Raw genomic sequence first — 68,078 nt, forward strand, 5'->3', positions numbered from 1 at the left:
TCTCACTAAGTTGCTGAGAGCCTTACTATGTAGCTGAAGCTGGCTTCGAACCTGTGCGATCCTCCTGTCTCAGCCTCCCAAGAGCTGGGACTACAAGCATGAGCCATCATGCCCGGCTTGATTATTATTTTTTGGTGGTACTGGGGGTGGAACCCAGAGGCTTTCTACCTCCGGGCTATACTCCCAGACCTTTATTTTATTTTATTTTATTTGGAAACAGGGCCTCACTAAGTTGCTGAGAGCCTCACTCAGTAGCTTAGGCTGGCTTCGAACCTATGCGATCCTCCTGTCTCAGCTTCCCAAGCGCGGGGATTACAAGCGTGCGCCACCATGCCCGGCAACAAAGTGTGCTCCCACACTTCCTTTCATAGGTAGAGCATGTGAGTGCATGGGGGCAGAGGAAGAAGGCTGGGGTGGGCAGTGGATTTTGTGAGGATTGTTGCTTTTACACTAGTCGTGGCCTGGAGCATTGTTTCTCCCTTTGCAGCCTTAATAAGAGCAGCTGGGGTTAAAGGTGCTTTGTTTTACACTCAGCAAAAAAAAAAAAAAAAAAAAAAAAAAATGGTCATTAGCACCTCAGTTGTCTTTTCAGCAAGCCAGTGGAAAGGCCCCTGCTGCTGTTGGTAATCGTGGCAGCCCCAGGGTGTGTGGGGGGGTAATTCACCAGAAAATAGCTTTCACTGTTCCTCTCCATTCACGTGCTTCATTGAGAGCCGACCAGTACAAAATAAATGAAACTACAATTCTTCGCTGGAACTATCTGGGAACAGCAGTTTTGCAGGGAGGAAGGGGATGCTCCAGAAGAGCTCTGCTGGCCGGGCGTGGCGGCACACGCTTGGGAGGCAGAGACAGGAGGACCGCGCAGGTTCGAAGCCAGCCGCGCGCGCTGGCTTAGGAGACCCTGTTTCCAAATAAAAATGTAAAAATAGGTCTGGGAGTGTAGCCCGGAGGTAGAAGGGCTTCCAGGAACCCCAGGACCACAAAAAATAAATAAATAAATAAATAAAAAATAAAAAAATAAAGAAGAGCTCTACTTGTCTCCCCGTGACACTTCTATTGTAGAGCTAGGGTTTGTGTCATATCAGATTCTTGGAGTACAGAAAACTTGAGCATGAGAGACTTGTTGAAATGACGATACAAGAGCAGGTGTGGTGGAGTTTCATTTTCATTTTACCAAGGAGAAATCAAAGCGAGGAGCTGTAAGTAGGACAGCAGTTTGGGGTCTGACTCGGATCCCAGCAGGTAACCCCAGCAAAAATAGAGGTGGCTGGCTCCGCCTTAGGCATTACATCATCTTTAACATCATTCAAAAGCGTTTTTAAGCTGGGCGTGGCGACGCACACTTGTAATCCCAGTACTCGGGAGGCTGAGACAGGAGGATGGCAGGTTCGCAGCCAGCTGCAGCAACTTGCGAGGCCCTCTGCAACTGAGTGAGACCCTGTTTCAAATAGGGACTGGAGGTGTAGCTCAAAGGTAGAACGCCCCGGTGACAAGCTGGTGGACTGACTGGGAGTCATTTCCATTTGTCCAGTCCCTGAGGGCAGAGAAAATGGAATTGTTTTCTTTTTTTCTTTTTTTGCAGTACTGGGAATGGAATTCTGGGGTTTTCTTTTCTTCTTTTCTTTTTTTTGGTTCTGGGGATGAAATTCAGGGGCATTTGACCTCTGGATTTTTTTATTCTTTATTTTGAAACCGGGTCTCACTAAGTTGCAGAGGGCCTGAGTAGCTGAGGCTGTCCACGAACCATGATCATCTGCTCTCAGTCTTCCAAATGCTGGGATTCAAGCATGCGCCACCATACCCAGCTTGGAATTGCTTGTATAGTTCAATTAGACAAATTTGGATGAAGGGCACTGAACTTAGCTCATAAAGGATGCCAAAACCTACACTGCTCTCTATTTATTTATTTATATATTTTTTGTGGTACTGAGGGTGGAACCCAGAGGCTTTCTACCTCCTAACTATACTCCCAGACCTATTTTATATTTTATTTGGAAACAGGGTCTCACTAAGTTGCTGAGAGCTACATTGCTCTTTAAAAAAATGCATGTTAAGTTAGAGCCAGAAGGCAGGGCCCGATTTCCCCCAGGAGGCTCATCACCTCTCTCCCCCACAGAGCAGCCAGCTCACTCTTGTTGAATAGGTAAGGTGGTGGAGGGAAACACTGCTGGGCTCTGCCATTCCCATCATTCTTTTGTTTAATCCATAAATTTAAAAACAAGCCGGGCATTACACATGCTTGTAATCCCAGTATTTGGGAGGCTGAGACAGGAGGATCTCAGGTTTGCAGCTAGCCTTAGCAACTTAATGAGATTCTGTTTCAAAATAAGTAAAAGCAGCATTTGGGAGGCTGAGACTGGAGGATTGTGGTTTGCGGACAGTCTCAGCTACTTAGCGACACCCTCCACAACTTGGTGAGATCCTGTTTCAAAATAAAGAATAAAGCTGGGTGTGGTGGCGCACGCTTGTAATCCCCGCGCTTGGGAGGCAGAGACAGAAGGATCGTGCAGGTTCGAAGCCAGCTGCACGCGCTGGCTTAGGAGACCCTGTTTCCAAATAAAAATGTAAAAATAGGTCTGGGAGTGTAGCCCGGATGTAGAAGGGCTTCCAGGAACCCCAGTACCACCAAAAAAAAAAAAAAAAAAAAAAAGAAAAAAAAAAGAAAATAGGGAAAGGGGTGTAGCTCAGAGGTCAAATGCCCCCGGTTCCACCTCCAGACCTCCCTCCAAAAGAAGTAAAATAGGGCTGGGGTGTAGCTTGGAGGTAGAATGCCTCCAGGTTCAACCCCCAGTGCATGTGTGCACACATACACACACACACAAACACACACACAAAATGAAAAATAAAAGGACATAAACTGAAGGTCTATTTTAAATTACCTCAGTCTCTGAAAGAAGAGTAATTTATTTTTTAGTATTAAAGAGATTAACAATAGTTTTCATTATTCTGATATCAAACTCAACTGTTCAAAGTTGCAAACATATAGTTCCTAGCAACTCCTGACTAATCATAAGAACAGACAGCTGGACATAGTGGCCCACACCTGTAATCCCAGTACTTGGGAGGCAGAGACAAGGGGAGCACAGGTTTGAGGACAGCCTCAGCAAGTAGTGAGACTCTCATCAAACCTTGTGAGACCATTTCCAAAGAAGAAATAGAATCGAGCTGGGGGTATAGCCTGGAGGTAGAAGACCCTGGTTCCACTCCCAGTACCAAACACACACACAAAAAAAAAAAGAAAAAAGAAAAAAAAGAAAGAAAAAAGAAAAGACAATAAACAAGGCAGGGAGGCACATGCCTATGATTCCCACTGTTTGGGAAACCTCCCAACTAGCTGGTTCCCAAGTTCAGGATTCCCAATTTCAAGACCAACCTGGGCAAATCAAAGAGACTTTGTCTCAAAATAAAAAATGAAAAAGGCTGGAGATTGAGCTGGGCGTGGTGGCGCACGCTTGTCATCCCAGCATCCAGGGGGCTGAGACCGGAGGATCGCGGTTCGCGGACAGCCTCAGCTACTCAGTGAGGCCCTCCGTAACTTAGTGAGACCCTGTTTCAAAATAAATAATAAAAAACAGGGGGTTAGGGGGTGTAGCTCGGAGGTTGAATGCCTGGGTTTCATTCCCAGACCCGCAAAAAAAAAAAAAAAAAGGACATCTGAATTCTTGTGCCATTTTGGGCTTGTTTAATACAATCAGTTAGAGAAAGAGGCCTGAAGAGAGGGAAGAAAGCTTTGCTCAAACTCCACCCTTAGGGCTAGAACTAAGGACAGAGTACCAACATATTCAAGGGCTGGCCTTGATTGGCAAAGGTACAACTTGGAAGATAACCACTTAGTATAGCTCAGATCTCTAGACAATAACCAGGTCAGTTCCTTTCCAGGGCCCTTGTACTCGGGTCTCCGGGAAGAATGGGCACTGTAGGTGAGAGGCTGATACAGCTAGAATTATGTGACTTAGGTAGTCACCACAAGGATGGAAGCAGAAGCTCCGAGCACTGTCCTATAGGGAGTGGACATGACCACCTTATGGGCAGCAGACCTAAGTAAGGCCCTAAAGATTTCAGGTTAGGCAGGATTTTGACTCACATATAGTAGAAGCTCTATGTTCTACTCGATAAAATCTATGCACAGTGTAGACCCAACGGGCTGGGGCACTTATAAAGAGTGGCAGAACACGTGGTCTTCAAAGATCTGCTTCTCTGACGCTAGGAAGGCCTTTTGGCAAATCGGACAATTCAAAAGCAGGGTCTGCATTTGCTGCTCCAAGGTGTGGTCGCAGATTCCATCAGCAAAGCCAGATTTGCAGGCGAAGTGTTTCTTGATGAAGAAGGGAGGAAGAACAAACAGGTCAGTGCAAATATGAGTTCTGTGTGGCAGAGAGACAAAGCTATCTTGTTTTAAATGGATCCTCAATGCCTAGTTATGATGGGAACAAACACGATAGGCGCTCAAGAAATAAAGCATGAATAACCCAGCGTGGGGGCGCACGCTTGCGATCCTAGTACCTGGGAGGCTGAGACGGAGGATCGAGGTTCGCAGACAGCCTCAGCTACATACATAGTGAGGCCCTTTGCGACTCAGTGAGACCCTACTTCAAAATAAAGAATAAAAGCCGGGCGTGGTGGCGCACGCTTGTAATCCCCGCGCTTGGGTGGCTGAGACGGGAGGATCGCACAGGTTCAAAGCCAGCCTCAGCTGCTTAGTGAGGCTCTCGGCAACTTAGTGAGACCCTGTTTTCAAATAAAATATAAAATAGGTCTGGGAGTATAGCCCGGAGGTAGAAAGCCTCTGGGTTCCACCTCCAGTACCACCAAAAAATGAATAAATAAATAAAATCTCATATTATTATTATTTCTTTTCTGCGGGTCTGGGGATGGAATCTCATTAATCAAATACTTACCATGCTGGAGGCAGAACTTTCTTGAATGCCTGTGGGCAAGAAAAAGACTTCAATGAATGAAACACTATCACCCTTGATTTTCAGCTGGGTTCTAAAAGATATTTTCTATAGGCTTCTTTATTCCCTCTCCGCCTGCCTCTGTCTCCCTTATATGCACCATTTACTTCTGTCAGAGAAAAGCTAGGGGGAGAAAAAAAAAATCAGGCAGTGGCATTTTCTTTTTTTTCTTTTGGTGGTACTGGTGGTGGAACCTAGAGGCCTTCTACCTCTGGGCTGTGCTCCCAGAGCTATTTTATATTTTATTTGGAAACAGGGTCTCACTTAGTTGCTGAGAGCCTCACTAAGTAGCTGAGGCTGGCTTCGAACCTGTGTGAGCCTCCTGTCTCAGCCTCCCAAGCGTGGGGATTACAAGCGTGCGCCACCATACCCAGCCAGTGGCATTTTCTTTTTTTGTCTTTTTTTGGCAGGGCTGGGATGGAACCCAGGGGCATTCGACCTCCGAACTACACCCCTGCCCTATTTTTTATTCTTTATTTTTGAAAGAGGGTCTCACTAAGTTGCAAAGGGCCTCACTAAGTAGTACCTGAGGCTGTCTGCGAACCACGATCCTCCTGTCTCAGCCTCCCGAATGCTGGGATTACAAGCATGCGCCACCATGCCCGGTATAAGAAGTGGCATTTTCAATAACTATATATATATAATGTTATATAATGTTATGTTAAATGCTTGTATATAAAAATATATGAAATATATGTTTTTAGGTTTCATAGATGTTATATTTTGCCTTTTTTCAGTTAATTGAAAAGTAGTTGCCCGGACAGGTGTGGTGGCGCTCGCTTGTAACCCCAGAATTCAGGAGGCTGAGATGGAGGATCATGGTTCACTGATAGCTTCAGCTACTTAGTGAGGCCCTTTGCAACTTAGTGAGACCTTGTTTCAAAATAAAGAATAAAAGCAGGGCGTGGTGACGCACGCTTGTAATCCCTGCGCTTGGGAGGCTGAGACAGGAGGATCACACAGGTTCAAAGCCAGCCTCAGCTGCTTAGTGAGGCTCTCAGCAACTTAGTGAGACTCTGTTTCCAAATAAAATATAAAATAGGTCTGGGAGTATAGCCCGGAGGTAGAAAGCCCCTGGGTTCCACTCCCAGTACCACCAAAAAAGAAAAGAATAAAAAATAGAGCAGGGGCCGGGGGTGGCGCACGCCTGTAATCCCAGCATTCGGGAGGCTGAGACCAGAGGATCACGGTTCGCAGTCTCAGCTACTTAGTGAGGCCCTCCGCAACTTAGTGAGACCCTGTTTCAAAATAAAGAAAAATAGGGCAGGGGTATAGCTCAGATGTCAAATGCCTCTGGGTTCCATCTCCAGACCCGCAAAAAAAAAAAAAAAAAAAAAAAAAAGAGCAGGGATTGTAGCTCTGAGGTCAAACGCCCCTGGGTTCCATCCCTAGACCCACACACAAAAAAAGTAGTTGCTGGGCATGGTGGCGCATGCTTGTAATCCCAGAAGTAGGGAGGCTGAGACTGAAGGACTGCAGGTTTATGGCCAGCCTCAGCTACTTAGTGAGGCCCTTTGCAACTCAATGAGACCCTGTTTCAAAAAAAAGAATAAAAATAGGGCTGGGGCTATAGGCTAGGAGGTAGAATATCCCTGGTTCCTTCCCCAGTTCCGGGGTGGGGAGGAGTATGTACAGATGTGACAGGATTCCTCTAGCCTCTCCACATCTGTAATTGTGAGGATGGTTATGTTACCAAGTACATCTTGTATTTTCACAGCTTATGCATCAGTAAACACTCTGTAGTAATGTTTTCAAATTTTTATACAAAGCTGTGTGTGGTGGTGCATACTTGCAATCCCAGCCCTTGGGAGGCTGAGACAGGAGGATGATGCAGGTTCAAAGCCAGCCTCAGCTACTTAGTGAGGCTCTCAGCAACCTCTGTTTCTAAATAAAATATAAAATAGAGCCGGGCGTGGTGGTGCATGCTTGTAATTCCAGCATTTGGGAGACTGAGACAGGAGGATCACGGTTCGTGGACAGCCTCAGCTACTTAGTGAGGCTCTTTGCAACTCAGTGAGACTGTTTCAAAAAAATAAAGAATAAAAAATAGGCCTGGGGGTATAGCTGGGCATGGTGGCTCCTGTTTGTAACTCCAGCATTTGGGAGGATGACACAGGAAGATCACAGTTCACAGACAGCCTCAGCTACTTAGTGAGCCCTCTGCAAATTAGTGAGATACGGTTTCAAAATAAAGAATAAAAAATAGGGCTGGGAGTGTAGCTCGGAGATAGAATGGCTCTTGGAGCCATCCCCAGTACCACCAAAAAAAAAAAAAAAAAGTAATTTACTTTGTTTTTGGTGATGGTGCTGGAGATAGTGCCTAGGACTACACAAATATTCTACCACTGAGCTACATTCCCAACAATTTGGTTTCTTTCTTTTTTTTTTTTTTTTTGCGGTACTAGGGATGGAACCCAGGGACATTCTACCTCTGAGCTACATTCCCAGCCCTAATTTTTCTTTTTCTTTTTTTTTTTTTGGTACTGGAGGTGGAAGCCAGGGGCTTTTCTACCTCTGGACTATATTTCCAGACCTCCCCCCCCCCCATATATATAGGTAGATAGATAGATAAAATTTTTTTTTTGCGGGTCTGGGGATGGAACCCAGAGGCATTTGACCTTCAAGCTACACCCCTTGCCCTATCTTTTAATTCTTTATTTTGAAACAGGGTCTCACTCAGTTGCAGAGGACCTCACTAAGTAGCTAAGGCTGGCTGCGAACCAGGATCCTCTAGTCTCAGCCTCCCAAATGCTGGGATTACAGCATGTGCCACCACGCCCGGCTCTGCCTTACCATTTTAGAGCTGCAGTGGAGCACACTCCTGCACCCTGGTAGGGCTGTGGGGTGTTGGGGAAGGCGCTGCCGTAACTGCCAGTTTCTGGGCAGCTTAACCTGCCTTTCCTGCTTCCATTTCCAAACCTAATTAGCTTCCATCGCTTTGCATGTGTATATCTTTTACACAAAGACATTTCTCTGATTTATACATTTGGAATATAGCCGTGGGACTCAATTTGTGTCTGCTGCCTCTAGGCGAATGATCTGATTTGCGTCTTCTAGATTCAGATTTATTTCTCAATTAACACTTCTCGCCTGGCAATCTTTCAATTGGGTCCTCAGTTTCTGCCCAGCAAGTCTTAACAATGAGATTGGTCTTAATTAGCATTTCATACAAGAAAAAAATTTAGTGGGGGAAAGGGATGCAGGCAAGGACCTTCCAGTTAGAATGGCAAAGCTGTCTTACCAGAATATGGGTTTCCGTAGACAAGACCTGGATTTGGTCTGGCACCTTCTTGATCGGAAGTAGGCCCTTGATATGGCAAAGAGTCAAAATCCAGACCCATGTAATTCAGCAATCTGCTGTTCTCCCTCTTTATGAGCTAAGGATAGAGGAGAATTTAGAAACACATTAAAAGACAACAACAAAGGCCCATCAGGAGCTGGTTAGATGTCTACTACAGCAGTTCTCAATGAACAATGAATCCTGAAGCCCAGTAAATGGTAAGCCACAATTCTTCAAAAGGGGAAGCAGCAGCCTCAGTAGTCCAAAGATGTGAACTTTTTATATCTGAATTTAAATATATTTTGTTTAGGCCGGGCGTGGTGGCGCACACTTGTAATCCCCACGCTTGGGAGGCAGAGACAGGAGGATCGCGCAGGCTCAAAGCCAGCCACACGCGCTGGATTAGGAAACCCTTTTTCCAAATAAAAATGTAAAAATAGGTCTGGGAGTGTAGCCCGGAGGTAGAAGGGCTTCCAGGAACCCCAGTACCACCAATAAATAAATAAATAAAATTAAAAAAAATATATATTTGTATGTATATTGTTTATATATTTGCAGTACTGGGAATTGAACTCAGGGGCATTCTACCTCTGAGCTATACCCCTAGCCCTATGTTTTATTATTTATTTATTTATTTATTTATTTATTTATTTATTTATTTATTTTTGCAGTACTGGGGGTGGAACCCAGGCACTTTCTACCTCTGAGCTATACCCCCAACCCTATTTTTATTCTTTATCTTAAAACAGGGTCTCACTAAGTTGCAGAGGGACTCACTAAGTTGCTGGAGCTGTCTGTGAACATGTCCATCCTCCTGTCTCAGCCTCATAAATATTAGAATTACAAGCATGTACCACCATGCCCAGCTCAAATCCTATTTTATTTTTATTTTGAAACAGGGTCTTACTAGGTTGATGATAGTTTCACTATTTGCTGAGGCTATCCTTGAACCTGTGATCCTCCTGTCTCAGCCTCCCAAGTACTGCGATTACAAGTGATACTACACCCGGCTTAAATTTCTTTTTTCATGTTGCAATTTGTATGTTACCTGCCCCTTGACCTTCAGACTAACCAGGAAAATTGGATTTCAAACTTAATATGTAATCATCTAAGTTAACAGAATGAGAATAAGACTAGAAATAGGCCTTCTGCAATCACAAAACACATTGGCACAAATAACATAATCAAGAGTAGCTAATGTAGTGGCCCATATTTATAATCCCAGTACTTCAGAGGCTCAGACTCAAGGACTGAAGGTTCAAGATCAATCTTGGCAACTTAGCAAGACTCTGTTTCAACATAAAAAATAAAATTGGGTTGGGGGTGTAGATCAGAGTCCCCAGTACCACAAAAACAAAACAAAATATACAAACAAACACAAGGAGTAGTAGTTATCAAAGGAGAGTTGGTTTTTAGTGAGTGTTGCGATTCAGTGTTGCAAGATGAAAAAAAAAATTTTTTTTTTTTTGGTGGTACTGGGGGTGGAACCCAGAGGCTTTCTACCTCCAGGCTATACTCCCAGACCTTTTTTAATATTTTATTTGGAAACAGGGTCTCACTAAGTTGCTGAGAGCCTCACTAAGTAGCTGAGGCTGGCTTCGAACCCGTGCGATCCTCCTGTCTCAGCCTCCCAAGCGCAGGGATTACAAGCGTGTGCCACCACGCCCGGCAAAAAATTCTTTTTTTTGGTGGTACTAGGGATTAAACCCAGAGGCATTCTACCTCTGAGCTATAACCCCAGCCCTATTTTTTATTCTTTATTTTGAAACAGGGTTTCTCTAAGTTGCAGAGGGCCTCACTAAGTAGCTGAGGCTGGCCGTCAACCCGGATCCTCCTGTCAGCCTCCCAAAGAGGATTACAAGCATGCACCACTGCGCACGGCTTGCAAAATGAAAAATTTTGGAGATTTGTTGTCCAACAATGTGAATTTATTTAATACTACTGGACTATATACTTAAAATTATTAAAATAGTACATTTAATGTTATACGGGGTTTGTTAACCACAATTAATTTTATTTTTGCAGTATTGGGGGGATTGAACACAGGAACATTCTACCTTTGAACTACAATCCAGACCAGTTTTTATTTCTTATTTGGAGACAGGGTCTCACTAGGTTGATGGGTGTGTCATTACTTCCTGACGCTATCTTTGAACCTATGATCTTCCTGTCTCAGTTTCCCAAGTACTAGGATTACAAGTGTATGCTACCACACCCAGCTCTGCCCTTTTTATCCTTTACTTTGAAACAAGGTCTCAGTAAATTGCAGAGGCCTCATTAAGTAGCTGAGGCTGACCACAAGCCTGCAATCCTCCTGTTTCAGCCTCTCAAGTACTAAAATTACAAGAGTATACCATCATACCCAGCTTTGTTAACCACAACTTAAAAAAGAAAAAGAAAAAAAAAAAAGACCCAGCAACAACAGTAGAAGTGGTTACTTGGAGGCATAGCCCAGAAAGGTACAGCAAGGGTAGAGATTCAAAACTGCTGGAGGTGGAGCCAGGCATGGTGGCGCACACTTGTAATCTCAGCACTTGGGAGGCTGAGAGAGGAGGATCGCATAGGTTCAAAGCCATCTACTGAGCGAGACTCTCAAAAACTTAGTGAGACCCTGTTTCCAAATAAGGTATAAAATAGGTCTGGGAGTATAGCCCAGAGGTAGAAAAGCCCCTGGGTTCCACCCCAGTAACACACACACACAAATTGCTGGAGGTGTAGATCTAACTGTAACAGGGAGAATGCATAGACACCTAGTTCTTTAATGCTGGGCATGAGAGTGACTTCAAGTGCAATCACTTTATCTGCTATCATCATCTTCGATCAGTCAATCAAAGCAATCAGAAATAACTTAAGCCTGACATGGTGGTGCATGCTTGTAATATCAGTACTTTGGAGGCTGAGATAGGAGGATCATAAGTTTGAGGACAGCCTCAGTGACTTAGTGAGGTCCTCTGGAACTTAGTAAGATCCTATTTCCAAATAAATAAAATCAGAGCTGGGTGTGGTGGCTCATGATTATAATCCCAGTACTTGGGAGCCCGAGACATGAGGATCGCAGGTTCATAGCCAGCCTCAGCAATTTAGTGAGACTCTGTTTCAAAATAAAGGATAAAAAAAGGTTGGGAGTGTAGATCAGAGGCAGAACACTCCTAGGTTCCATTCCCAGAACCACAAAAACAAACACACACACACACAAACAAATAAAATCAGGCTGGCTTGGGATATAGCTCAGAGGTAGAATGCCTCTAGGTTCAATTGCCAGTTGCTATACACATACAAAACAAACCCAGCAAATTAGTGTTTAATATGCAGCAGATAATAATGAGTTGGATAAGTGTGCGAACTGACGAAGAGCGTGAGCACAGCATTAGGAAGGCCCACCATGGGTCCAGCACTGGCGCAGACCACTACTTCTGCTCTTAGCTTGGTAGTGGAGAAAAAGGAAAAACATGTGTTGAAGGAAAGGGGTCTCTAGCTAGCATATAATCGATGTAGGAGGTCACACCACCCTCCCAAAAAGACAATACAATAGCTGTGATGTTAAAAGCAAATAAGCTAGGTCTTTAACAAGGCTGCTTTTTTTAAGACCACTACTTCCGCTGGGTGTGGGCAATCCCAGTACTTGGGAGGCTGAGACAGGGATTGCAGGTTTTTGGACAGCCTCAACTACTTAGTGAGGCCCTTCACTACTCTGTGAGACCCTGTTTCCAAATAAAGAATAAAAAAACAGGGCGGGGGGTGTAGCTTGTAGGTAGAATGCCCTGAATTCAATCCCCAGTTCCACAAAAAATAAAAAAAATAAAAGGATAAAAGACTACTGCTATGCCAAACAAGTTCCAATTTAGAACAAAGAAAGGTTTTATGGTAGATTAGTAAACTAGATTAAATTTATTCTTCGTTTTGGAGCAGCAGTTTCACCCACTGTCCCAGAAAGGGCCAATTTATTCAACTTTCCATGTTGTTGCCATATCTCAGGGCCATCCAGGTCCTTCCTCTCAAAGCCTTGGGCTTTCTATTCTTTCATAGACTTACATCATTTTCTTTTTCCAGTCTCTCTTTCTCTCTCTGCAGAACGTCACATATAATCTTATTCTCACTCACTTTTCTTGACAGGTCCATGTTTTCATCCTGTCAGTAACAACAAAATCAGAATTAGGATCACATACTGCAATCTGGGCCCGAGGCAGAAGACTGGAGAGGATCTGACCTTTGAAAGGGACAGGCCTGAGGTGTGGGCCAAGGGCAGAGCAGAGGCCAGAGCTGGCATGGGCATGCTGGGGAAAGGCGGAGGCTGGAGGTAGGAGCTGATTTAGCTGGGAGTGACCAAAGAGAGAAAAAGGCAGCTTGGGGAAACCCTCAAGACCGACATATCAAAATCAGGGCTAACTGGAACCTTGCCTAATCCCACCCAACCACAAAACAACCCTGTTTGTTCTGAATAAACACCTCACTCCATGGAGCCTGCAGTGTGTAGGCCTAGGTTGGTGTGACTGCCTCCCCGTGTGAGGACTGGTGTCCGAGGCTCAAGTTCCATGGAGGAAGGAAGAGGCTGGAAGAGGCTCCTTGTCCCAGGCCACAAGGAGCCCAGACGGAGGTCTTGAGCTTCCCAGAATGGAGGGCTGACCTAGGTAGGTTCGTGCTTCAGCACTGCCCATCTCCAACCTGCATTCGTACACATGCGCGTGTCTCACAGAGACACTTAAGCTAAACCTACTAGTTGTGGGTTTTGTTCCAAGCTTTTTTATTTGAATGTTGGTGCCCCAACTGCTGCGCACTTCTAGCTGAGCCTGCGGTAGTAACTGGAGGGGCTACCCGATGACGGCGCTGGCTGCAGGCTCCTTGGTCCCCATCCCCACTGGCTCCTGCTGGCTCTTCTGTTCCTGCTTCACTTCCTCAAAAGGCAGAAAGAAGAGAGGACTATCTGAGTCTGCACAAAACCTGCTCAGTGTTACAAAGCCTTCCCGAGACGCAGGCCCGGGCTGGGGCCTAGACTTCCAGGGACCCCTCTTTCCCTCTGGCCTCACACGCCACCCCGCCCTTTTTAGCAGGAAATCTCTCTCCTTAACAAGAGTGGACGTTTTCTGGGCCTGGTCTAAGGACCACAAGCTTTCGCGCCCCTGGCTTTCCTGGGCCCTCATCTCTGTCACCTACCAGCGCAGCAGCCCTGAGCTGCCTGATCTGTTTGTGGAGTCGTTGGCACTCTTTGTACTTCTCTAAGAAACAGGCTTTCCCGGCCTCTACCTTTGCCTTTAGGCGTTCCACCTCTTGTACTAACTGCTCCTCCACTCTTGTTTTCTTGTTCTTAGGCTCCTAAAGCATAAGACACACAGTCCATATAGTTAGAGGCCTTTTGGATGTCTGAAGAATTTTTAAAAAACTGCTATGACAGGTGGATAGCCCTTGAATCTATAAAAATATTCCATGAAAACCAAGGAAACCCAGACCTGTCACAGGAAGTTCAAACCTTAAATAAGTAGAAACTAAAACTTATTTCTCGAGGGATTAGCTGGGACTAGGTGGGAGATGGGGAGAGTAAACAGGGTAAGAAACAGTAGAAGGGAGGGTGGGCATGATCAAAGTATGATATACGTATGTACAGAAATGTCATAGTGAGATCTATTAATTTGTACAATTAATACATTAATAAAAAATCTAAATTCTTTGCTCTCTCAGAAATCATAAATTCACATGTGCTTAAAATTAAGTACTGACTGAATTGAAGGAATTGACTGCAACAAAACAGTGAAGACTGGGCTGAGGTATGGCTCAAGGGTAGAACACATGCTTAGTCTATGCAAAACTCAGGGTTTATTTATTTATTTATTTATTTATTTATTTATTTATTGTGGTGCTGGGGATGGAACTCACAGGCTTTCTACCTTTGGGCTACACTCCCAGACCTATATTATATTTTATTTGGAAACAAGGTCTCACTAAATTGCTGAGAGCCTCACTAAGTAGCTGAGGCTGGCTTCAAACTTGTGCAATCCTCCTGTCTCAGCCTCCCAAGTACTGGGATTACAAGCGTGTGCCACCACGCCCGGCTTATTTATTTTTTGAAACAGGGTCTTGTTAGGTTGATGAGTCTTATTATGTATTGAGGCTGTCCTCAAATTTTTCATCCTATCTCAGCCTCCCAAGTACTAGAATTACAGGACTGTGCCACCATGCCCAGCAAAACCTTGGGTTTAATTTCTAGCATCAAACAAACAAAAACTCAAAGAAGCTGGCACACACCTGTAATTCCAGCTTCTTGGGAGGCAAGTTTAGGCCATCCTGGGCAATTTAGCAAACGCCTTCTCAAAATAAAATAATAGTGCTCAGTGGCAAAGCACTTGCCTAGGGTGTGTGAGGCTCTGGGTTCAATCTCTAGTACCTTAACAAAGAAATAAAAATAGTGAAGCTGGGTGTGGTAGTACAGGCCTGCAATCCTAGTATTTGGAAGGCTCAGACAGGAGGATCACAAGTTTGAGGCGATAGCCTCAGCAATTTAGCCAGACTCTCAGCAACTTAGTGAGATCCATTTCAAAATTAAAAATATAAAATGTACCAAAATAAATAAAAGGGCTGGAAGTAAGCTGGGCGTGGTGGCGCATGCTTGTAATCCCAGCATTCGGGCGGCTGAGACCAGAGGATCGCGGTTCTTGGACAGCCTCAGCTACTTAGTGAGGCCCTTTGCAACTTAATGAGACCCTGTTTCAAACAAGACAGACAACACACAACCTATCTCAAGTGCACAGTAACCAAGTGTGGTGGAACGCAACTCCCAATTATAATTTCTCCACTTGGGACTGAGGGATTGAGGCCAGTGCATAGTAACTGAGTGAGACCCTCTTTCAAAACAAAAAATTAAATGGGCCTGGAGTATGGCTCAGAGGTAGAATGCTCCCTTGCATTCAATCTTCAGTACCACACACACAAAAATTAAATAAATAAATGAAGTGCACAGTAGCTACTCAGGCCCAGATATTGCTGCTATGTAGAAATATGGGTTTGATGCTGCCAGATTCTCTGGCAAATTTTTCAAAAATAGCTAGAAATATAAGTTTTTATGAGAAATATTCTCATTTTCAAATGTTGATAATTCAATTTGTAAAAAGCACCATGCAAGTGCTTTGAAAACTTTGTTCTACTCTTTATTTTCCTTAAATTTTTTTTTTTTTTTTTTTGTGGGTCTGGAACCCAGGGGCATTTGACCTCTGAGGTACACCCCCTGCCCTATTTTATTTTATTTTTTTGTGGGTCTGGAGTTTGAATCCAGGGGTATTCGACCTCCGAGCTACATTCCTGCCCTTTTTTTTTTTTTTTTTTGCGGGTCTGGGGATGGAACCCAGGGGCATTTGATCTCCGAGCTGCAGCCCCTGCCCTATTTTTTATTCTTTATTTTGAAACAGGGTCTCACTAAGTTGCAGAGGGCCTCACTAAGTAGGCTGAGGCTGGCCGCGATCTGTGATCCTCCTGTCTCCGCCTCCCGAATGCTGGGATTACAAGTGTACGACACCACGCCCGGTTCCTATTTTTGATTTTTTTAATTTATTTATTTATTTATTTATTTATTTATTTATTTATTTATTTATTTATTTATTTATTTTGTGGTACTGGGGTTCCTGGAAGCCCTTCTACCTCCGGGCTACACTCCCAGACCTATTTTATATTTTTATTTGGAAACAGGGTCTCCTAAGCCGGCGCGTGTGGCTGGCTTCGAACCGGTGCAATCTTCCTGTCTCTGCCTCCCAAGCGCGGGGATTACAAGCGTGCGCCACCACGCCCGGCTGATTCTTTATTTTGAAACAGGGTCTTACTAAGTTATGGAGGGCCTTACTAAGTAGCTGAGGCTGGCCGCAACAGTAATTGACTGAAGATGATTGAATAAATAAATGATGCACCCCTAGTATGAGCTACATTCCAATAGTTGGATAACCCCAAACATTAGGATTTCTCATGACCTTACATCAATTCAGAAAATAGTTTCCAGCACCTGTCAGCATCAGGAGGCTTCTTTTCCAACAATATATTATAAGAAACTATCAATTAGGCTTTCATTAATGTAACTGGTTTATGATAACTGCTCACATATTATAACAATTTGCTAGGAGTTTTATGATTGCCTCTTGTAGACTCTTTATAACCATTCATTTGTGTCCCTCAATAATTACAGGAGAGACTAGAAATTATTCTGTATGATTTCTAGCCCAAGGATATATGTGCTATAACTTGTTGATGTTTTCTTGTCTTTTTTTGGTACTGGGGATTGAACCCAGGGGCTTTCTACCTCCAAGCTATACCCCCATCTCTATTCCTTATCTATTTTATTTATTTTGGTGCTGGAGAGTAAACCCAGGGTCTACCTCTGAGCTACACCCCCAGCTCTAAAAAACTTTTTTTTTTTTAAATTTTGAAACAGGGTCTCAAAAAATGAAGAGGGCCTCACGAAAAATTGTGGAGGCTCACTTCAAACCTGATTCTCCTGTTTTAGCCAAGGACTAGGGTTATAGGTGCATGCCAATATGACTGTCATGACGTTTTAACTTTTTTTTTTGGTGGTACTGGGGATGCAACCCAGGGGCCTTTTACCTCCAGACTATACTCCCAGACCTATTTTATATTTTATTTGGAAACAGGGTCTCTTAAGCCAGCTGAAGCTGGCTCCAAACCTGCGTGATCCTCCTGTCTCAGCCTCCCAAGTGTGGGTATTACAAGCGTGCGCCACCACGCCTGGCATAACAGTTTAACTTTCAATACTCCTGCATCACTCATCACACATTAGACATGCCCATTTCCCCAAACACTTTGTAAATTCTCTGATCTTTTGGATAGAAAGTAAAATATCTAGAAGTATTCTAATCAGCCTTATTTATCTTCTTTGTCACCTGAAAACAGACCCTCCCCCCTTCCTTTCTTCAGGCCCTCTCCCACATAGCCATGCAAAGACAGACATGCCATTAACTCCTGTTGTTTCTTCGCTGCAGTAGTTTCTTTCTTTTTCATATCCTCCACTGTCTGCTCAAGCTTCTTCTGGTGCTCCCTCTGTAGAAAAACAAACTTCAGTATCAATGATGGGAAACCCCCACACACATACCACCCAGGGAAGGGCCTGCTGAACTCCTGAGCAAGTAGGAAGCAGAGGGAGAGGTACGTCTCTCGGTTGCCCAGTAAGATCATGAGATAACCTCACAAGACTGCTTCCTCTGAGACTCAGGTACATGATAAAGAAAGAACAATGTATATTCTCGTGGAAATACCAGAAAATTATATAACCTTCCATGGCTCTACCTGTTGAGTTAAACTGAGAAGGAGTTGACCATTTTCCTTTTTCAGAGTCTCCAACTCTTCTGTCTTAGCTTGATCTCCTTGAACAAGTTTCTCCATTTCTTTCTCTTGAGTTGATAGCTGAGCCTAAAGCAAAAGTAGTGAATACCACAAAGGTATAAAAGCAGGAGATGGACATGGCGCCACAAACGTATAATTCCAGTATTTGGGAGGCTAAGACGGGAGGATCACAGGTTCGTGACCAGTCTCAGCTCAGGGAGGCCCTCTACAACTTACTGAAATCCTGTTTCAAATGAGGAATAAAAATAGAGCTTGGAGCCGGGTGTGGTGGCACATGCTGGTAATCCCTGCGCTTGGGAGGCTGAGACAGGAGGATCGCACAGGTTTGAAGCCAGCCTCAGCTACTTAGTGAGACCATGTTTCCAAATAAAGTATAAAATAGGTCTAGAAGTATAGCCTGGAGGTAGAAAACCCCCTGGGTTCCACCCCCAGTACCACCAAACAAACAAACAAACAACATAAAGCTGAGTCTGGTATGGTAACACATACTTGTAATCCCAATACTCGGGAGGCTTGAGACAGGAGGATCACAGGTTTGCTGCCAGCCTAGGCTACTTAGTGAAGCCCTCCCCAATTTAGTTGAGACTCTGTTTCAAAATAAAGAATAAAGCTGGGTGTGGTGGTACATGTTTGTAATCCCAACACTTGGGAGGCTGAGACAGGAGGATTCTGTAGGTTTGAAGCCAACCTCAGCTACTTAGTGAGACTGTCAGCAACTTAGTGAAACCCTGTTTCCAAACGAAATATAAAATAGGTCTGGGAGTGTAGCCTGGGGGTAAAAAGCCCTGGGTTCCATTCCAAGTACCAAAAAAGAAAAGAAAAAAAAAAAAGAATATAAAGGCCGGGCATGGTGGCGCACTCTTGTTGTAATCCCCGCACTTGGGAGGCGGAGACAGGAGGCTTGCACAGGTTCGAAGCCAGCCGTGTGCGCTGTCTTAAGAGACCCTGTTTCCAAATATAAAAAGTATAAAAATAGGTCTGGGAGTGTAGCCCGGAGATAGAAGGGATTCCAGGAACCCCAGTACCACCAAAAAAAAAAAAAAAAAAAAAAAAAAAAAAAAAAAAAAAAAAAGAATATAAAATATAGGGCTGAAGGTGTAGCTAGGAGATAGAACACACATGGTTTCAATCCCCAGTACTGGGAAAAAAAAAAAAAAAAAAAAAAAAGAGCTGTGTTTCCCTAGCAACTCCCAATGGCCAAAAATCCCTTAGAATATTTTTTTTTTTTTTTTTTTTTTGGTGGTACTGGGGTTCCTGGAAACCTTTCTACCTCCAGGCTACACTCCCAGACCTGTTTTATACTTTTTATTTGGAAACAGGGTCTCTTAAGCCAGCGAGGCTGGCTCCGAACCTGCACGATCCTCCTGTCTCCGCCTCCCAAGCCAGGGGATTTACAAGCGTGCGCCCCCACGCCCGGCTCCTTAGAACATCTTAAAAAATATTTTTTGATGATACTGGGGATTTACACCTTCAGCCCTATTTTGCTTTTTATTTTATTTTTTCGTGGTACTGGAGATTGAATCCAGGGGCATTCCCCTTCTAAGCTACACTCCCAGCCCTATTTTATTCTTTATTTCGAAACGGTCTAAGTTTCAGTGGGCCTTACAGAGTAGCTGAGGTTGGCTGCGAACCTGTGATCCTCTTATTTCAGCCTCCCATGTAATGAGATTAAAAGTGTGTACCACCACCATACCTGGCTCTATTTTATTATAATTAAATTAATTAATTAATTAATTTTTTTGTTGGTACTGGAGGTGGATGGAACCCAGAGGCTTTCTACCTCCAGGCTATACTACCAGACCCATTTTATATTTTATTTGGAAACAGGGTCTCACTAAGTTGCTGAGAGCCTCACTAAGTAGCTGAGGCTGTCTTCGAACCTGCGTGATCCTCCTGTCTCAGCCTCCCAAGTGCGGGGACTACAAGCATGCGCCACCCCGCCCGGCTATTTTTATTTTATTTATTTTTTTGGTACTGGAGATGTAGCCCAGGGGGCATTCTACCTCCGAACTACACTGCCCAGCCCAATTTTTATTCTTTATTTTGAAACAGGGTCTGAGTTGGAAAGGGCTTCACTAAGTAGCTGAGGCTGTCCGCGAACCGCGATCCTCTGGTCTCAGCCTCCCAAATGCTGGGATTACAAGCATACGTCACCACACCCTGCTATTTTTTATTCTTTTGCAGTAGTGGGGATGGAACCCAGAAGCATTCTACCTCTGAGTGACACCTCAGCCCTATTTTTTTTTCTTTATTTTTTTGAAACAGGTCTCACTGAGTTGCAAAGGACCTCATTAAGTAGCTGAGGCTGTCTGTGAACCGCGATCCTCCTGTCTCAGCCTCCCAAATGCTGAGATTTCAAGCATACGCCACCACTCCTGGCTTATTTTATTTTGAAATAGGATTTCACTAAATTCTGGAGAGTCTCACTAAATTGCTGAGGCTGGCCTTGAGCCTGTGATTGTCCTTGTCTCAGACTCCTAAGTATTGAGATTACATCTAGCTTATTTTTCTTTTCGTACTGGGTATGGAACCTAGGGGCATTGCCTCCAAGTTACACCCCCAGCCAGAATTTTTTATTCTTTATTTTGAAACTGGGTCTCACTGATTTGTAAAGAACCTCACTAAGTAGCTGAGGCTGTCTGTGAACCGCGATCCTCCAGTCTCAGCCTCCCAAATGCTGGGATTACAAGCGTGCGCCACCACACCCGGCTTGAGACCCTGTTTCCAAATAAAGAATAAAAAAACAGGGCAGGGGGTGTAGTTTGGAGTTCAAATGCCCCTGGGTTCCATCCCCAGACCCACAAAAAAAAAAAAAAAAAAAAAAAAAAAGAATAAAAAGCCAGGCATGGTGGCACACGCTTATAATCCCAGCATTCAGGAGGCTGAGACAGGAGGATGCAGGTTCAAAGCCAGCCTCAGATACTTAGTGAGGCCCTTTACAACTCAGTGAGACACTGCTTCAAAATAAAGAATTAAAAAAAAAAATAGGGCTGAGGGTGTCGCTGGGAAGTAGAATGCCCTCGGGTTCCATCCCCAGTACCAAAAAAATAAATTAAAATAATTTAAGGAATAAAAAAATTGGTCTGGGGGTATAGCTCAGAGTTAGGTTCGATCCCTAGTACTCTCCCCCAACTATTATTAATTTAATGTTTTTGGCACTGGGGGTGGAACCCAGGGGCTTTTCTACCTCCAGGCTATACTCCCAGACCTATTTTATACTTTATTTGGAAACAGGGTCTCACTAAATGGCTGAGAGCCTCACTAAGTACCTGAGGCTGGCTTCGAACCTGTGTGATCCTCCTTTCTCAGCCTCCTAAGCACGGGGATTACAAATGTGCACCGTCACGCCCGGCTCTGGCTTTTTTATTTGAAACAGGGTCTAAGTTGCTGAGGCTGACCTCAAACCTGTAATCCTCCTGTCTCAACCTCCGAAGCATGGGAATACTGGAACTACAGGTATGTGCCACTGTGCCCAGCACTTTTTTTTTGGTGGTGCTGGGAATTTAACCCAGGGGACATTCTTCCTTCTAGCTACACCCCTAGCATGATTTTTTTGTTCCTTATTTTGAAACAGAGTCTCACTAAGTTGCAAAGAGCCTCACTAAATTGAGGCTGACCATAAACTTGCGATTCTCCTGTTTCAGTCTTCCAGGAACTGGGATTACAAACTTGCGCCACCACCCCCAGCTGTGCCCAACTTTGGGTAAGATTTTCTTAAAAAGACTGTATGGCTAAGAGCTGTGCGTGGTAACGCAGGCTTGTAATCCCAGTACTTGGGAGGCTGAGACAGGAGGACCCGGGTTTCTAGCCAGCTTCAGTTACTTAGTGAGGCTCTCTGCAACTTAGTGAGACTCTGTTTCAAAATAAGGAATAAAAACTAAGGATGGGTGTGTAGATTGGAGGTGAATGCCCCAGGGTTCCATTCCCATTATTGAAAAGAGAAAACAGGGGGAAAAAAAGGTGTCTGAAGTGAACTGGTATAAATGACTGCCATTCATTTTAAGAGCTCTTGAAGCTGGGTGTGGTGGCATACGCTTGTGATCCCAACATTTGGGAGGCTGAGACAGGAGGATCGCAGTTTGCAGACAGCCTCATCTACAGACAGCCTCAGCTATGTAGTGAGGCCCTATGCAACTCAGTGAGACCCTATCTCAAAATAATACAAATAAGGGCTTGGAGTATAGCTGGTAGGTTGAATGCTCCTGGGTTTCATCCCCAATACCACACACACACACAAAAAGAGCTCTTGATATATATAAATTATTCAGTTCTTTGTGGACCATGACTGTTGAAAACGTATGTGGCAAAGCCGGGCATGGTGGTGCACGCTTGTAATCCCAGCATTTGGGAGGCTGAGACAGAAGGATCGCAGTTCGCAGCCAGCCTCAGCTACTTAGTGAGGCCCTCTGCAACTCAGTGAGACCCGGTTTCAAAATAAAGAATAAAAGATAGGGCTGGGGGTGTCGCTCAGAAGTAGAATGCTCCTGGGTCCAATCCCTAGTACCAAATAAAAACAAAAACAACTGTGTGGCAAAAGGATCACCTGAATAAAAAGTGTGTAATCTGAAACTTTAGCCTGATGCTTTTGGGCACTTACTACCATGACATGCACCTTTCTGGGCCACCAGATTAGGGGCAGCCAAGTCTGGCATCCCTACCTGCAGCTGATCCACTCTGCTCCCCATCTTCTCATTTTCGGAGGACATCTTCTGGTTGTGTTCTTTCAGTCTGTGGAGAGGGAGGCGACTCTGTGAACCGCTTAGCGATGGCAGGTTAGTTCCCCTGGGCTTACGTGGCTTACATGGCCCTCAGCCAGTTGATCACACCTCTCATTTTCATAACAGAGTGTTCTCTTTGTGTGTGTGCATGGCACTGGGGATAGAACCCAGGGGCATTCTACCTCTGAGATACACCCCTATCCCTATTTTATTTTGAAACAGGTCTCACCAAATTGCTGAGGCTGGCCTCAAACCTCCAATCCTCCTGTCTGTACTTCCCAAGTACTGAGGAAGAATGTTTTGAACAAGTTTAAGAAATCTCATCTGACCATGTAAGGGGGTGTCTTTGACACAGCAGCTCCTCTATCCAAGAATCATAGGACAAACTCACTGAAGCAGCTCCGTCTCCCAACAGGCCTTTTGCTCGTTCACTTTCTGCTCCAACTTCTTACTGATGCTCTGGAGAGTTTCTAGCTCCTCCTGTAAATTGAAGGTCATCAGAGGGACAGACCATTTTTTTTCTTTTCTTTTTCTTTTTTTGTGGCACTGGGAATTGAACTCAGGGGGCATTCAACCTCTGATATACACCCCTAGCCCGATTTTTTTTTATTCTTTGTTTTTGAAACTGGGTCTCAGTAAGTTGTGGAGGGCCTTACCGAGTAGCTAATGTTGGCAGCAAACCTGCAATCCTCTGTCAGTCTCCCAAGCACTGGGATTACAAGCCTGTGCCACCATGCCTGGCTAGGGCAGACCATTTCTAAGACTTGTTTTAGTATCTTAGGCCATTAACAGATATTTATTGAGCACCTACTGTATGTCAGGCATAGTATGACACAGCAGTGAATAAAATATCCAAGTAAGAGCATTTCCATGTGAAAATGATTTTAATATATCCCTTTATATGGAAAGGATATATATGTATACATATATATTTTTTACTTTTACCTTTTTTTTTTTGCATTGCTGGGGATCAAATGGGGATCTTTCCATATTAAAAATGTACCTAACCGAGTGTGGTAGTACACACTTATAATCCTTGGGAGGCTGAGGCAGGAAGACTGCAGGTTCAAGATCAGCCTCAGAAACTTAGCAAGATTCTTAATGACCTAATTAGATGCTGTTTCAAAACAAAAAATAAAAAGTGCTATGGGTGTAGCTAAAGGACCACCTCTGGTTTCAATCCCCTGTAGGAAAAAAAAAGATCTAGCTAAATTATCATATGCTAGCCTCAAACCTGTCGTCCTCCTGTCTCAGCCTTCCAAGTACTAGAATTACAAGTATGTGCCACCATGCCTGTTTTTGTTTTTTTTTTTTAATTTTGAAACAGGGTCTCATTAAATTTCTAATGCTAAGCCGGGCATGGTGGCGCACACTTGTAATCCCAGCATTTGGGAGGCTGAGACTGGAGGATTGTAGTTCGCAGACAGCCTCAGCTACATTAATGAGGCCCTCAGCAACCCAGTGAGACCCTGTTTCAAAATAAAGAATAAAAAATTGGGCAGGGGATGTACCTCGGAAGTCAAATGCCTCTGGGTTCCATTCCCAGACCTGCCAGAAAAAAAAAAAAAGAAAAAAAAAAATCTAATGCTAAAGCTGGGTGTGGTGACACAGGCTTGTAATCCCAGCATTTGGGAGGCTGAGACAGAAGGATCATGGTTTGCCAAATGCCTCAGCTACTTAGTGAGGCCTTTTGCAACCCAGTGGAAACCCTGTTTCAAAATAAAGAATAAAAAATAGAGCTGGGGGAGTAGCTCGGAGGTAGACTGCCCCTGGGTTCCATCCCAGTACTAAAAAAAAAAAAAAAAAAAAAAAAAATTCTAACGATGGTTATGAACCTGCAATCCTCTTATCTCAGCCTCCAAAGTACTGGATTACAAGTAAGCATGAGCCACTGTGTCTGGACATAATGAAATTTAACTCAGCCGTAAAAAAGAACAAAATTATGTCATTTGCAGAAAAATGGATGAAACTGCAGAGTAACATGCTAAGTGAGATAAGCCAACTAAGAAAATCAGGGTCATGTGTTTCCTTCATATGTGAAAGCTAGGGATCGCATGAAAACGAGAGACCACCCGGCATGGTGGTGCACACTTGTAATCCCAGTACTTGGGAGGCTGAGATAGGAGAATCACAGGTTCCCAGCCAGCCTTCGCGACTTAGTAAGGCCCTCCACCACTTAGTGAGACCGTGTTTCAAAATAAAAAATTAAAAAATAGAGCTGGGAGGCCAGGTATGGTGGCACAGGCTTGTAATCCCCGCGCTTGGGAGGCTGAGACAGGAGGATCGCACGGGTTCGAAGCCAGCCTCAGCTACTTAGTGAGGCTCTCAGCAACTTAGCGAGACCCTGTTTCCAAATAAAGTATAAAAAAGGTCTGGGAGTATAGCCCGGAGGTAGAAAAGCCCCTGGGTTCCACCCTCAGTACCAACCAAAAAAAAAAAAGAATAGAAAAGAGAAGAAAAAGAAAAAGTGAGACCAGTAGTAAAATGGTGGAAGGGGCCCTCAAGGGAGGAAAGGAAGGGAGAATGCAGGAAACAGACATAATATTTTACACAGCGCATAGGAGTGCATCGTTTGTGGTTCAGCATTACGTACAATTATAATACATCAATTTTTTTCAAAAGAGAGGCACTGTCCAGTTTTGGTCTCCGTGCTCCAGGTTCACCCTTACCAGGAGCCATACCTGCTTCCTCTCGAGCTCCGCCTGCATGTCTGAGTTCTGCTTCTGGAGGCTGGCAAGACTGTCCTTCAGCTCCTGGTTTTCTTTGCAAAGTTCCTTGTTTTGCTCTTCAATCTCTTCCACCTTTCCCTTAAAAAAAAAAAAATAATAATCCATAAACAGTATTCAAGTCCCTCTAGCAAAAAACTCCCATATGCCAGGATGGCAAGGGTCTGACTAATTCCCACTCACTGGAGTCACATCTGCATGCCCATAATGGAGGAGGCTCCTCAAGCTGCTCAGAACCTAGGGAAGGGTACTGCTGTATAAAAATGCAGCATTGTAGCCGGGCGTGGTGGCGCACGCTTGTAATCCCCACGCTTGGGAGGCTGAGACAGGAGGATCGCACAGGTTCAAAGCTAGCCTCAGCTACTTAGTGAGGCTTTCAGCAACTTAGCGAGACCCTATTTCCAAATAAAATATATTTAAAAAAAAAGGTCTGGGAGTATAGCCCAGAGGTAGAAAGCTACTGGGTTCCATCCCTAGTACCACCAAAAAAAAAAATTCTTTATTTTGAAACAGGGTCTCACTGAGTTGTGAAGGGCCTCACTAAGTAGCTGAGGTCTGCATACCATGATCATCTGATCTCTGCCTCCCAAATGCTGGGATTACAAGCGTGCGCCACAACACCTGGCTTATTCTTTATTTTGAAACAGGGTCTAACTAAGTTGCAGAGGCCCTCACTAAGTAGCTGAGGCTGGCTGTGAACCTGAGATCCTCTGTCTTAGTCCCCCAAGTATTGGAATTACAAGCATGGCTACCTTGCCCGGCTATTTTGGAACTCTTAATGGCATGAAGGGCTTGAGATGAGATGATTACACAGACCTTAGTGGTAACAACCAGGATGTCCTCCTCCGTTTCTGGACGGAACTGGAAAGGGATACTTGCTCCTCGGACCACACCATCATGATCAACATAGCAGAACTGGTAATACTCATCATCCTTGGGCAGATAATAAGCTGAAAACATAATATGTTTTTAGTCTAAAATAAGGTCTATTCCCAAAAATTAAAATCTGAAAGTCCTTTTATTTACCTCTAGAAAGCTCAAATTCAAAAGAATTAATTTGTCTTGGCTTATGTTTTCAACACCCTTGCCCCATGTTTTTCTCACCTTTGAATTGGACTTCCTGCTGTTTGGTCAGTTCTTTGCTTATGTCACTGGGCAGAGCCACCCACATGAAGGTATAGTACTCACGGGTTGTCTTCCATCCCACCTACAATGAAAAGAAGCACTCATCCAACATCCAAGACAGCTTGGAGAAAAAGTCAGATTTGGACTATGTCTCTTAAAAATGCTTATATTTGAATATGTTGAAAATATAATAGAATGAGTTATGACAAAATTTACTTTTTTTGTGGTACTAGGGTTGGAACCCAGGGTCTTTCTACCTCCGGGCTAGATTCCCAGACCTATTTTATACTTTATTTGGGATCAGGGTCTCACTAAGTTGCTGAGAGCCTCACTAAGTAGCTGGGGCTGGCTTCGAACCTGCATGATCCTCCTGTCTCACCTCCTAAGTACTGGCATTACAAGTGTGTGCCACCATGCCCAGCTAAAATTTATATTTTTTGACTTATGACAACTATATGTAGAAAAATGTCTGACACAACTAAAAATTAAGGTGCACATACACATTTCAAATACTAGCTTAGAAGAAAATAAGAATTGACTCTTCAATATGTAGGACATGAGCTCCAAATCTATCTCCAAGGCACACAGAGAGCTGAGAATGACTTGGCTGACTTAGTGAAAAAGTTCTAGGACTGTGAGTCTTTTTTTTTTTTTTTTTTTTTGGTGGTACTGGGGGTGGACCCAGGGGCTTTCTACTTCCGGGCTACACTCCCAGACCTATTTTATATTTTATTTGGAAACAGGGTCTCACTAAGTTGCTGAGAGCCTCATTAAGTAGCTGAGGCTGGCTTCGAACCCGTGTGATCCTCCTGTCTCAGCCTCCCAAGCGCAGGGATTACAAGCGTGCGCCACCATGCCTGGCTGGACTGTGAGTCTTGATTTGGCTTCCTTCTTACAAAGGTGTCCTCAGAATTTCTAAAGCAGAAAGCTCTTTGGACTTGCCCTCTATATTTACTTTTCCTTTACTGTGTACAGTCCAGCCTCGTCACATACCAAATTGGTTATAATACTGCATTTTTCCCCTGCCAGGAACAGTGGCACATACCTGTAATCCCAGTACTTGGGAGGCTGAGACAGGAGGATCACCAGTTCAAGGCCAGCCTCAGCAATTTATCATGGCCCTCAGCAACTTAGGGAGACTCTGTTTCAAAATAAAAAATAAAAGGGCCTGGGGTTGTTGCTCAGAGACAGAATGCCTGAGTTCAAACACTGGTGCCAGAAAAGAAAGCACATTCTGCCAGGTGTGGTAGCACACGGTTATAATCCCAGCATTTGACTGCCGGGCGTGGTGGCACCTGCTTGTAATCCCCATGCTTGGGAGGTGGAGACAGGAGGATCGCGCTGGTTGGAAGCCAGCGAGGCTCGCTGGCTTAAGAGACCCTGTTTCCACATAAAAAAAGTTAAAAAATAGGTCTGGGAGTGTAGCCCGTGGGAGTGTATCTCGGAGGTAGAAGGGCTTCCAGGAACCCCAGTACCACCAAAAAATAAATAAATAAATAAATAATAATAATAATAATAAAAATAATCCCAGCATTTGAGAGGCTGAGACAGGAGGATCGCAGTTCACAGACAGCCTCAGTTACTTAGTGAGGTTCTCTGCAACTCAGTGAGATTGTGTTTCAAAGTAAAAAATACAAAACAGGGCTCGGGGTGTAGCTTGGAGGTAGAATACCCTGGGTTACATCCCCAGATCCACACACACACAAAATTCTTCTGAGTTAGGTTGGGGGAGAGGGCTGAGATTGTTCTTCTCAGTACATGCTTAAGGAAGGCTTTTTGGTGATACAGATAACAAAAATCTGGTAGTAGTCATAATGGCATTCTCTAGGTACTGACGGCAATAAATCATACCACACAGAATACAGCACAAGATGCCTCAGAGCAGAAAGCTGGCTAAGTGGAAAATATTCTCACTGAATGTGGAGAGAGGTAAAAGATGGCTCGAATCTTATCTGGAAGATAAAAGGACACCAGAGAATAGAAAGGGAGCCATTGTGTCTTCAAAGGCAGAACACTCAGCCAATCAGAAGCAAAATTGCTTTTATTACCATATTTTGACCCTGCCTGAGCCCAGTGGGAAGAGAAAGAACTAAAAATAAATTCCATTTTTATATTATAAAATTAGAGCAGGGTTGAAAAGTCTATACCAAAAGCTCATCGGAAAATACGAGGGCATTATTTTAGAGTCTCGTTAACACACACCCCATCGCTGCAAGCATCTTAGAGCCACTGCAACCTGAAGTGATGGAGGAAGCAGTACTTTTATGGAGTCCTCATTCATATCCTGGAGTTTCTTAATGCACTGTGACCAAAATGTCATCGGGAAGGCCTACGAATTAGTGCTGCCTTGGACTAGGGAAAAAGTTTCTAGCCACTTGCAATTTCTGTCCCTGGCTCTCAGTAGCAGTCCTCGTCCCGGCTTGCCTTTGGAGCATGCGAGCTCCCCTTCTAAGGGAGGGTGAAAGCATTTAATGATGGTCAAGGAGAGCGTGGAGCACAGGATGGATTATACCTTGAAGGAAGGAAAACTGGCTCCTACCTGCTATAGCCTATTGGTGGTGGCTGTTACTATATCTACAAGTAACATGTTGTATATATTAAAAAACATTTAACTGAACACCTGCTTGGTGTCAGGGACCAGCAGTGTTAGGGGTGACCATCTGATTAAGGCTCTAATGAAAGAAAACTAGGGAGAGCTTTAGAAGTGAGAGTTGAAAAACAAACGCTTTACAGTCAACTCGTGTGTGTGTGTGTGTGTGTGTGTGTGTGTGTGTGTGTGAGAGAGAGAGAGAGAGAGAGAGAGAGAGAGAGAGAGAGAGAGAGAGAGAGAGAGAGAGAATATGAGAATCCAGGCGCTTCCTATCTCCAAGCTAAACTGTTTTATTTTGAAATTAGGCTTTGAAATGGGGTCTTGCTAGGTTATTGAGTTTTGCTATGCTGCTGAGGCTGGCCTCCAACCTGCAATTCTTCAGTCTCAGTCTTCCAAGTACTGTAGCCTGACCACCAGGCTAGTAGTCACCCAGCTTAATTTTTTTTTTTTCCAGTACTGCGGATAGAACACAGGGGCATTCTACATCCCAGCCCTATTTATTTTTTATTCCTTATTTTGAAACAGGCTCACTGAGTTGCAGAAGGCCTAAGTAGCTGAGGCTGTCTGCGAAACACGATCCTCCAGTCTCAGCCTCCCAAATGCTGGGATTACAAGCGTGTGCCACCATGCCCAGCTTCATTTTTTTTTTGTTGTTGTTGTTTTTTTTCTGGTGGTACTGGGGGTGGAACCCAGAGGCTTTCTACCTCTGGGCTATACTCCCAGATCTATTTTATATTTTATTTGGAGACAGGGTCTCACTAAGTTGCTGAGAGCCTCACTAAGTAGCTGAGACTGACTTCGAACCTGTGTGATCCTCCTGTCTCAGCCTCTCAAGCCCGGAGATTACGAACATGAGCCAGACTGTTTTAAAATAAAGAATAAGAACTGGGCGTGGTGACACACGCTTATAATCCCAGCATTTGGGAGGCTGAGAAAGGAGGATCATGGTTCGCAGATAGCCTCACCTACTTAGGCCCTCCGTAACTCAGTGAGACCTTGTTTCAAAATAAACAATAAAAATTGGACTGGGAAATCTGTGCATGGTGGTGCACGCTTGTTATCCCAGCATTCGGGAGGCTGAGACTGGAGGATCATTGATCATGGACATCCTCAGCTACTTAGTGAGGCCCTCCGAAACTCAGTGAGACCTGGTTTCAAAATATAGAATAAGCCAGGCGTGGTAGTGCATGCTTGTAATCCCCGTGCTTGGGAGGCAGAGACAGGAGGATCGCGCAGGTTTGAAGCCAGCCTTGCTGGCTTAAGAGACCCTGTTTCCAAATAAAAAAAATATAAAATAGGTCTGGGAGTGTAGCCTGGAGGTAGAAGGGTTCTATCCCCAGTACAACCAAAAAAAAAAAAAAAAAAAAAAAAAAAAGAATAAAAGAATAAAAAATAGGGCATGGGGTGTAGCTTGGAGGTGGAATGCCCCTGGGTTCCATCCCCAGACCTGAAAAAAAAAAAAAAAGAAATTGGACTGTAGGTATAGCTCGAAGGTAGAATGCCCCTGGGTTCTATCCTCAGTACTGCAGAAAAAGAAAGAGAGAGAGAGAGAGAGAGAGAGAGAGAGAGAGAGAGAGAGAGAGAGAGAGGAGGAAAAAAATAGGGCCGGGTGTAGCTCGGAGGCACAATGGCCCTGGGTTCCATCTCATACCGCAGGGGGGAAAAAAAGTCCAGTTGCTCATTAATATGAGCCACATTTTAAACCCTTACTAGCTTGTGGCTGGAGCTACTTACTGAACAGCAAAGGTGTAGCAGAAAGTTCTTGCACACAACACTGCTCATACGCTTTGCTACATATGGGGAAAAAGAAAAGCAACAGGTATCACCTTCTTTGCAAGACAGAGGACACTTCTTGAGCATCAATTCTGTGTTAGAACACTTCTCGGACTGTTGATTCAATAACTACAGTCCCTGGAGCTGCCAGGGTCCTGTTGCTTTCTACATTCCCTACCTCCTGACACCAGTCTGCTGACCTCCGGCTTCCCTTACTCCATCAACAGACTGGTCTCACAAACAAGAAAGAGGACAGTGAAAGATGTAAATAAGCAATAGTTCCTTTGCACCACAGTAAAAAATGGTGTGTGATTTCAGGATGAGCAGCACTGGCAGACAGGAGCATGACATACTCAAGTGTCAAACCAAAGGTCACTGAGCAATGTAAATTGCTTAAACTTGACCTTTATCTCTTCTCTCTGGAAATAGGAAGATTTGTCATCATGGTGTGTGTGTGTGTGTGTGTGTGTGTGTGTGTGTGTGTGTGTGTGTGTGTGTAGAAGGGAGAGTCACTATTGAGAGGGAGAATAGAATACAAAGACTAAGTTGACTGAAATTTAATTAATTAATTAATTAATTTGGTGGTACTGGGGTTCCTGGAAACCCTTCTACCTCCGGGCTACACTTCCAGACCTATTTTATATATTATATTTTAATTTGGAAACAGGGTTTCTTAAGTCAGCAAGGCTGGCTTTGAACCAGCGCGATCCTCCTGTCTCTGGCTCCCAAGCAGAGGGATTACAAGCGTGTGCCACCACGCCTGGCTGACTGAAATTTTAAAATACTATTTCTGTACTTAAACTGATAGACACTGGAAGAGGTCACTGAGGAAGCTCATAAACTTCCTATCCTTGGAAAAAGACACAATTCAGGAACAAACTTTTTGGGTGCAGGATATATAACTAGGTAACTTCTCAATCTTTCCAGACTTGTGATATTTTACTAAACCAAATTAAACACTGTACCAAGTAAGGTAAAGGTAATGTTTAAAGTCATAAAAATTACATAAGGGGTCATCCATATCAGTCAAAATCATACATGAGAGCCAGGTGTGTCAGTACTTGGGAGGCTGAAACAGGAGGACTTCAGGTTTGTAGACAGCCCAGCAATTTAGTGAGGCCCTCCACAACTCAGTGAGACCCTGTTTTCAAATTAAAAATAAAATAGGGCTGGGGGTGTAGCTTGGAGGTAGAATGCCCCTAAATTCAATCCCCAGCACCAAAAAAAATCATATATGAATATTTTGAAATATGACTACGTAAAAGCATTTCTAGTCAGCCATGGTGGCAGGCCTGTAATTCTAGTACTTGGGAGGCTGAGACAGGAGAATCGGAGGTTTGTTGCCAGCCTCAGCTGCTTAGTGAAGTCCTCCACAACTTGGTGAGACTCTTCAAAATAAAAAATAAAAAATAGGGCTGGGGTGTAGCTCAGAGGTAGAGTACCTCTGGGTTCAATCTCTAGTACCACCAAAAACAAAATCAAAAACAAACAAACAAAAATTCTATTTGGTCTTTGAAAGCATAATAAAACTCCTAGATCACACACTTTCCCATCTATTTTAGCTTGAGATTGAAACTTAAATTTAGGTGCCACAACACATATTGGTGTGTGATAAGAAAAATTCTAGGAAATTTAGTGTAGAATTTTATTTATTTATTTGTGTGTGTGTTACTGGGGATTGATCCCAAGATCATTCTGCCTCCGAGCTAATATCCTAAGCCCTATTTTTTTTTTTTTTTGGTCTTGGGGATGGGACCCAGGGGCAATCTACCTCCGAGCAATACCTCCAGCCCTATTTTTTATTCTTTATTTTGAAACGGTCTCACTGAGTTGCAAAGGGCCTCACTAAGTAGCTGAGGCTGTCCTCAAACCATGTTCCTCCCGTCTCAGCTGGGATTACAAGCGTGCGCCACCACGCCACCTCTGCTCTAAACCATATTTTTATACTTTATTTTTGAAACAAGGTCTCACTAAGTTATGGAGGGCCTCACTAAGTAGTCAAAGCTGTCCGCAAACTGCTCCCAAGTATTGGGATTACAAGTGTGTTCCCAGCTAGTGCAGAATTTTAAATTGGCCAGACATGATATATAAAGTGCTATACACAGAGAGTCACACCCTCAGCTAACTAACATTTATTCCTAGTTCTCGATCGCTTGCTATTAAATTAACCACTTACTCTAAAGATGCCAATCCAGTCCTTCCGATGGGGAGTAAAATGCTGGGTGAAGGTGTAATAGCAGGTGACATCTCCCCCAGGGACGTAGAACTTCTCCACGCTGTTAAAGATGACCTGAGAGAAGTGGCAATGATCCAGCAAGACCGTGGAGCTGGGGGGCTCTTCTACTGCCTTTTCCATGGTGGGGTCCTGTTATGAGACATGGAATAGGACGGCTCAGAAAAGGTTTTCTGAAATGCCAGAGATTTCTGGGCTCTCACCCAGGAACATTCCGTTCAAGACAATCAGGAAAAGCAAAATCCTGACCAGTACTGAGATCATGCGACTTGCTTTCTGTTTCACTTTGAGCTATTTCTTATCCATAGCTTCCTATTCTGAAAGAATTTTCAGAGAGTGTCTCAACCTCTTCACCACAGACGCCACCACCTGAACACACTCTTGCTCCTTGCTCACCTCTACTCACAGCTGCTTCCAGCTGTTTCCCTTTGTCTTTTTTTCTCAGGGGCATTCTATCTCTGAGCTACACACCCATACCCTATTTTATTTTTCATTTGAAACAGGATCGCACTAAGCTACCCAGGCTGGCATCTGACCCGACCCACCCACCATCCTCCCATCTCAGCATTCCAAGTACTGGGACTGTGTGCGACATCACACCCAGCTCTTCCTTCCCTTTCCCTCTTAAATAAACACAGCAACCTAGAGAAAGGAGCTTAAACCCATAACTTGTAAGACCTAAAATTCTAATTTTTTTTCTCATCCCAACAAGTCCCATGACTTTAGGAAAGCCAATCTCTCTGGATTTTAGCTTCTCCATTAAATCCCATTTATCCTATAATTATGGGGCCCTTCCATATATAAAATACTATGCTAGGAGCTGAATTTAGAATAATAATAGGAATATGAGATTGTGGGACATGCAATGGTAGCAAACATGGGTTCTGAAATCAGAAAGGTCATGTTCAATTTCCAGTTTCCTCACTTTCTTTGTTTTTCTTCTTTTTTGGTGGTACCGGGGATTAAACCCAGGGATATTCTGCCTCCAAGCTATGCCCCCAGCCCTGCTTCTTATTCTTTATCTTGAAACAGGCTCTCACTAAGTTGTGGAGGTCCTCACTAAGTGGCTGCGGCTGGCTGAGAACCCACGACCCTCCCGTCTCGCCTCCCAGGTAACGGGTCACAAATGTGCGCCGCACCCCGCACATTCACTGCCTTCTAAATGCCTCTGCTGGTCTAACAAGGAGTCTGATGTTCAGCCCAGGGTTTTACTAGGAAAGGAAAAAACATTACAGGTGTTCAGAGGTAAATATCACATGATGTCTTAGAAGTACAGCTGCCAGAATATGCTGGAAGACTGTATGCACAAGGCACACACACAATTAAAGTCCAGTAACTAGAAAACAAACCATTACAGTTTTTCCAGCCCTGCCCCACCCTACCTATTTCCTGGTTTCACTCTGAAATATAAGCAACCACGATTCTTTTTCCAACTCCCCAGAAATCAATTCTTTTTACACAGAAGGCAAGGAAATGTTGGGACCCTGAACTTTTCTTCAGATTAAGCTAAAGAACCAAGAAATGGCTGGCTTTCTGGTTTGCTCCAGTCTAGCCACATCCTCAACCTCAAACCTCAGAACTCTTTCCCAAAGTGGAGGGGTGAGATCACATTCCAGTGTAGTATTTCTCCTCTAATAAGCTGTTTTCCCTGTGATGAGGGTTTCTCTTGGAAGCGATGGGAAGATGGGCAGGGGGTGTCTCTGCTTGCCCACTCTTTCTCCCTACTGGTTTCTAGCAATCTTTCTTTCTTTTCTTTCTTTCTTTCTTTCTTTCTTTCTTTCTTTCTTTCTTTCTTTCTTTCTCTCTTTCTTCTCTCCTCTCTCTTCCTCTCCCTCCCCTCCCCCTCTCTTCTTTCTTTCTTTTTTTTTTACCAGGGATGGAACCCAGGCACATTTTACCTCCGGGCAACACTCCCAGCTCTATTTTTTATTCTTCTTTTTTTTTTTTTTTGGTGGTACTGGGGTTCCTGGAAGCCCTTCTACCTCCGGGCTACACTCCCAGATCTATTTTTACATTTTTTAAAATTTGGAAACAGGGTCTCCTAAGCCAGCGCGCGCAGCTGGCTTCGAACCTGCGCGATCCTCCTGTCTCTGCCTCCCAAGCGTGGGGATTACAAGCGTGCGCCACCACGCCCGGCTTTTATTCTTTATTTTGAAACAGGGTCTCACTGAGTTGCAGAGAGCCTCACTATGTAGCTGAGGCTGGCCTCGAACCACAATCCTCCTGTCTCAGCCTCCCAAATGCTGGGATTACAATGCTGTGCCACCACGCCCGGCTGGTTTCTAGCCATTCTGAGGTCAGCAAGTTCCCTTTGTCCTAAGCCTGAAGCATCAATTTATCTGAGCATATAAAATGACTTGATTTGCCCTTTGACTGTGGATCATAAAGAACACCCAGGTTAAGAGTGATTTCAGGGCCTGGCCCTCAATTCACCTAAATACCTTACTCCTAGCTCTTTTCCTTGTAACACCATCACCACTGTATAAAATGACACGATGCCTGGCAGAAAGTAGCTACTACTTAAGTATTTGTTAAGTAAATGAATGAATGCTGGGCGTGGTGGCGCAAGCTTGTAATCCCAGCATTTGGGAGACTGAGACAGGAAGATCATGGTTTGTGGCCTGCCTCAGCTACTTAGTGAGACCCTTTGCAACTCAGTGAGACCCTGCTTCAAAATAAAGAATGAAAAGTAGGGCTGAGGGTGTTTCTCAGAGGTAGAATGCCCCTGGGTTCTAGTTCCAGTACTGCAATAAATAAATAAATAAATAAATAAATAAATAAATAAGCAAACAAACAAGATATGCATGTCATTCATGAAATAGTAAAAAAGGAAAGGATGGTCTATAGGTAAATCATGTTAAAGGTAGGCTGGGAATATAGCTCAGTGGCAGAGAGAGCACTTGCCTAGCATTTGCAAGGATCTGGCTTTGATCTCCAGCACTGCAAAACATAAAATAATAACAATGATATAATAATATTCAGGGTGGAGCTAAGAGTTCTTTTGAAAGCCTTACTCTTCATTTTTTTGAATACCCTTAGAAAAGCTACTATTTCTCAGCTTTCTCTTGCCTACAGGTTGAAATGATGATAATTCCAAGTGAAATGTTAATTTCTGGTGTGACTGGTTCAGGTGGCATGGTGCTAAAAAAAACAAAGGCACAGATTTGATTTCCTTAAGAACTCATCAGATTCACACTTTAATACCTACCCCTCAACACACTCAAATTTTGAAAAGCTATTTACAAGTGGATGCTTCTCTGAAAGGCAAGACCTGCTGAGACTATTGGTGGCTTATTACAGTCTTTTTTCTCACTAGACAACAACCAACTTAGCTCATGAACAGAAGAGCGGAGAAAGGACGGGGAGGTGCACACACACACACACACACACACACACACACACACACACACACACTAACATATACGTAAAATAACACTAGAGAGCTCGTGTTCTGAGGTTTGAGTACACAGTATAAGGAAATTCTATCTCTCTTCAATGACTTGAAAACCTAATCATCTGTCTGGAAAAGCCAACAGCTTTGTTTCCTCGCTTATCAAAAATGTAAGAGACTCCAGGAAGTTTCTCATTTCAGAGATCTCATCATGTTCCCTATCTGGCCCTCTGGGTACTCAGAACTCAACTACTCTATTCTTTTTGTTTTGAGACAGGGTCCAGCAAAATCGCTCAGGTTGACCTAGAACTTGCAATCCTCCTGGCTCAGTCTCTCAAGTAGCTGCGATTACAAATACATGCCACCACACCTGGCACAGAACTCAACCATTCTTAAAATAAAGGTTACAATTCTCTGCCATGACTTGGGAAGGGTTGAGGAAGAAGGTGGGTTAGAAAACACAGTGGCTTTTCCCCCTTTTTTTGTGATACTGAGGATTGAACCCAGGAGCATTCTACATTCAAATATACCCCTAACCTGGTTTTATTTCTTATAAAGAAACAGTCTTGCTAGGTGGATAAAAGTCTGACTGCTTGCAGAGGTTGTCCTTGAACCTTCAATCCTCCAGTCTCAGCCTCTCAAGTACTGGGATTTCGGGTGTGTGCCACCACACCCAGCTCTCCACCAAAGCTGAGGACAGAAAGGGTCAAGGCAAACCCTGAACATTCTGAACATGGTCAGTGAGGAAGTACTCCAACTTTTCCTGAAGGGAAGGTATCTATTGATTTTTGTTTTGTTTTGTTTTGTCTTTCTACTGGTAATTGAACCTGGGGGCATTTTATCTCTGAGCTATACCCCCAGCCCTATTTATTTATTTATTTATTTTATTTTTTGTGGCACTGGGGGTGGAACCCAGGGGTTTTTCTACCTCCAGGCTCTACTCCTAAGCCTATTTTACACTTTATTTGGAAACAGGGTCTCACTAAGTTGTTGAGAGCCTCACTAAGTAGCTGAGGCTGGCTTCGAACCTGTGAGATTCTCCTGTCTCAGCCTCCCAAACCCTGGGATTACAAGCGTGAGCCATTATGCCCAGCTTTTTTTTTTTTTTTTTAATTTTAAAACAGGGTCTTAGCTGGGTGTGGTGGCACATGCTTGTAATTCCAGCATTCGGGAGGCTGAGACAGGAGGATCGTGGTTTGAGAACAGCCTCAGCTACTTAGTGAGGCCCTCTGCAACTTAATGAGACCGTTTCAAAATAAAGAATAAAAAATAGGGCTGGGAGTGTAGCTTGGAGGTAGAATGCCCGTGGGCTCCATCCCCAGTACCACACATAATAATAATAACAACAATAATAATAATAATAATAAATAAATAAAACAGGGTCTTAAACAAGGCATGGTGGTGCACCCTTGTAATCCCAGTACTTGAAAGGCTGGGATAGGAGAATGGCAGATTGTAGCCAGCCTCAGAAACTACTTAGAGAGGCCCTATGCAACTTAGTGGGACCCTGTTTCAAAATAAAGAATAAAAAATATGGCTGGGGGTGTAGCTCGGAAGTAAAATATCCCTGGGTTCATTTCCCAGTACCATAAATAAATAAATAAACAAACAAACAAATAAATAGAAATAAAGCTTGGCATGGTGGCGGACACTTGTAAAACCAGCATTTGGGAGGCTGAAACAGGAGGAGCATGGTTCGCAGACAGCCTCAGCTACTACTTAGTGAGGCCCTTTGCAACTCAGTGAGACCCTGTTTCAAAATAAATAATAAAAAAATATAGGGCTGGGGGTGTCGCTCGGAGGTAGAACGCCCTGAGGTTCCAACAACAGCACCACAAAATAAATAAATACTTAAATAAATAAATAATAAAAACAAGGTCTTGGCAAGTTGCTGAGGCTAACCTCAAACCTGTGATCCCGTCTTAAAGCCTTTTCTTCTTCCCAGAGGCAAAATTCCCTGGAAGACATGGGCTTCACCAATGGCTTGTGAAATTATCTGACAAAACAATTTGTAAATGAGTTTGTGGAGGAAGACTAGAGGGAAGTGGTCTGGGGGATATGGAAGGAAAATTGTAATTATTTATGCATCAACCTCCCCCTCCTTAAACCATTTGCCTCACTGTAGGACCTTTCTGTCATCTGCTTCTAATTCTGGTAATAATTCATAGAGACAAGGAAGAGAAGAAATCTAAGAAGAGCAAAAGTTAAATTTAGAAGCCCAGAGAGCTCCTGAGTCATAAAAAAGGAGTGGGATATATTAAGTCTCCTAGAATTATGGAATGGTAGTCTACCTCATTCCCTACTCCTATCCCCTAACCAAAGTCTGGCCACATAGAGAGTGACCAAGGAAAACAAAAAGGAATTTTTAAAAACAAAATCATCAGCCGGGCTTGGTGGCGCATGCTTGTAATCCCAGTATTTGGGAGGCTGAGACAGAAGGATCCAGGTTTGCGACCAGCTTCAGCTACAGTGAGACCCTGTTTCAAAATAAAGAATAAAAAATAGAGAGCCGGGCGTGGTGGCGCACACTTGTAATCCCCGTGCTTGGGAGGCTGAGACAGGAGAATGGAGCAGATGTGAAGCCAGCCTCAGCTATTTAGTGAGGCTCTCAGCAACTTAGTGAGACCCTGTTTCCAAATAAAATATAAAATTGGTCTGGGAGTATAGCCCGGAGGTAGAAAGCCTCTGGGTTCCACCCCAGTACCACACACACACACACACAAAAAAAAAAAATAATAATAAGGCTGGGGTTGTAGCTCAGAGGTAGAATGCCCTGAGTTCCATCCCCAGTACCTTAGAAAATAAATAATAAATAAATAAATAAATAAAACAAAATCATCAAGCCGGGCATGGTGGCGCATGTTTGTAATCCCAGCATTCAGGAGTCTGAGACGGGAGGATCACAGTATCACGGTTCGCGGATAGCCTCAACTACTTAGTGAGGCCCTCCGCAACTTAGTGAGACCCTGTCTCAAAATAAAGAATAAAAACAGGGTTGGGGGTGTAGCTCGGAGGTCAAATGCCCCTGGGTTCCATCCCTAGACTGGCAAAAAAAAAAAAGAAAAAAAATCATCAAACAAGAGCCGGGTGTGGTGGTACAGGCCTATAATCTGAGTACTTGGGAAGTTGAGACAGAAGGATAGCAAGCTTAAGGCCAGCTTCAGCAATTTAGTGAGGCCCTGTCTCAAAATAATAAATAAAATAGGCTAGGAGTGTAGCTCAGAGGCAGAATGCCCCTGGCCCATTGCCTCTCCTCCCCTGGCACACACAAAATCATCAAGCATGAGAAAATAGCATAGATTTCAAAAACTGTCAGAGGTACTTTACTGGCCTCAGACAAGGTTGCTAGCTCCCCTCCCCCCAGCATGGTTACCAAAAGGATTAGGGCCCCCAGGGGAGCTAGCAATAATAGGAATGTATTTTAAAACAAGTCCCCTAAACTGGCTCCTGGCTCCTAAGAAAATCTGACATGTTTTCATCTAATGAGCTCTTTAAGCCTAATATACTACTCCCAGGACTGTTTCACGAGGGCATAGATCCTCTCATCCTGAAGCAAGGCAACAGCAGGCAGATCTACTTCTTTCTGAGTGACTCAAACGACCCTGATAGACTTAGCAGGAAGAATTTAAAATGCCCAACACTTTTTTTTCTCTTTAGTACTGGGAATTGAACCCAAAAGAGTTCTACCTCTGAGCTACACCCCCACCCTATTTTTTTATTTTTACTGTGAAACAGGGTCTAAGTTGCTACGGGCCTAAGTTGCTGAGGCTGGCTATGAATACTGAATTCCAGTATTCTCCCAAATACTGGAATTACAGGTGTGCACACCACTTTTGGCCACGATTCTTTTTTTTTTTTTTTTTTTTTTTGGTGGTACTGAGGTTCCTGGAAACCCTTCTACCTCCGGGCTACTCTCCCAGACCTATTTTTTATATTTTTTATTTGGAAACAGGGTCTCTTAAGCCAGCGCATCTGGCTTCGAACCCGCGCAATCCTCCTGTCTCCGCCTCCCAAGTGTGGGGATTACAAGCGTGCGTCACCACGCCCAGCCACCACGATTCTTTATTAGTCTTTTATACCAGTGAGTACATGTTTCAAGAGAAACAGAGACTTTATGTAGCTTCTCTGGATTAGTTCACAGAAGGAAATCAAAGCCATCCACAACAAAGAGACATGCAAATCAATTCAAACCCAAATTTGAGCAGGCATGATGGTGAAGCAAACTTTTTTTTTTTTACAGGTCTGGGGATGGAACCCAGGGGAATTCTACCTCTGAGCTATATCCCCTGCCCTACTTTTTATTATTTATTTTTTATTTTTGTGGTACTGGGGTTCCTGGAAGCCCTTCTACCTCCGGGCTGTACTCCCAGACCTATTTTTTATCTTTTTATTTGGAAACGGGGTCTCTTAAGCCAGCGCGGCTGGCTTCGAACCTGCGCGATCCTCCTGTCTCCGCCTCACAAGCATGGGGATTACAAGCATGCGCCAACACGCCGGGCTTATTCTTTATTTTGAAACTGGGTCTCACTGAATTGCAAAGGGCCTCACTAAGTAGCTGAGGCTGTCTGCAAACTGAAATCCTGTCTCAGCCTCCCAAATGCTGGGATTACAAGCATGCGCCACCACGCCGCCCTGCTTGAAGCAAACTTCTAATCCCAGTTCTTGGGAGTCAGAAACAGGAGGATCAGGGGTTCTCAGCCAGCCTCAGCAATTTAGTGAGGCTCTCGGCAACTTAGAGAGACCTTGTTTCAAAATAAAAAATAAAATAGGGCTGGGATTGTAGCTCGGAGGTAGAGTGCCCCTGGGTTCAGTCCTCAATACTGCAAAAACAACCACCCATATTTAACCAATCCCAAATTTATTCTAATTCTTCTACCCCTCTGCTTATTTTACTTAGAAAACTACCAACAGTATGCACAATAACTGCCTCGAATCCCATTCCTCTCTGGCCCTGGTGGATGCTTACATGTCTACCTTGAGCGAGCACTAGCAGTGGACACCACCGTCCCTGAGACACGTAGGAAAAGCAAAAACACACTTGCCGTTCCTCAGGTGATTGAGCTTCTTGCTCTAGTGCACATTTTCCAAGTTCATTCTAGTTCCTGGCCTAAAATGTTTTAGTTTTTTTTTAAATGGTACTGGGGATTGAACCCAGGGGTTTTCTACCTTTGAGCTCCACCCCCAGCCTGATTTTTATTCTTTATTTTGAAACAGGGTCTAAGTTGCAGAGGGCATCACAAGTTGCTGAGGCAGGCCGTGAACCTGTGATCCTCCTGTCTCAGCCTCCCAAGTACTGGGATTCCAAGCATGTGCCACCACACCCAGCTTTAGAAAACTTTTAAACCCCTAGAGGCCTTTAAGACTACTCATCAACAACTGTTTGAATTGGCTGTCCAGCCTATTGCAAGCAAGCCATCGTACCACATCACCACTGTGCCAGCAGTACTAGGGGAAACGCAGAAAAAAACAGTTCTGGGGCCGAGATGCAGGCAACCAGAAAAATCTGAGAAAAGCTTACTGAGTCTATCCACTCTTTTTTTTTTTTTTCCTTCTTCCTCTTTTTTCTTAAACTGGGGATTGATCCCAGGACATTCTGCCTCTGAGCTACATTCACCAGCCCTAAAATTCTTTTTTTTAATTTCAAAACAGGGCCTGGCTGAATTGCTGAGGCTAATCCTGTCTCATCCTCCCAAGTACTGACATTACAGGTGTGCCTGGCTCCCACTTCTTTCTGGAAAGAGGTGATTCTACCATGTCATGTCACAGTAACACAGGAGTGTCTGAAAAATAGTATAAAGGGGACTAGGCCAAGAGTCAAAGGACCCGGGTTCCTGTTTTAGTTCTATCATTAACTAGCTTGAAATCTTGGTCCAGTCACATTATCTTTTTAGGCCTCAGTTTCTTCACAAAGTAAAATGCATGGATCAGGCTAGGAAGACTCCAAGGACCTTTTTAGCTATAAAGATGATCCTATGTAAAACAAAAAGAAAGTGAGAGTTCACTGTATTATCTTTTTTTTTATCTAAGAAAATAAGGAAGCATGATACTATGTTAGCAAGTACAGACACATTTTTTTTACGAGTCCAGATGCAACTTGAAAGAATATGACTTGTTAGTGCCAAGTACCGCAGGATTAGGCTTCCCTTTTCAAGGTCCTTTCTACACCACAGCTGTCATGTCTGTCAAAGGATAGAGTTTCAAAGCCTGGGGAAAATACCTGGGAAAGTGAGCCTGCTAGGTACTCCTAAATCATGTGTTTTACACAAGCCCCATAGGCCTACTACATAAAGTCATTTGTTACACGGTTTGTGCAAACCAGCTGATAGGAGATGTATCGACCTTATTATTCTACTCAGCCCCAACCACGGCCACTTGTTGACCTGTATCTGCAGCAAACACTCTAAGTGACAGAAGGAAAAAGTTAACATGTCCGGGTGGGGTTGAAATCATGTGTGAGTGGAAACATTAGCCCCCAAACGAATCGGGTGGCTGTGGAGAGAAGAAAAGAAGCGGGTCACTCCACCTCCTCCTCCTCGGTTGCCTAGAACGTCCTACACTGCAGGGCGCAAATGAAAAGGGGTTGCAGGTGCCAATCCTGTGCGCAGAAGGGGAAACTGAGGACCAAAGTAAAAGTAACTCGTCCAGGGTGACGAGGCAGGGTCCCACGGCGGGGATGTAGGGTGAAGCAAGGCTAAGGGGTTCCCAAGGCCCCAGCACCGCGGGCGGCCGAGGGGCACGGCGCCAGGACGCCTCGCGGGCGGCAGGAGTGCCTCTGCCCCGGCCTCGGCCCTGCAGCCCTGCCCGGCTCGGGAGGAACCTGCCCCTGACCTCTCAGGCCGCGACGGTGGACTGCGGTGAAAGCCGAAACCGGCTGCACCTCTACCCGCCCCGGGCCCTCTCCCAGGACCAGAAGTCTGAATTTGGGGAACCCGAGGGCCCGACTGCCCCGTTTCACTTCAGGGACTCACCGGGGGCAGCAGCCGGCTGCGGCACAACAGCGACAGGGCTGGGAAAGGGGCGGGGGCGGGGCCGAGAGCGCGAGGGCGCGTCGGGCCGTCATGGCCACGCCCACTACGCCGCAAGGGCCGGCTTGGCTCCGCCCATGCGTCACAAGGACTGGCCCGGCCCCGCCTGTTACGTCACAACGGCCAGTAAGCCCCGCCCCGCCGCGGGGCGCCTTGGGACTTGGAGTGCTCGGTTACCCGCTCCCGGAAGTCGGCTGCTCTCAGGCTTTGGCGGTCTGGAGCCGAGATCTCACTCCAAGGGACCTATTGAGCGAGCTGTTTACTTTTATTGTTGTTGTTATTATTAATATTATTATTATTTATTTTGAACCTAGGGATGGGACCCAGGGGCACTCTATATCTGAGCTACCACCCCCAGCCCTTTTAATGTACTTATTTTTTTGGTACTGGGGATGGAACCCTGGGGCATTCTACCTCCGAGCTACACCCCAGGCCTATTATTTATTTCTGTATGTATGTATTTATTTTTGCGTGTCTGGGGATGGAACCCAGGGGCATTCGACCTCCGAACTACACCCCTATTCTATTTTTTATTATTTATTTATTTATATATTTGTTTTGCGGGCCTGGGGATGGAACCCAGGGGCATTTGACCTCCGAGCTACACCCCCTGCCTCATTTTTTATTCTTTATTTTAAAACCAGGTCTCACTGAGTTGCAGAGGGCCTCACTAAGTTGCTGAGGCTGTCTGAGAACCGCCATCCTCCAGTCTCAGCCTCCCGGATGCTGGGATTATTGTTTATTTTGAAACAGGGTCTCACTGAGTTGCAAAGGGCCTCGATCCTCCAGTCTCAGTCTCCCAAATGCTGGGATTACAAGCGCGCACCACCACACCGGGCTATTTTTTATTCTTTATGTTCAAACGGGGTCTCAACTGAGTTGCAGAGGGCCTCACTAAGTAGCTGAGAATGGCTGCGAACCGTGGTCATCTTGTCTCAGCCTCCCAAATGCTGGGATTACAAGTGTCCTCCACCATGCCTTTTTATTTATTTTTGTGGTGCTGGGGATTGAATCAGAGGCATTCTATCTCTGAGCTACATGCCCAGCCCTAGTTTATCTTTTATTTGGATATAGGGTCTCTCCAAGTTGCTGTAGCTGTCTTGTGATAAGTTGGGTCCTGCACTCGTGTGACTTTGCCTCACATGACCTCTAGGGCAAGGGAGGGGCTGAAACCCCTGCGAGAATTGGGCGTTCCTGTGAGTAAACCCCCATCTCACGAGATGCCCGGTCTAGCTTCGGACAGGTGCGAGGGCCCCACGGTGCCTCCCCCTGATCCCCGGGAGAGCCGTGCCATTAAAACTTTACATGCCATGTGTACCGGACCCCTCTCGTGTTGTTCACACTCCGCCGTACTCATTTATTTTTTATTTTACTAGCATAATTTTTTATTTTACTTATCATCTTGGAACCTGCGATCCTTCTCTCTCAGCCTTCCAAGTACTGGGATTTACAGACATGTGCCTTACTGTCCAAGTTAATTATTTTTATTTTGCAACAGGATCCCGCTAAATTGCTGAGGCTGGCCTTGAACCTGAGATCCTCCTGCCTCAGCCTTCCAAGTACTGGGATTACAGGTATACCCTGGGCTTTATTTATTTAACCTACATTCAGTCCTGACCAAGAACGCTCCTTACCAGTCAGGCTTGCTGGCACATGCTTATAATCCTAGTACTTGGGAGCTGAGACAGGAGGATCCCAGGTTCACTGCCAGTAACTTAGTGAGGCTATCTGCAACTTAGTGAGAACCAGCTTCAAAATAAATAAAACAGGGCTGTAGGGGTAGTTTGGAGGTAGAATCCCCCTGGGTTCCATCTCTAGTATTACACACACAAAAGGAAGCTCCGGGCTATGGAGAGATTGTCTTCATTTTCCCTACTTTGATTTAGCACTTTACTAAGAGTTCTATAGAGGAGACTAATTGAGCAAGCCTTATGCTTGCATTGTGGCACATGACTGTAATCCCAGTACTTGGGATGCTGAGTCAGGGAAGATCAAAGATTCAAGGACAACCTCAGCAAGTAGTGAGACTTTCATCAACCTAGCAAGGCCCTGTTTCCTAGTAATAAAAAATAGACCTAGAGGTATAGCTCAGAGGTAGAGTGTCCCTGGATTCAATCCCCAGTGCTGCAAAAAATAAAATTAGAGTCGGGCGTGGTGGCGCACACTTTATAATCCTAGTTCTTGGTGTTACGGTGAAATATGTTGCAGTGTGGGAATGTTTTGGTTTTGGGGAAACTGTCCCCGAGGACCCCTGTTAGGGTTCCGGACACAATTTCCCTCAAAACACACAAACAAAAACAAAAACAGAAAAACCGTGGGTTCTTGTCCTGAGCTAATGATAAGTATACATAGCTTGGACACTTGCTGAAGATTTAAAGAAGTTTATTAAAAAGATAGAAATAGCCGGGCGTGGTGGCGCACGCTTGTAATCCCCGTGCTTGGGAGGCAGAGACAGGAGGATCGCACAGGTTCGAAGCCAGCCGCGCGCGCTGGCTTAGGAGACCCTGTTTCCAAATATAAAAAATGTAAAAAGAGGTCTGGGAGTGTAGCCCGGAGGTAGAAGGACTTCCAGGAACCCCAGTACCACCAAAAAAAAAAAAAAAAAAAAAATATATATATATATATATATATATATATATATATATATATATATATATATACAGAAGATAGTTACAGCCCTGTGCAAATGGGCATGGGGGGCATGATTTGAGCCAATTCACTACCCAAAGATACAGCTCGTGGACCGGATTTTTTATACCCATGACCTCCATCTTGTTTATGTAATTCTGACGTAGTAAACGTCCCTGTAAGGTACCTCCCCCAGCAAGGTGTGGCAAGGGGTCTTCTTTCATGAAGGTCGACCCCTCCTCCCATCCTAGCTAGCTTATCTAATCATGTAGATCTGTCTTTAGACAGAGAAAGGCCTAGTTCCCCTTTCCTATTGACTTGCTAATTACTTTTAACCAAGTCAATCTAAGTTTCAATAGCTGTTTGCTTCCTGACCAAAGCCAAGCCTTTCTCTCTCCAGGTCTGCCATTTTGACACAATTATTTCTGAAATATATCTATTAATAATTAGAGCTTTCTCAAATCTTCCTAAGCCATTCCCAATACTGGTACATTGGGAGGCTGAGACAGGAGGATTGTTCACTAAGTAGCCTCAGCTACTTAGTGAGGCTCTCAGCAACTTAGTGAGACCTTGTTTCCAAATAAAATATAAAATAGGTCTGAGAGTGTAGCCCAGAGGTAGAAAGCCCCTGGGTTCCATCCCCAGTACCATAAATAAATAAATAAATAAATAAATAAATAGGGCTGGGGATGTAGCTCAGAGTATAATTTCCTGGATTCAACCCCCAGTATCTCAAACACAGAGAAGTACGAGAGAGAGAAAGAGGAGGAGGAAGAGGAGGGAGAAGAATTATTTATAGAAAGGAAATACTAAAACAAAGTGATAAGTAAAATAAAAAATTAATGCGAGTAAAATAAAAATAATGTGAGTACGGCGGAGTGTGAAAAACACGAGAGAGGTCTGGTACACATGGCATGTAAAGTTTTAATGGCACGGCTCTCCCGGGGATCAGGGCAAGGCACTGTGGGGCCCGCGTGCCTGTCCGAAGCTTGAGGATGCGGGCTCTCCTTTTCAAGGTATGCATCTCGCGAGATGGGGGTTTACTCGCAGGAACGTCCAATTCTCGCGGGGGTTTCAGCCCCTCCCTTGCCCTGCAGAGGTCATGTGACACAAAGTCACATGAGTGCAGGACCCAACTTATCATCCCGGCCTTTTGATGGTAGGGATAACGGATGACAATTGGACCCTCTAGTTTCTTCCTGCTGTCAAGGGGCGTCGTCAGGGGCCCCAGGCCGGGAGGAGTCGGGAGTCCAGTCCCCCAGAAGCGGGTGCAGGTGGGTGCATAGCTGCAGTGGGAATTGGAGGTTACCCTGGACAGCTTAGTGATGTTCGCTTGAGGAGGCTTGAACAGGCAAGGGCTATTAAAGAAAAAAACAAATCATGAGATTGAGCAGGCGACCAAAAAGGAGACTGGCTTACTCAGTACCTGGAGAGCTACCCTGAGCTGGCAAAGAGGATGGAGGTTGAGGGATCCAGGAGCCATCAGTCTTCAGCCAGGCTGAGTAGGGCCAGCGGCGGGGCCTGGTCTGGAAAGGTGCTCCCCCTGTGTTGAGGCACCTGGGGCTCATTCTTTTCCAAGGGCACTGTTCCAGTGGCCCTCCTGGCCACACGCCAGGCACAGTCTGATTGGTGGGCGTGGCTTCGCCCCACTTCAGGCAGGCTCCTGGAGGTAGTCGTCGTTGCAGTCCTCCACACCTAGGTGGCACTCCAGAGGGCTGAGCCGCCACCGGCAGCCTGAAGGGCAGCTACCAGGGATCTGCTATTTGGCAAAGTCGGAGTGTACGCTCCATCTCCGCCTGTTTCTCTCTGGAATTAAAACTTTAGATTCCATGTTAAGGTTCTGTCAGCTGCGACGGACCTACACTCACACACAAAGAGTGCGTCCCGGGGCGGGTGTCCAGTAAGAATGGCAACGCAGACTCCCCACGGGCAGAGGGTGTCGCCCCAGCCCCGGCCTGGCGTTTCCTGCAGCACCTAGGGCGCACCCAAGCGGGCCGGAAAGGGAGCCAGAAGCCAAGCGCATTTAAGACCTTGCGGAGCGGCCGGGCAGCCGCCCAACAAAATTGTAGTCTTGTGGGGGCCAAGATGGCGACTGTGATGTCACCAGGCAGCGACTGCGCCCCATCACAAAATGGCGGCTGGTGGGAAAATAAATGGCAGCTCATAGGGGAGAGCATTTGGAGGGACACCAGACCGCTTAGAAAAGTTCCTAACTATTCCTGGGCCACCGCAACCCATTTCCCAACTCGTATCAAGGCAAACAGGCTCTCAGGGCATCTGCTAGTATAAAGGTTCGACTCCCCATAATTGGTTTGCGGGCAGAAACGAAGAACAGGAAGTGGGCGTCCCTGATTTCCCTGCTCAATCGTTCAGAAACAGAGGTTAAGAGATAGAGAAGAACGTCTTCATCCCTTCTCAAAACCGGAGGATGACCTGGTCATCCGGAGGGTGGTCCCAGTGGACCGGGGGACAATGGGTCACCAAGCGCTTGGATTTTGGGGTCCCAGTGGACCGGAAGACCCAAGTCCAGAACCCGCTAACCAAGGGAAGGAGGCAGTTTACCGGAGTGAAGCATTGCCGGCCAGTGCTGGCTGCAACAGAAGCGCTGAGAAGCTGCTGGGGGCGCAGTGGAGCTGGGGCGCGTGGATGCCGGTGGCTGGTGTGGACGGCACTGGCGGCTGGCGCAGGCGGGATCAAACGGTGGCACGCAGGCGGCATGGCTTGCTGGGTTTGCGGCGTAGAGACAAACTGGCTTCCAGGCATGCAGCAGTCGCTGAGGCTGGGCCCCGAGGAGCACCGCCAGTGAGCCTGGCTTGGGCGGGCGAAACAGAGCAGCAGCAGCAAGTAGAGCTATGCCTGGCGCGGGTGACTGTGACGGACACCGAAGCCGGCTGTGCGCCGCCCAATGAGCCTGGCTCGGGGCGGGCGGGGCAAATTGGCCAGAGGTCCCGGTGGTGACTGGAGCGCCGAGCTGGAACAGCAGTTTTAGGAGGTCCAAGCAGCAGGCAGAGGTCCTGGCCCGTGCAGGAGGTCGGCAAGCAGAGCAGGTGCCAGCATCACCCAAGGAGCCTGGCTCCGGGCGGGTGGAACTGGCAGCCTGGTGGCCGGCGGAGCCTGCACACCCCGGCAGTGGTGGCTGCGGCCGCGGTGGCAGTGGAAGATGGCCGTCGGCACTCCAGAAGAGAGCACGTAGGCAGGAAAAGATGGCCACTGGCTCTCAGCAGAGCGCAGGGCCGGAATGATGGCCGCAGACTCTCAGCAGAGTGCGGGATCAGAAAGATGGCCACCGGCTCTCAGCAGAGCGCGGGGCCGGAAAGATGGCCACCGGCTCTCAGCAGAGCGCGGGGCCGAAAAGATGGCCACCGGCTCTCAGCAGAGCGCGGGGCCGAAAAGATGGCCGCGAGCTCTCAGCAGAGCGCGGGGCCGGAAAGATGGCCACCGGCTCTCAGCAGAGCGCGGGGCCGGAAAGATGGCCGCGAGCTCTCAGCAGAGCTCGGGGCTGGAAAGATGGCCGCGGACTCTCAGCAGAGCCCGGGGCGGGAAGAAGGCCGCCGGCTCTCCTGGAGAGCGTGGGGCTGGGGAAGAAGGCTTACGGTCCGGGCAGGCACGGGGCGGCAGCGGCGGCAGTGGTGGGAGCAACGCCTGCAAGCGGAGCGCTGGTGTGGGACCTCACAGTTGAGCTGCTGGCGGGTCGGAGAGTCCGGGGCTCAAAAAGAGAGTAAAAATAAAAAGAGAAAACAGAAAAAAAAAGGAAAAAAATGGGGAGGGACCCAAGAGTTCTCCCGGTTCGGCACCAAATGATAAGTAAAATAAAAAATTAATGCGAGTAAAATTAAAATAATGTGAGTACGGCGGAGTGTGAAAAACACGAGAGAGGTCCGGTACACATGGCATGTAAAGTTTTAATGGCACGGCTCTCCCGGGGATCAGGGCAAGGCACCGTGGGGCCTGCGCGCCTGTCCGAAGCTTGAGGATGCGGGCTCTCCTTTTCAAGGTATGCATCTCGCGAGATGGGGGTTTACTCGCAGGAACGCTCAATTCTCGCGGGGGTTTCAGCCCCTCCCTTGCCCTGCAGAGGTCATGTGACACAAAGTCACATGAGTGCAGGACCCAACTTATCACAAAGAAACTAGGAGACCCAGGAAGATTGCTGAGGCTGGCCGAGAACCTGCAATTTCCTGTCTCAACCTCCCAAGTACTGGAAGTACAAGTGTGTGCCACCATGCCTGGCGATTTATTTATTTAGCAGTACTGAGTATTGAACCCAGGAGCTTCTAGCTTCTACCTACATCCCCAGCTGTATTTTATTCTGTATGGAGCCCAGGAGCATTGGGACCTCAGAGCTACACTCTTGCCCTATTTTTTTTTTTTTTTTTTTTTTTTGGTGGTACTGGGGATGGAACCCAGGGGATTTTCTACCTCTAGGCTATGCTCCCAGACCTATTTTATACTTTATTTGGAAACAGGGTCTCACTAAGTTTCTGAGAGACTCACTAAGTAGCTGAGGCTGGCTTCGAACCTGTAATATCCTCCTGTCTCAGCCTCCCAAGCGCTAGGATTACAAGTGTTCCTGCTTCTATTTTTTATTCTTTATTTTGAAACAGGGTCTCACTAAGTTGCAGATGGCCTCACTAAGTAGCTGAGGCTGTCTGTGAACCTGTGATCCTCCTGTCTCAGCCTCCCAAGTACTGGGATTACAAGTGTGGGCTACCAGACCCAGCTCAGCTTTGTTTTATTTGTTTGTTTTGTTTGTTTGTTTACTTTTTGCGGGTCTGGGGAATGGAACCCAGGGGCATTCTACCTCTGAGTTACACCTCCTAGCCGTTTCTTTCTGTCTTCCCTCTTTTCTTTCTTTCTTTCTTTCTTTCTGGTCTGGGGATGGAACTCAGGGGCATTCGACCTCTGAGCTATACTTCCTGCCCTATTTTTTATTTTTATTTATTTATTTATTTATTTATTTATTTATTTATTTATTTTTGCGGGTCTGGGGATGGAATCCAGAGGCATTTGACCTCCGAGCTACACCCCCTGCCCAATGTTTTATTCTTTATTTTGAAACGGTCTCACTGAGTTGCGGAGGGCCTAAGTAGCTGAGGCTGTCCACGAACGGAGATCCTCGGTCTCCGCCTCCCAAGTGCAGGGATTACAAGCGTGCGCCACCACGCCCGGCTGAGCATTCTAATTCTGCCTCAGCACAAGCCTGGTGGCATAATGAGTAAATTGGTGAGTGGGCATCTATAAAGTTCAGATCACCTTCCAAGTTTCCAGAATAATACTTTTTTTGGGGGGGGGGCACTGGGAATTGAACCTAAGGATACTCTACCACTGAGGTACATCCCAGATTTATTTTTTCTATTGAGCAGGGTCTCACTAAATTGCTCAGGCTGGCCTCAAACCTATGATTTTTCAAAGAGCCTTTACACAATGCAAGAAGAGTTGGGCATGGTGGTATACACCTTTAATCCTAGTACTCTAGTACTTTTTTTTTTTTTTTTTTGTGGTACTAGAGGTGGAACCCAGAGGCTTTCTACCTCCGGGCTATACTCCCAGACCCATTTTATATTTTATTTGGAAACAGGGTCTCATTTAAGTTGCTGAGAGGCTCACTAAAAAAAAAAAAAAAAAAAAAGAGCCAGGCGTGGTGGTGCACGCTTGTAATCCCTGAGTTTGGGAGGTGGAGACAGGAGGATGGCGTTCGTAGCCAGCCTCGCTGGCTTAAGAGACCCTGTTTCCAAATAAATAAAAAAGGTCTGGGAGTGTAGCCCGGAGGGAGAGGGGAAGCCCCTCTCCCACAAAAAAAAAAAAAAAAAAAAGAGCCATGCATGGTGGTGCATGCTTGTAATCCAAGCATTTGGGATCCTGAGTCTGGTTCATGGACAGCCTCAGATACTTAGTGAGGCCCTCCACAACTCAGTGAGACCCTGTTTCAAGAAATCAAGAAATAAAAATACTAAAAAATAGGGCTGGGGGTATAGCTTGGAGGTACAATGCCCCTGGGTTCCATCCCCAGTACCACAAAAAAAAAAAAAAAAGAAAAAAAAAAAGAAAAAGAAAAAATAAAGAGCTGGGTGTATGGCTAGGAGATAGTATAGCTCTAGGTTCAATTCCCAGTACATAAATAAATAAGTAAATAAATGCAAGAATAAAAGGCTTTATAGCAGAGGTGATAATTTTTTTTTCTAGGCTGGGCATGGTGGTACACGCTTGTAATCCCAGCACTTGGGAGACTGAGACAAGCGGATCATGCAGGTTCGAAGTCAGCCTCAGCTACTTAGTGAGGCTCTCAGCAACTTAGTGAGACCCTGATCCCAAATAAAATATAAAAAATAGGTCTGGGAGTGTAGCACAGAGGTAGAAGGTCCCTGGGTTTCATCCCCAGTACCACAAAACTAAACAAAAAAACACTTTTCTCTTACTTTCTTCTGATGCTACTGAGAGAGAATGAAACATCTGTTAAAAAAAAAATCCAGGTATGGTGGTACACATTTATTTATTTATTTATTTATTTATTTATTTATTTATTTTTGCGGGTCTGGAGATGGAACTCGGGGGCATTTGACCTCTGAGCTACACCCCTGCCCTATTTTTTATTCTCTCTCTCTCTCTCTCTCTCTCTCTTTTTTTTTTTTTTGGTGGAACTGGGGTTTCTGGGAGCCCTACTACCTCCGGGCTACACTCCCAGACCTATTTTATAGGGTTTTTTAAAATTTGGAAACAGGGTCTATTAAGCCAGCGTGGCTGGCTGGCTTCGAACCTGCGTGATCCTCCTATCTCCGCCTCCCAAGTGCGGGGATTACAAGCACGTGCCACCACGCCTGGCTTTTTTATTCTTTTTTGAAACAGGGTTTCAAAGTTGCAGAGGACCTTACTAAGTAGCTGAGGCTGTTGGCAAACCAGGATCCTCCAGTCTCAGCCTCCCAAATGCTGGGATTACCAGCGTGCGCCACCAGTCTGGCATGGTACACATTTATAATCCCAGCATTTGGGAGGCTGAGACAGGAGGATCATGATTTGCATCCAGCCTTAGCTATTTAGGTCCTTTGTAACTCAGACCCTGTTCCAAAATTAAGAATAAAACATAGGGCTGGGAAGCCAGGCACTTTGGCATGTGCTTGTAATCTCAGCATTTGGGAGGCTGAGACAGGAGGATCAGGGTTTACTTCACAGCCAGCCTCAGCTACTTACTGAGGCCCTTTTCAACTCAGTGAGACCCTGTTCTAAATAAAGAATAAAAAATAGGGCTAAGGTGTAGCTCAGAGGTAGAATACCCCTGGGTTCCCTCCCCAATACAGGAAAAAAAAAAAAAATTCTGAACTGGTGTAGTGGCCTATAATTCCAGTACTTGTTAGGCTAAGACAGGAGGATCACAAAATCCTGCCCCCCTAAGCAACTTGGCAAGACCCTGTTTAGAACTAAAAAATAAAATAGGGGCTGGAATGTAGCTTGGAGGTAGAATGCCCGTTTCAATCCCTACACACATACAAAATATATAATTTTTTTTTTTTTTTTTTGTGCTGGGGATGGAAATCAGGGGCATTCTACCTCTGAGCTACCCCCTCAGCCCTATTTTTTATTCTTTATTTGGAAAGAGGGTCTCACTAAGTTGTGGAGGGCCTCACTAAATTGCTGAGGCTGACTGTGAACCTGTGATCCTCCTGCCTCAGCCCCCCAAGTACTGGGATTACAAACTTGCTCCACCTCACCCAGAAAAACAAAAACAAAAACAAAAACTGAAGCCTGTTAAAATGGTAAGGAGAGGTTGTGTTCAATTCTGAATATGTTAAGAAGAGCTAAGACTTAAAGCCAAGGAGCAGGGTGAGTGAGCCAAGGAGCAGGGTGAGTGAGTCAGTAGACAGAAAATTGCTAAGAGGGGCTGGGAGTATGGCTCAGTGTGGGGTGCTTGCTGAGAATGTGGGAGGCGCTGGGTTCCATCCTAAGCACCTAAAGGGGGAAATTTACTAAAGAGATTACAGAGGAGAAAACAAATTTCTTTTTTTTTTTTTGCGGTAATGGGGATGGGTCCCAGGGGCATTCTACCTCCAAGCTACACCCCCAGCCCAATTGTTTATTCTTTATTTTGAAACTGTCTCACTGAGTTGCAAAGGCCTCTCACTGAGGCTGTCTGTGAACTGGGATCCTCTTGTCTCAGCCTCCCAAATGCTGGGATTACATACAAGCCCGCGCCACCGTACCCGGCTTGAGCCGTCTACTTTCACCTTTACCTTCAGCTCCAGCCCTGCCCAGCCCTGCTCAGTGGCTATGACTCTGGCTTTTGGGCTCTCAACTCCATGGAAAAAGAGGGTGAGAGCAATTTTCTCCTGGACGGCTGGCGTCGCCATAGTTTATAAACTTCAGGAAAAACAGGAGCCAGGTATGCCCATTTACCATGTGTTTCTACAATGCACAGGCAAACCAAATCATCTATCAAACATTTCAGAAAATACTGCTATCTACTGCCCATTTATTTATTTACTTATTTATTTTTATTTTTGTGGTACTGGGCATTGGATCAAGGGGCATTCTACCTCTGAGCTACTACCTCTGAGCTACACTCCCAGTCCTATTTTATTGAGACAAGATCCTCACTAAGTTGTCAAGAGCATCACTAAATTGCTGAGGCTGGCTGTGAACCTGTGATACTCCTCTCTCAGCCTCCCAAGTACTGGGATCATAAACTTGAGCCACCATGCCCTGCTACTGACTTGTTTTTGTTTTGTGATGCTGGGGATCAAACCTAGGGCCATGCATATGCTAGGCAAACATTCCACCACCTAGCTAAATCCCCAGCCCAGTGGCATGGTGGCACATGCTAGTAATCCCCAGCACTTGGGAGGCTGAGACAGGAGGATGGCACAGGTTTGAAGCCAGCCTCAGCTACTGAGAGGCTCCCAGCAACTTAGTGAGACCCTGTTTCCAATAAAATGTGAAGAAAAAAAATAGGTCTGGGAGTGTGGCCTGGGGTTAGAAAAAAAGCCCCTGGGTTTCATTCCCAGTAACACACACACACATACACACACACACACACACACACACACACACACACACACACAGAAAAAAAAATTTTCAGTTCAGAATGATAACATTTATTTATTTTGCCATGCTAGGGATTGAACCCAGGAGGATTCTACCTCCGGGTAACACCCCAGCCTTTTTTTTTTTTTTTTTTGGAGGTACTGGGGCTCCTGGAAACTCTTCTACTTCCGAGCTACACTCCTAGACCTTTTTTTTTTTTTTTTTTGGAAACAAGGTCTCACTAGGTTGCTGAGAGTCTCACTAAGTAGCTGAGCCTGGCTTGGAACCCGTGCGATCCTCCTGTCTCAGCCTCCCAAGCGCGGGGATTGCAAGCGTGCGCCACCACGCCCGGCCCAGACCTATTTTTGTACTTTTTAATTTGGAAACAGGGTCTCTTATGCTGAAACGGGGTTTCTTGAGAGAAACCCTGGCGAGTTCTTGTCTACGGTGAGCGAATGACACCCGCAGACCTCAGGAAGGGGAGTAAAAGGTTTATTGGAAGCAGCAGGGAATGGGGCAAGGGTGGCTGAACACCCCCAAAGGGGCTGGAACTCTGGGTCCAGAAGCTGCCTTCAGGACAATACTTGAGAGTAGCCCAAGCCGAATTGCCTTCAGGTGCAGGCTGCTTTCTTCCGGAGTCCATGCGATCTGCCAGAAAGGAATAGAGAAAAGTGGCCAGAAGGGAATAGAGAAAAGTGGCCGAACACCCCATAGGGGCGGTCGGAACTCCGGGGTCCAGTAGCTGCCTTCAGGGTCACAGTCGCCCGAGCCACGTGCCCTCAGATGCACTCTGCCTTCTCTCAGGGCCAACACGACCTTCAAGAGAGAGAACAGCTCCCCAAAAGGGGAGGGGGTCCCGAGCGGGAAAGTCCCCCCTTTGCCATCCGACTGGCCAATGCCTGACCGCTTGCAAGTCCGTTTGTGGTTAGGGTGACTTTTGGGATTCCAAGGAGAATTTGCATAGGGCATTTGCAAGTCCTTTGAAGGGTCTCCTTTCAGGAATGCCAGACTTTCTCGGTGGGTTTGTTGATTAGGAAACTCAGGATGGCTTTGTGAAGCTCTGATCCTTCTTATCTCTAAGCCTTTGGAATTTCAGGCATTTGTCACCCCTCAGGAAACTCAGGAAATTAACTTTTTTCTACCAAGGCCTTTTCCCTATCTGCCTATTTCCTTTCTATCTCCTCAATGCCAGAGAGGCTGGCTTCGAACCTGCGCGATCCTCCTGTCTCTGCCTCCCAAGTGCGGGGATTACAAGCGTGCGCCACCACGCCCGGCATTTTTTTTTTTATTTTTGTTTTTTGTTTTGAAACAGCTTTTCACTAGGTTGCTGAGACTATATTGCTGAGGCTGGCCTGGAATCTGTACTTTTTCAGTCTCAGCCTCCCTAGTACCGGGATTACAGGCGTGTGCCACTGGACTTGGTGCATTCCAAATGTTTTGACCACTGCAAAAAAACCTCCAACGCTCTGCTTCAGCCTTTCATGCCCAGCTCAAAAGTCCCTCTGTGTCTGCCATGTGGGTTTTTCTGTTTCTGGTTTGTCTGGCACAAATCCCCGCTGTTTGCTGATTTTCTGGTCACCACCGGGGGCCCTGGAGAGCAAGCCTGTGGCAGGAGCCCGCTGTGGCTCCCGTCGGGCCGCACCATAGTTCGACCTCGCCGCTCCTGTTATCATTCCTGCGAGGACGGTGGTACCAGCCTCTGGCCTGTTAGCTCCCGCGGCAGCCAGCCTTCTCATAAATAACCAGTTGTCAGGGACTTTAATGGAAACCCCTCTGGAAGCCGTAAATCTTTGCAGCTCCCTTCAGCATCCTCTCCCTCATTTCCATCACAATATCGCTCCCGAGGGACGGGAAGCTGAGGCGGGAGCCTGGTGGAGCAGCCTGGTGGGAGCACTGAGGGAAGGAAGAAAGAGGAGCAGTGGGGGCGGGGAACGGAGCGAGGACAATTGGTCTGAGGGAAGCATCTGCCAAGTGGCCAGTGGATGGTGGGCACCTGGAGAGGGAGCGGGACTGTAGCGCCCGGGCCACCTGCAGGAAGGAGGGAAGAGGACTGGGCGGCAGAGAGGCTTTGGGAAGAGCAGCAGATGGGCGGCTGGTGTTTACCTTAGGTCCCTCTGATCACTCCGGGGTGAATGTAAGCGCCACGTGGCAGGCTTTCCCAGTCGCCGGGCTCAGCTACACCTTGGCCTCTAGCCTCCGGCCAGTGCAGATCAGCAGGGCAAGGGGCAGGGGGCAGTTTCCGGTGCTGAGAGGAATGTAGGTTACCAACTCAGGTCCTATGCAGACAGTGCTTATTCATATGCATATCAGGCCTTAGTCCAGTAACAACTCCCCAGACAGCTGGGGATAAAGGCTTTACTGGGGAGATGGGGCAGTTTAGGATTTCAAAGGATGGGAGGTTTTGATGAGACCATTGATACAACTTGTGTGTGTGTGTGTGTGTGTGTGTGTGTATGTGTGTGTTTATTCAGATCAAACCCAGAGGCATGTGCCACTACACCAGATGTTACTACTTTTTTTTTTTTTTTTTTTAACTAGGGATGGAACCCAGAGTCATTCTACCTCTGATCTACATCCCTGTTTTATTTTTATTTTGAAATAGGGTCTCACCGGGCGTGGTGGCAGACGCTTGTATTCCCAGCATTAGGGAGGCTGAGACAGGAGGATCGATCACGGTTCACAACCAGCCTCAGCTACTTAGTGAGGCTCTTTGCAACTCTGTGAGACCCTTTTCAAAATAAAGAATAAAAAATTGGGCTGGGGGTGTAGCTCAGAGGTAGAAGGCCCCTAGGTTCCACCCTCGGCACCACAAACACAAAGGTCTCACTACTCTGAGGCTGTCCTTGAACCTGTGATCCTCCTATCTCAGCTTCCCAAGTACTAGGATTTCAGGTGTGTACCACTGGCTCAGGAGATAATATTTTATTTTTATTTTTTGTGGTGCTGAGGATTATAAACTCAGGGGCATTTTATCTCTGATCTATATTCCCCGGCCCTATTTTTTATTCTCTGTTTTGAAACAGGGTCTCACTAAGTTGCTGAGGGTTTCTCTAAGTTGAGGTTATCCTTGAACCTGTGATCCTCCTGTCTCAGTCTCCCAAGTACCTGGATTACAGAGGTGCACCGCCACACTCAGCCCAGGCAATACATATATCTATATACATACACACACACACATATACATATATATACATAATATATATATATTGTGTGTGTGTGTGTGTGTGTGTGTGTGTGGTTCTGGGGGTGGAACTCAGGGGCTTTTCTATCTCCAGGCTATACTCCCAGACCTATTTGGGTTGTTTGTTTGTTTGTTTGTTTGTTTGTTTTGGTGCTGAGGATAGAACTCAGAGGCTTTCTACCTCTGGGCTACACTCCCAGATCTATTTTCTATTTCATTTGGAAACAGAGTCTCACTAAGTTGCTGAGAGCCTCACTAAGTAGCTGAGGCTGGCTTTGAACTTGCGCAATTCTCCTGTCTCAGCCTCCCAAGCACTGGGATTACAAGCATGTGCCAACCATGATGTAGGATAGAAAAAATAAATAGGTAGAAAGGAGACAGGAAGGAAAAGTAAAAATATAACTTTGATATAAGAACCTGGAGCTGAAATGCTTCAGCCTCTAGTCCACAAACCCGTTCTCTTTCCCAGGCCTGACTCTACCATAAATTCTTGGGAAACCTGTAGATCCTAGAGTTAACAATATTTCTGAGCAAACCTATAATTTAGAATATCCTAGCTTATCCATCAATCAACTAATGAGGACCCCAATCAACCCGAGATCATTCACCCTGAGGCTGACCAGACCACCAGACCATCAGGAAGCGCCTCGGGACTACTGGACTGAGCTCATCCACCCTAGGGCTGCCAGACCACCTGCCCACCATAAACCGCCTTGGGACTACCAGACTGAGCTCATCCTCGCATACCTTCTCTAGCCCACCCCTCACAAAAGTCCCCTATAAGAAGAGAACCCTGAACTCCCCAAAATGCCTTCCTCATCTTGAGGTGGCCCGCATTCTCTCTTGAATGTGTACTTCCTCCCCTTTTCCCCAGTAAACCTCTGTCTATGTCTCTAACTGGCGCGTGCTGAAATTCTTTTCCGTCACGTTAGCCAATGACCCTGCAGACCCCGAGTTCCTGAGCCTAGAACTCACCCCAACAACCACACCCGGCTTCCAGACCTATTTTATACTTTATTTGGAAACAGGGTCTCACTAAGTTGCTGAGAGCCTAAGTAGCTGAGGTTGGCTTCAAACCTGCCCAATCCTCCTGTCTCAGCCTCCCAAAGTCTGGGATTACAAGTGTACGGCTTTAAATACTCTTTTATTTTTTATTTTTATTTTTATTTTTTTATTGGTGCACTGTATTCATACATCATAGTAGGATACATACTTTTGTAGACATACATGCACACTTTTCCCAGTCAGCCCCCACCCAATCCCCACCCCATTCCCTTCCCATCCCTCCTTCCCATGCTTGGCTTAGTAGTTGACATCTAGTATTATGGCAATTTATCTAAAATTAAAAATGATAATCTCACATAACAGTTTCATTTGTCTGATACCAAGCTTTTGATGACTTAAAGATAACATTTCAATATTTCTTTTTGCTTTCTTTCTTACCAGAGAATATTTTTTTCTATTTTTTAGGTGAAACTATCATATATTTATATATTTATTTTTCAGAAAAAAATCTATCCTAATATGGAATATGGACTCTAGGTACCCAAAACCATCTTGAAAAAGAACAAAGCTAGAAGATATATATTTTCTGATTTCAAACCATATAAAGCTACAATAATTGAAACAGTGTAGTACTATTCTAAAGGCAGATATATAAACCATTGGAGTTAAATAAAAGCCTAGAGCTAAATTCTTCCCTATATTGTCAAGTTATTTTTGACAAGGTTTCCACAAACATTTGGTGGTAGAAATATTAATCTTTTAACTAAATATTGTTAAAAAATAATAATTACATGGAAAAGAATAAAATTGGACCCTTACCTAATCCCATATACAAATATTAACTCAAAATAGATAATAGACCTAAATATAAATCTTAAGACTATAAACTTTTAGGAGAAAATCTGGGTCATTAAACCTCACAACATTGAAATTGGCAGTGATTTCTTGGATATGATTTCAATGGCACAGGCAACAGAGGAGTATACAAACTCCCTAAAAAATAAAAAAAAAATTGTATATCCAAAGACAATGTAAACAGAGTTAACAGTTACTAATAGAATGGGATAAAATATTTCCAATTGCTATATCTGAAGGTATATTAATATTCCAACTAGAAATCCTAAAAATTAACAACAATAAAGGCAAACAATACCCTTTAGAGATAGGTAAAAGACTAACATAAATAATGAATCTCCACAGATAACCAATCTTAGTTGTCTGTTGGATGGAAAATCTTGTTTCTCTAGTTCTGGAGTGTGTTACCTATTTCTTCTTTGTAGTTAATCTCTTTGAGTATTTTCTTTAGTGCTGGTTTTGAAGACATAAATTCCTTCAGTTTCTGTTTGTCATGGAAGCTTCTTATTTCTCCATCTAATTTGATAGAAAGTTTTGCTGGGTAGGAAATTTTTGGCTGGAAGTTGTTTTCTTTCAGAATTGGGAATATGTTACTCCAAGCCCTTCTGGCTCTCATAACTTGGTTTGGGAAGTCTGGAGTGATTCTAATTGGTTTGCCTCTGAATGTCACTTGGCCCTTTGTTTTTGTTGCCTTTAAGATTCTCTGCTTGGCTTCCACATTGGTCATTTTGACAATTATGTGGCGTGGGGATCCTCTTCTCTGCTCCTGTCTAAAGGGAGTTCTATAAGTTTCCTGGACCTGTGTATCGACCTCTTGCTCTATGTTTGGAAAATTTTCTGCTATTACTTCCTTGAAGAGATTGTTGATCCCTTTGGTTTCACTTTCTTTTCCCTCCTCTATTCCAATTATTCTTAGGTTAGCTCTCTTAAAATGGGCCCATATTTCTTCAATGTCAGATTCCTGCTGTCGGATATTTTTTTCTAGATTAGAAACTATGAGTTCATTTTTGGATTGCTCATCTTCTAAGAGCGAGATTCTGTTCTCCATGTGTTCTAATCGGTTGTTTGTGCTTTGAATTGAGGCCTTTACTTCATTAATTGCATCCTTTATCTCTTTTTGGCTCTCTCTGAGTTCTTTTCGAAGCACCTCTATTATTTCTACAGTTATTTTCCTGATTTGATCTTCTAGAAATCTCTGATTTTCTGTTCTATCGGGTTCTGATGTTGTGGGATTGTGGGCATTAATTGCTCCAGTATTATTCCTCTTTCCCATGATTTCGGAAGTTTGTGCCTTCTCTGGGTTCTTCCCTTGGGTCACTATGACTTCCCTTAAGGTGTTCTGGATCTCGAGTCAGTAGTATCTCAGACCCCACTACTCCTTTACTGGGTTTTATCACAGAGTCTCCGACCCAGAGAGTCGATAGAGGCTGCTTTAGACTGTGGGGGGTGCCAGGTTGCATGTTCTCCTATGGTGTGATATCTCTGCCACCGCCCCTCCCCCACTGGGTCAAGTCCCAGGGAGTACAGTACTGGGATTTCTCCTCTGTGGCCCGCAGTTTGACTCACTGTTCTTGAGTACGCAGATATAGCTGTACTGGCCTCGCTGAATTCGCTGCTGCTGCCACCGGTAGCAATATGGCGCCGCTGCTACTCCCTCGGCTGCGGGGCTGGCGTTTTTCTTCTTGATTTTGATTTCTACTCTGAATCTCTGCAGCGTGTGCTGAGCTCGGCCACTGGGAGCTTTAGATGCTCTCTGCGAGGAGAAATCCCGCCTAGCTGTTCCGCAGTGGCTCACCTCGGCTTGCTGTAGCCATCCCGTGAATTCGCCGGTGCCGCCGGCAGTATGGCACTGCTGCCGCGTCTGCCGCGTCCTCGGGCGCAAGGCCGGTGTATCTCCTCTGTGGCTCTGTTCTCAGTCCGCTTTCTCTCTGGAGCTTGGTGATTTTTTGTTTCACTGGTGATGGTGTTTTCTGGCTATGAAAGGCGCTGATTTTGTGGTAATAGAGATTTGTTGTTAGCGGGGCTCTTAAGCCCCGCTTTTCTCGGTCGCCATCTTCCCGGAAGTCTTAAATACTCTTTTAAAATAGCATTGCCTGAAGCCAGGTGTGGTGGCGCATGCTTGTAATCCCAATACTTGGGAGGCTGAGACAGGAGGGTCACGCAGGTTCGAAGCCAGCCTCAGCTACTTAGTAATGGAGGCTCTCAGCAAGGTAGTGAGACCCTGTTCCCAAATAAAATATAAAATAGATCTGGAGGTAGAAAGCCCCTGGGTTCCATCCCTAGTAACACACACACACACACACACACACACACACACACACACACACACACAGAGTATATAAGGAAAAGTCTCCCTGATAGAGACCCTCTCCCCATCAAAAGTTTGTGGTGGTAGGTGCTTTATTCATTTAAAGCAAATCCACATGAGATTCCTTTCTGTACCCGCTATACTGTTTGCACTTTGAAAACATCCTTTTATGGTGTCCTTTCATTTTTGCAGTGATGTAATTGAACACAGGGATTTGCTCACACTGGGCAAATGTTTCACCACTGAGCTATATCCCCAGTACTTTTATTTTTTATTTTGAGAGAGGGTCTCCCTAAATGGCTGAACCCGCACCTCCAACCTCAGCCTCCTCACCCTCGGATTTCAGACTAGCAACACTGCTCCTGGCCCAGTGGGTGTTTTGTTTGTTTGTTTTGTGGAGCTGTCAGGGGTGAGGATTTGATTTCACAACTCAGGAACTCAGGATCCCTGGGGTCCTTGGCTTCTGTGGCAGCAAAGAATTTCAGCATGCGCCACTTAAGAGACATGGACAGAGGTTTATTTAGTAAAGTAGAAAATATGCATTCAAAGGAGAATGCCAGCCATCTCAGGAGGGAGATAAGGACCCTTTGGGAGTGCTGGACTCTTCTTTCACAGGGGCCAAAGTGATTTAGGGCATTCCTGTTCCTTAGCTGCGCCATCAAGGACACCAACAGCTGAGGAGATGCTCTCTGGAGAAGTGCCCCCCCCCCCAAGACTCCTCTTTAGTGTGATCTGTTGTCTGATAAAACTGTACCTCCCTAAGGCGGGATGGTCAGCAATGCCCATGATCTCTTATAAATTTCATTTTTATTTAGTTTGTGGCACTGGGGATGGAACCAGGGGCATGGCATGGTGGCACACGCTTGTAATCCCAGCATTTGGGAGCCTGAGACAGGAAGATTGCAATTCAAGGACAGCCTCAGCTACTTAGTAAGGTCCTTAGGAACTCAGTGAGATCCTCTTTCAAAATAAAGGATAAAAGCCAGGCGTGGTGGTGCACGCTTGTAATCCCAGCACTTGGGAGGCTGAGACAGGAGGATCGCACAGGTTTGAAGCCAGCCTCAGCTACTTAGTGAGGCTCTCAGACACTTAGTGAGACCCTGTTTCCAAATAAACTATTAAAAAAAGGTCTGGGAGTATAGCCCGGAGGTAGAAAGCCTCTGGGTTCCACCCCCAGTACTACCAAAAAAAAAAAAAAAAAAAAAAAAATAGAGCTGAGAGCCAGGAGTGGTGGTGCGTGCTTGTAATCCCAGTATTCAGGAGGCTGAGACCAGGAGGATCCGGGTTCATGGTCAGCCTCAGCTACTTAGTGAGGCCCTTTGAAACTCAGTGAGACCCTGTTTCAAAATAAAGAATGAAGGCCAGGCGTGGTGGCGCACACTTGTAATCCCCGCGCTTGGGAGGCTGAGACAGGAGGATCATACCAGTTCGAAGCCAGCCTCAGCTACTTAGTGAGGCTCTCAGAAACTTAGGGAGACCCTGTTTCCAAATAAAATATAAAAAATGGTCTGGGAGTATAGCCCGGAGGTAGAAAGCCTCTGGGTTCCACCCCCAGTACCACAAAAAAAAAAAAAAAAAAAAAAAGAATGAAAATAGAATGCCCCTGGGTTTCATCTCCAGTAGAAAAGGAGGAGGAGGAAGAGGAGGGCTGAGGGTGTAGCTTGGAGGTAAAATGCCCCTGGGTTCCATCTCCAATACTGGAAAAAAAAAATGTGTTCACCACCATACCTGGCTCTATTTTTTTATTTGGAAACAGGATCTCACTAAGTTGCTGAGGCTGGCTTCAAACCTACATACCTCCTATTACCCTCTCAAGTGCTGGAATTATAGCATGCATCACCACACACAACTTCGAGGTGGAAGGGAAGTTCAAAAGCTCCTTCAAGGGTGTATTCATTCGAGTCACCCCTCCATGCCAGTCTGGTATGGAGCTGTACCTATCCTCTGTATTTCTATCTTTTAATAAACTTCTTTAAATCTTAAAAAAAAAAAAAGCTCCTTCAAGCTGTGTGTGGTGGTACACATTCCAGGTTCACAGCCAGCATCAGCAACTTTAGTGAGGCTTTCAATAACTTAATGATGTCTTGTTTCCAAATAATAAAAAGGATTAAAGCCGGGCGTGGTGGCGCACGCTTGTAATCCCAGCGTTCAGGAGGCTGAGACCAGAGGATCGTGGTTCCTGGACAGCCTCAGCTACTTAGTGAGACCCTGTTTCAAAATAAATAAAAAATAGGGCAGGGGGTGTAGCTCAGTTTCAGCCCCTGGGTTCCATCCCCAGACCCGCAAAAAAAAAAAAGAAAAAAGAAAAAAAGAAAAGGAAAGAAAAAAGGGCTGGACTGTAGCTCAGAGGTAGAATGCCCCTGAGTTTTAATCTCCAGTACCACAAAACACACACACACACACACACACACACACACACACAAAAAAAAAAAAAAAAAAAAAAAAAAAACAAGCAGGGCATGGTATGGTGGTACACGCTTGTAATCCCAGGACTTGGGAGGCTGAGACAAGAGCATCACTGGCCAGATCACTAGCCAGTCTCAGCAACTTAGTTGAGACCCTCTTTTGAAATACAAATAAAAAAGGGCTGGAGCCGGGCATGATGGCGCAGGTTTGTAATCCCTGCGCTGGGGAGGCAGAGACAGGAGGATCGCGCTGGTTCGAAGCCAGTCTCAACCGGTTTAAGAGACCCTGTTTCCAAATAAAATATAAAATAGGTATAGGTCTGGGAATGTAACCCGGAGATAGAAGGGTTTCCAGGAACCTGAGTACCACCAAAAGAAAAAAAATAAAAAAGGGCTGGAGGTAAAGCTCATAGATCGAATGCACCTGGGTTCAATCCCCAGTACAAAAACAAACAAACAAACAAACAAACCCAAAAACTGGTTCACAAGCTTGAAATCGACCCTTTGATTTTTCACCAAATCTGGAATTAACCCAGGCAGAAAGCTCTTTTCTGCCTGCAGGTCCTTTGCAGCCAGCCTGGCGGGTAGCAGTCTGTGTCTTGTGCCTATGGAGGGATGTCTATTGTTTGAATCCAGGCACTACCATGATTCCTCACTCTGAGTGATGTAGGATAGAAGAAATAAGTAGGTAGAAAGGAGACAGACAAGCCGGGCTTGGTGGTGCACGCTTGTAGCCTCCGCACTTGGGAGGCTGAGACAGGAGGATTGCGCAGGTTCAAAGCCAGACTCAGCTACTTAATGAGGCTCTCAGCAACTTAGTAAGACCCTGTTTCCAAATAAAGTATAAAATAGATCTGGGAGTATAGCCCAGAGGTAGAAAGCCTTTAGGTTCCACCCTCAGTACCACCAAAAAAAAAAAAAAAAAAGACAGAAAGGAAAGGTAAATGTAACTTACTTTCTTTCTTTCTTTCTTTCTTTCTTTCTTTCTTTCTTTCTCTTTCTTTCTTTCTTGGTGGTACTGGGGTTCCTGGAAGCCCTTCTACCTTTGGGCTACACTCCCAGACCTATTTTTATACTTTTCTAATTTGGAAACAGGGTCTCTTAAGCCAGCACAGCTGGCTTCGAACCTGCGTGATCCTCCTGTCTCTGGCTCCCAAGCGCGGGGATTACAAGCGTGCGCCACCAGCCCGGAAAATGTAACTTTAATGTAAGAACCTGGAGCTGAAGTGCTTCAGCCTCTAGTCCACAAACCAGTTCTCCTTGCCAGGCCTGACTCTCCCAAATTCCTGGAAAACCTGCAGATCCTAGAGTTAAAAGAAACTATAATTGCTCTGTGCATTGACAACAAGACAGATACGATATTTCGAGAAAGCTATAATTTAGAACACTCCAGCTTATCTGTCAACCAGCTAATGAGGATCAGCTAATGAGGACCCCAATCAACCTGAGGACCCTAAGTCTGACCAGACCACCAGGATCATCCACCCTGAAGCTGACCAGGCTACCAGACCACCATAAACTGCATAGGGGACTACAGGACTAAAATCATCCTCAAACTTCTCTAGCCTACCCCTCATGAAAGTCCCCTATAAGGAGAAAACCCTGAACTCTCCCAACTGCCTCATCTTGATGCGGCCCACATTCTCTCTTGAATGTGTGTTTCCTTCCACTTCCCCAAATAACCTCTGTCCATGTCTGACTGGTGCCTGCTGAAATTCTTTCCCATCACGTTAGCTAAGGACCCTGCAGATCCTGAGTTCCTAGCTGAGAGCTCACCCCAACATGAGGACATATGACTGCTGTGAGAAGCCGAACCCTCAACTGACTCTTCAGCTGGTCTGGGCAGTGCACACTCTTACTGGTCAGTTCAGTAGAAGCTAAGATATTCCCACCCAGACACACACCCTGAGACCGTCATCATTTAATAAACTGTTTCTTACTGTTTGCAATACCCACTTAACTGCTGAAGAACCTAAGCCTTGAGCTGGGTGTGCTGACTCACGCCTGTAATCCCAGTACTTGGGAGGCTGCAACAAGAGGATCGTAGGTTCGGTACCATTTAATGAGATTCTCAGCAATTTAATGAGCCTTCCTTCCTCCTTCCCTCCCTACACACACACACACACACACACACACACACACACACACACACACATATATACACACACACACACACACACACACATATACACACACACACACACACACACACACACACACACACACACACACACACACAAGCCAAGCCTCAATGTTCTCCCACACGCCTCCAGTTTTGGACAGCGGATATTCACCGTCGCTGAAGGGCTTTAGTTCAAGTGGTCCCTCCCTCCCTGCTGCCCCGGGTAGCTGGAGTTAGCGGTTCTGAGCGCGCCTGCGCAGTTGCCCCGAGGCGCGGGCCGGGTGAGCCGCAGGCTGCGGGGCTGGCGGAGGGCGAGCGGTAGTCGGCCCTTGGGCGAGCGGTAGTCTGCCCTTGGGCCGCCGGAGCGCAGCCTGAGAGTCCTCCGCGTCTCCCGGGACAACCGGGACGCTCCTTCTCGCAGTGCTGGGGGCGGTTGACGAGACTCGGGAGGGCGGGGCCATGGCCTCCTACGGCAGCGGCCAATCGAAAGCCTAGGAGGCCCGCTATGCAAATATGAGGGCGGAGCGGACTCGGAGTGAGGAGGAGCGCGGGCGGGCGCTGGGCTCGTCTGGCAGCCAATGGGAGCGTGGCTCCTGAGTCCGCCGCGGGGGCCTGCAGGTGTGCCCGAGAGCGCTGCGGGCCACCGAGCCGGGCCGAAACCGGGTAGTAGGAATCGCGGGTAAGCGCGCCCCACAGCCCGGTGCTGGCCCCAAACCGCAGCCTCCTAGTGCCTCTCCTTACCTGAAAACCCGGCCCGACACGTCTCCTAATCCCACCCAGGACTGTTCCCCAGGGCTACCTACCCTTCTGCCCTCCCTGATGGCGGTCCAGGCATTCCAGTCCCTCGTGTTAACGCTCACTCCTTGTCCTCTCCGGATTTCCTAAAACCGCTGCGGCCACGGAGCTGTTCCTTAGATACCAACGATCCCTGAGGTTCACACAGCTCTCACCTTCTTCCCCATCATAGGTCCTTCTCTTCATCCCTTTTCTTTCTTCGCTTGAAGAAACCTTCTCGAAAAACTCACCCCTACCTTCTTTCCTGCATCTTTTTCTTTCCCTTCTAGTAGTGACTTCTCATCCCTTCTGAAGAGAGAAGATGTTTTCTAGGTTTGAGGAAGTTCTTTGGGTTTTGAACCCTGGGAAAAAATATCATTTACATAGCCGGGCGTGATGGTGCATGCTTGTAATCCCAACATTCCGGATTCTGGAGGATCGTGGTTCGCGGCCAGCTCCAGCTACTTAGCAAAGCCCTTCACAATTCAGTGAGACCCTGTTTCAACAATAAAAAGGCTAAAAATTAGGGCTGAGGGTGTAGCTCGGAGGTAGAATGCTCCTGGGTTCCAGCCCCGGTACTGGGGGGAAAAAAAAAATATATATATATATATATATATATGTGTGTGTGTGTGTGTGTGTGTG

General features: G+C 45.6%; 1 protein-coding gene across 1 annotated transcript; it reads right to left on the reverse strand.

Moving 5' to 3' along the window:
• Window positions 1-4,050: 4,050 nt before the first annotated feature.
• On the reverse strand, window positions 4,051-43,124 carry CALCOCO2 (calcium binding and coiled-coil domain 2). Its single transcript, XM_080713721.1, has 13 exons — window positions 43,090-43,124; window positions 32,674-32,862; window positions 26,114-26,216; window positions 25,826-25,959; window positions 24,965-25,090; window positions 22,675-22,763; window positions 22,224-22,293; window positions 17,509-17,631; window positions 17,176-17,262; window positions 12,268-12,363; window positions 8,197-8,332; window positions 4,899-4,927; window positions 4,051-4,315 (listed from the first exon to the last, which is right to left on the reverse strand). Exons 2-13 carry the CDS (start codon window positions 32,851-32,853, stop codon window positions 4,154-4,156), a joined length of 1,335 nt encoding a protein of 444 aa, XP_080569847.1. The 5' UTR covers window positions 32,854-32,862; window positions 43,090-43,124; the 3' UTR covers window positions 4,051-4,153.
• Window positions 43,125-68,078: the final 24,954 nt, after the last annotated feature.

Source organism: Muscardinus avellanarius, assembly GCF_963383645.1.
Source record: "Muscardinus avellanarius genome assembly, chromosome: 16".
In the NCBI taxonomy this organism is placed as follows: Eukaryota; Metazoa; Chordata; class Mammalia; order Rodentia; family Gliridae; genus Muscardinus; species Muscardinus avellanarius.

Bases quoted from the DNA above. Each gene is read 5' to 3' on its own strand.
- CALCOCO2 (XM_080713721.1), bottom strand. From the start codon at position 32,853: ATGGAAAAGGCAGTAGAAGAGCCCCCCAGCTCCACGGTCTTGCTGGAT. The intron at 17,632-22,223 runs GTAGGGATGCCA...CTTTTGCTTTAG, and splicing joins GCAGAGTGGATCAGCTGCAG to GCTCAGCTATCAACTCAAGA. The intron at 12,364-17,175 runs GCATGTCTGTCT...TGTTACTGACAG, and splicing joins AGAAACAACAGGAGTTAATG to GATGAAAACATGGACCTGTC.